Raw genomic sequence first — 55,934 nt, forward strand, 5'->3', positions numbered from 1 at the left:
AAATATGTGTGTTAAGTTTTTATGGAATGGTGCTCATCTGATTAAATATGACACGATAATTGGTAAAAAACAAGATGGTGGCTTAAATATGCCTGATATTATCTTAAAGCGCCAATCATTTCGGTTGAAGTTTTTAATGAGATGGCTTGATTCGGAATGTAAGGCGATATGGAAGAGTACATGTTTGTATTTTTTCAATTCTATAGAAGGAATTAATTTGGGCTTTGGAACCATATATTGTGATTTTAGGGATAAGCAATTGAAAAGCTTACCTTGTGTATATCGAGAAATGTTGATGGCGTGGTCAGAATTTCGAAAATGCTATCATGTTAAATTTGATAATAATCGCCCATCATTTGTTTATGAGCAGCCATTGTTCTTTAATCCTAATATTACAAATGGTGAAAAAACGGTATTTTCTCATGCATTTGCTAAGGCTGGAGTAACTGAAATCAAAGATTTGACATATGAAGTCTTGCCTAATTTTCTTCCCTTCCGCGCAATTGTAGATATTATTCATGAAATTGATCCTGACATATCAACCCGTGTAATCTTATCAAATTATAATCTCGTTATGAAAGCTATTTCGCGAGAGTATAAAGTTATATCTAATGTTTATACACCTGCTAGGGCGCAAAGTGCTATCGGAGGCTTTGTTGAAATACCAAGTAAAACTGGTGGTAGACGTAAAATTGTTCCTGTAAATACTCGAGACTTTTATAACCTTTTTATTAAATCGAAATTTAAGTGTCCAACATCAACAGAATTTTGGTCAGAATTTTGCCCCAATGTGGCGTTAAAAGACGTTTTTTCAATTATGTATGTGCCATGCTTCCCACCAGATTGTATAGAACTGCATTTCAAAGTTGCCCATAATTCTATTTTTTCAATGAATAAATTATTGAAAATTGGTAAAGTTACAAGTGATGTTTGTCCTGTGTGTAATGTAGATACTGAAACGCTTCAGCATTTATTTCTTAACTTTCGAGACATTGGTGAATTATTTATTTTTCTTGAAGGAGTTCTTGTTAAATTATTATCTTGTGCTGATCCGTCAGATACCAGAGATATATCAGTTAACACAGTTTTATTGTTAGGATTTACTAGAAAAAATAAAAAATGTAATTGTTATTTCATTAATTTCTTTTTCGGCATTGTTCGGTTTTGCATATTTAAAAAGGCGGAATTTATACAATAATGATCTGCGCAATGTTGATATTTTAAAGTTTGTAAAATATACTATTACAAGATATTTTGAGTATGCAAAATTTTACTATCAGCGTAAAGATCGTAGAAAGCTATTTATGAAATATTTCCTTTCGGATAATCCCTTAATCAAAGGTGATCAAAGCTTTATTTACATTGTATCAGATTAATCACGTTTTTTACTCCGTATTTAGTATAATGTGTCATTGGTGAATGTTATGCAATATGTGGTTTGTGTATGTTTTACTGTAATGTAAATGTTTAGCGTGTGTATGTAATTAGTGAAGTTGATTTTAATAAAAGATAAAAAAAAAAAAAAGCACTCAGGACTCTAAATCCTGCGATCCGAGTTCAAGTCTCGGTAGAACCTGAAGGCATATACTCATTTTTACGGTCTTTCGAAGTTCAACGTTCATTTATCCGTTAAACTGAATCCGTCATCTTTTATGAATACAGCAAAATGTGAATTATAAACATCATTCTATTTTTAAAAATATACTATAACAAATTCATCTAATCATTAAATCGCCATCGAAAATTGTCATATCCATGCTATGTTATACTTTTCAAAAATGTTAACGCCCATGTAGGGACTCGAACCCTAGACCCTCAGATTAAAAGTCTGATGCTCTACCGACTGAGCTACACGGGCTTCTTGCACGGCGAAATACCCGATAATCGATTTGAAAATCTTACTCGCAATCAACACAAAAGAAATAGCGTATTTCAACCAATTGCATCATTCATAACATTCGTACCGCTCATAGCATATCTTTTATAAAAAAATTAGCAGCGGAAATATGGATTCACAACTTTGCTCTTGTAATATATCAAAGAGCTTTTAAAAAAGACGCATTAGCAAATAGCATCTTTATTACAAACTGAGAATTGTATACTACGACATAACAAAATGTTGAAGAAAACTACATCTCAGAGATGTTTCCTCCATCTTTCATTTATCGGTTATAAAAGGTGACTAAGGAAAAATGAACATGGAAAAAAAGAGATAAGACTTATTTGGTGGATGCCCTTTAAACACATACAATGTAATTTGATCAATATCATAATTTTAGTGTAGTAGTTGAGAGATTCTTGATGTGGTCCTGTGTGATTTGACCTCTATTCAGGCTTTCATTCAAATTTAGCAAAGAACTCTTCACTAAAATTGGTAAACTCATGTTAATATGGGATTTGTGGCGCTTCATATTTTCCCTTTTCTAAAGTTTGGAAATTAAGTTAGAGTTTACTGTTTAGACGGATCTCCTTTTGGAAAGCTCGTTATCACAGCAATTGGAAAAGTTCTTGCTATCAACACATGTTGATGTTGCACAGCTACTTCTCCGGTGTGAAATTTCCTGAAACGTCCGTACTTGTTTTGCTGTGACATTGTCGTCAAATTTCATAAAGGTGTTTAGAAATATATTCCAAGGTCAAAAGTGTAGTAGTTTGGTTAAAGTGTACCCTGAGAGTAATTTTATATTTAGATATGATGTTAAGAATGCCGTAAAAGTAATAATAATCAAAATCCGTCGCCCCAGTGTCGAGTTATTATAGCTCAAAGTTGTCGATTTTCACCTGTCCTCCCAGACCTAATCAGCCGAATCGTCATTTCCGCGGAATCGAGGCTCTTCTACTCGTGACGTCATAAGTTCAACAGAAATGGCAGTCAACATGACTGACAGTGACAACGACACCGCAACTGAGAGCGATTTGAGCATGATTTTTGAGGAGTCTGATTATGGTGTGAATGATATGTCTGAAGACGGAATCCAGCCCTACCGATTTGAACTGGAATTACAAGACGATGTATCCAGTGAGGAGGAAAATGATCCTTCGAAAAGTGACGATCGCTTGGGCAACATAGATTGGCACGTACTTCACTGGGTCTCACCAGTAGTCGTGAAAGTAGTCGAACAGTGAATCGTCGTTTCAAAGAAACAAAATAAAATTGGGTGTGGTTTTGGACTAATTTTACTATCTTCAAGTCTCGATCAACAATTTCTGACGTCGGGAAATCGCGTTTGTGCAAGACTATGCATGCATTCACGAGGTGTCGGGAATTTTCTTACCGAAGAAGTTTCGTCCGAGGGGAATTTTTCTTTCCAGGGAATTTTCGTAGCACTATGGATATATATAGATAGGGTGTCAACAACCAATTATAACACCCTCCGCTGTGTTAATAATAAAAATTTGATGTTTTAGAAGTTTAAACAATTATTTGACCGGTTTTTACCCTAGCACTGGTAGGGGTCTGTTGTTAGCCGACAGGCGTGTCGCCTCACAGGTGTCACAATTGTTTTTTCCAGCCACAGAGGTGCTAATTACCTAACCTGGCACAGGTGTGATTATGAGTTTAGATGACATCTCTACACTGTGAACTGTGTTTTCAAATCAAGATCGGTGATCTTATTGTTATTTTTACGATCGCAAAATTAATAACTAAACAACATCGTCTGCTGGAAGATCTAAAAACCAAATACACCTTATACAAACAACATACACACATAACCTATTCTATAAATTCTAATAATTCTATTCTATACTATATAATAGTAGTATGAAAATTCTCGGTGTGAAAATTCCCGTGACCCATTCACGACCAGGCCTTCTCTGAGTATTAGGCGTTCACCATTACGAAGGAATAATATTCCTATAACCGCCCAAGTCATAGGCTAGCCTATCAATTTAAAGTGTTTAGTTGTAGAATTAATAACAAAATACCAACCTAACAAATATACTTTTATTTAATCAACAATTAGTTTTATTTATCGACGTCATGCATCGACACCCCATCCGTGTTAGTGTTATGACAACCATACACACCGCTTCCCTCCTCGATAGGAAGCCATTTTAGCGGATTTAAGCGCTAATTCACCGACCCCTCGTTCACTACCTTAGATATTGCGAAGATGTGAAGTACTTTCACGTAAATAAACAAAGAAATTACCACGGAAAATCCCAAAATAGATCACAATCACATGTAGCACAGTAAAGACAATATGGCTGCATCAACAAAAGCGTTGAACTTATGACGTCACAGGTTTGGGTGCCCGAAAACGAGGTCAACGCCTCTCAGCCAAAGGTGTGTTTTTCAGAAAACTCGCAATTTCTCAGTAACGGAACATTCCACGGCATTCGCGTTTTCGGCATAGTGTATTTTATGTGCAGAACTATTTTTCAAGGTCAACATAGCTGACCTCTCAGGGTACACTTTAAAGATAGCGAAAGCACGCTATGGGCTTGTGCATGATATTCAGAGGGATAGTGAAAAACTACTAAAATGGGACCTTTTCTCGAAAATCCAGCTAATAACATCAGAAAATAAGAAATACGTTAAGACTCGATTAATAAAACTCGTATGAAAGAAAGAAACAGGAATCGATTAATAAAACTCGTATTGAAGATAAAGTCAGTTCAGACTTCGCTCGCATATACTTAAATATCATTCTATCAAAGCGTAAGAAAAAGTGAAAAAATAAATATTGCTTATTATTATGTCACGAAACAAAGTAATAACAATTAGGAAAAGACATCATTCCTTCATCCAGTCGTTCTTTGCTAGGTATTTAATTAAGAACGCGACTTGCTTTACCAAATGGTTCTATGGTGTAATGGTTAGCACTCAGGACTTTGAATCCTGCGATCCGAGTTCAAGTCTCGGTAGAACCTGAATAGAACAAAGTGTTCCTACTGGTTTTAGCTTTTGTCACATTCATAGTAATAAGCAAATATAAAGAAAATCATCTTCAAAGAATCATACGAAAACACATTGCATGTGCATTGTGTGTTGGCTGGCTTATCACCAAAACACAAATCTACCACTTGATTGTATCAAGACGGTTCTATGGTGTAATGGTTAGCACTCAGGACTCTGAATCCTGCGATCCGAGTTCAAGTCTCGGTAGAACCTGAAGGCATATACTCATTTTTACGGTCTTTCGAAGTTCAACGTTCATTTATCCGTTAAACAGAATCCGTCATCTTTTATGAATACAGCAAAATGTGAATTATAAACATCATTCTATTTTTAAAAATGTACTATAACAAATTCATCTAATCATTAAATCGCCATCGTATATTGTCATATCCACCCATGAATGAGTTTAACCACATATTTCTTCATGTAAAACATCAAGAAGTAACTTTTTCTGCGTTTCGTTAGTATAGCAGAAAAATATTGTCTGTAAGTTTTTATTGCCATATATAGTATAGGCGTAGGCTGATGAATATGCATTAGGCCAAATAGGCGAGTAAGGCATTTTGCACGTGGTTTTCGTTGTACTGAGTCAGGTATACAGGTGTATTGTATAGGTGGGGTCATTCTAGCCTTGGACAGCATATCGTACAGGCTGTTTTTTATTTTCACTATGGAGCCGGCAGACGTCAGCGAAATAGTTAAACAACAAGTGGAAGAGTCTCAAAATTCATTTTTATCTCGTTTAGAGACTTTAGTGTCGAATAAATTGAACGTTTTCCAGCAACAACTACATGAAAATCAGAGAGAACTGAGCGACGCACAAGTGGCAAAGATTCAACTCATAAATAATGAAGCCCACAAGTTCAATAAGAAAGGAAATGAGGAGCAATTCAAATTAAACTCGAGGGTCTCTCAGAAACTCAGAGAAGCGGACGCTATTCTAAAAGAAGACAGTAATACTCGTGATGCTACTACAGATGCACAGGACAAGATTTCCGAAGGTTTAACTATGTTAGAATATAGACAGAAATTGATAAAGTTGGCCGATAGTTCCGAGTTCGGCTGGAAGACAGTGAAGGAATATGAAGCTAATTCCATAGCTGATAATTCCGATGACGAAAAGAAAATGGTGAAAGCAGAGAATAGAGCTCAACGGAAAATAAAAGTTCAGATGGGCACCAGGAGACGTTTTAATCGAACGCACCCCTACGCACCGGAAACTCACAGGACTCAAGAGAACACAACTTCCGGAAACACAACAACAACAAGGAGGCCTGGGTTTTGTTTTGCCTGCGGGAAGCCGGGGCATTGGAGGGCTGAGTGTAAAGAGCTGGTCAGAAGTGGCAATCAAGTTGAAAAGATGAGTATAACTAATGTATGTTTAGATGATGAAAATATGAAAAATGGTTCTATAAAGGAAATGAATGATCCGGTAATTCAGACACCGGTGGGTAGGTTGAGAACAGCTAAGAGACCATTGGGTTGATATAGGAGCAATCGATGAAATTATAAAGGTTATCGAAAATGGTTATAAGTTACCTTTCCATACATTGCCGGAGAGCGTTGATTTCAGAAATAATAGGTCAAGTTTGGAACATGGAGATTTTGTTGAGGAAGAGATTAACAAATTATTGTTGAACTTACTGTTCAAGCATCTAATTTTATAGATATATTGCTTAATGATTATATTAATCTCATTGTCGATTTTACTATACACAAAAAAAAGCTAAACAAAATGGACTCTTTGTTGAAGTACACGATTTGTTAGAAGAACAAATTTAAAGTTTTGAACCATTTCACATTCCCAGAAGATATGATTGATAGTTTTGTTTCAGAAACAGAATTACAGAATGGACTGTCAACTATTGCTTTAAGAATAGAGTTTGTTATTACCATATAATGAAATTTGTTGAAACCACTGGAAGTTAGAATTATTTGTTATTTTAAAAGGTAATAAAGATATTAGCCCAGATATTTTCAAAATTTAATTGTTTGGCCCACTTTTTCCTTCACCAGTGGGAATTTCATTGTTTTCCACAAAACATTGATACAAATCATTAGTGCCTTTTAATTTAGAGAAGAAAGGTTCTATGCTACAAGGGATAAATGGCAAACAGAAATCAGAGTCTAAAATTCTCTGCAAGTCAATATTATTCCGAATAGAGTTCAACAGCCCTTGAAATCTAAGAAAGTTTGTTTTTAACCCATATTTCTCAATAAATTCATTAAAAGAATAAAAAGTAATTGTACTTTTATCTTTAATCATATCATTTACCACCCTTATTCCCTTAGTGAACCAATCTTTATAAAAAACAGATTTCCCACCAATAGTCAGCTGTGGATTATACCATAGAGGAGTTTTAAGAGGAGACTGCTGTCTACCTTTCTCTTTAGACTTCAATATCAATAATTGCTCCCATGCCTTAAAAACATCACACCAAAACTTATTTTTACATTTTTCTTTACAAATCTTAAAATAATCACTTCCACAATTCATAGCTATGTCATTATTTAACAGTCTAGAAAATAAAATTTTCCACTTGCTCGTAGATGGACTTAAAAATCTCCGGAGCCAACCTAATTTCAGTGCGCTAATAAAGGCTTGAATGTTAATCATCTTTAAACCACCTTCAGAAAAATTCTTGGTGATGATATTTCTTTTCACCTTATCAGTTTTCCCACCCCACAAGAAATTGAAAAGGGTTGTATTTAGTGAATTAATGAAAGTAGTATTTGGATTAGGAAGAGCAATAAATAAATGATTAAATTGAGAAATTAAAAGTAACTTTATGATTTGTATCTTTCCTATAGGTGTCAATATTCTTCTACTCCAAGCCTTGATCAAAGATTTTAGTTTAATTAGTTTTTTGTCAAAATTCATTTTAGGCATTTCGTGCAGATTTACACTAAAATCAATACCTAATAAAGTAAATTTCTCTCTCCCCCACTGTAGATTTAATTCCGGAAAAAAAATATCTGTACTAAATTTTTTATTGCCTATCCATATTACCTGTGTTTTGCTTGTATTAATTCTTAATCCAGAGACACTTGCAAATAAATTCAGCTCAACAATAGATTCACCCAAAGATTTTTCAGACCCGTCAAGTATTAGGGATGTATCATCGGCATACTGTGAGAGAAGAATGGGGAAGTTGCATACATTATACCTCTTATGTTTTTGTTATTTCTTATTCTAATAGCTAAGATTTCAGTGCATAATATAAAGATATAGGGTGCGATTGGATCGCCCTGTCGGCAACCACGCTTGATAGTGAAGAAATTTGACAAGTTCCCCCCTTGATTCACTGCTGAACTAACATTTCTATGAAAAGTTTTCACCCACTTCCTAATACCCTCCCCGAAGCCAAAAAAGTTAAGCGTTTTATCTATAAATTCCCATGCCACTGAATCAAAGGCTTTTTCAAAGTCAACTATTAGGAGCATTCCAGGTATATTATTTTCCTCAGTAAAGTTCATTATATCGTAGATAAGTCTAGTGTTTTCACCGATATAGCGCCCAGATAGAAATCCTGTTTGGTCATTTTCAATAAGTTTACCTAGAACAGATTTTATTCTATTTGCTATAACCCCCGATGCAATTTTATAAACAATATTCAAAAGTGAAATGGGGCGCCAGTTTTTTAAAAAGTGTCTCGGTTTGTCTCCCTTAGGTATACAAGTGATAATTCCTTGTCTTTGTGTGATAGAAAGTTCATTAACTGAGTATCCAAAATTTAGTGACCTAACAATAAAAGTACCTAGTTGTTTCCAGAAGCATTTAAAAAATTCTGTAGTGAAGCCATCAGAACCAGGACTCTTGTTATTCTTCATTTTACTAAGTGTTTTACCTGCTTCTTCAAGTGTAATATTACCTTCTAGTGATTCTGATTCTATATTGTCTAATTTTGGAACATTAAAATCATTCATAAAATCTTCCAGATTAACATCAGATATATTATCTGAGACACCATATAATTTCTCATAAAAATCATGAACTTCAGTTAGAATTGCACACTGATCTGTAATTAACACCTCATCTTTCTGAACTTTGGGAATTATTTTTGAAGTATAATTTCTGTTTTCTAGGCCAAAAAAATATGATGTGGATTTCTCCCCTTCCTCTACCCATTTCGCCCTTGATCTGATAATATTTCCTTGTATTTTATGTAACCTAATTATCTCTAGTTCTTTTTTCTTATTCATCAGTTCAACTATGTCCATGTTTTCACTATTTTCTAATTCCTCTATAGACTTCTTTAGACTTTCTTCTCTAATATTCTGCGTTTTTTTCAAATAACTTGAGTAAGAAATTGTTTTTCCCCTAATTTCCATCAATAAGACTTCTAAAAACAACTGATCATCAATACTAAAGTGTAAATCTGAATCTGACATTGTTAAGATAGAATCTAAATTATAAACAGGTAAACAGTATCTGACTTTCATATCTTCAATACAGGTCTTAACCAGTTTCAGGTATTCCAAATCATTTAAGAGTGAGTTATTGAATTTCCATAACCCCTTTCCTTTTTTGAATTTATTAAACTTTAAGCTGATTTTAGGAATTGAATGATCTGATTTATATCCTGGCTCTATAGAAGAATTTACGCAACTGGATAACAAACACTCAGACACAAGAAAAAAATCAAGTCTAGCCTGTTTAACCGGATTAGTCCTTCTCCATGTGTATCTTCTAGAAAATTCATGATGTTCTCTAAAAATGTCTACTAAACCATAGTTTTCCATGAGTTCACCTACCTTTTCTCTTGCCTTAGGGTTATTTACATTTTTGTAGGTATTATCATAATCTATTTCTGGTTTTAAAACTAAATTAAAATCACCACAAATAATAACATCAGAGTTTCCTAGTTCCTCAACAACATCAACAATATTACTATAAAAGCCTGGATTATCCTGATTTGGACCATATATAGTTATGAGAGTAATTCTTGAACCTTCAATATTCATATCTAGGGCCAGAAAATTACCAGTATCATCTTTCTTTTCCTTATTAACCTTATATTCAAAATTATTATTTATGAGTATAGCTACACCCCTAGCATTGGACTTATAGAAATTAAAATAACACTCATACCCCCATTCACTTCTATAGATGTTTTCTTTATCTTGAGTGAAATGAGTATCCTGTAGACAAAATATATTACATGATTTACTTCTCAAGTAAGAAAAAACGTCTTTTCGTTTTACCCGATCCCCAAGACCCTGACAGTTTGAACTCAAAATCGTTATGTTATCAGCAGTATGTAGTAATAGACAAAAAGTAAATATAAGGTGTAACCCCAATCATTTTCCCGAAGCGAAACTTTGCCCATTTTCGTCAGAAGAAAACAGAACAGAAAAGAGACAGAAAGAGAGGAGAAAAGAAGAATAAAAAGTATCACAAAGGTCTGAGTCAAGACAACTTTACGACTCCGCGCCCTGAAGCAAAACAGTTAAGAAAAGTTTACCAGGCAAGACTCGTGCACAGGAACGGGAACGAGGTACAAACAGGAAGTAACCATTTCTACCGGAAGTACTATAGTAAAGATGGAAAAAACTAAGGTTATAATCCGTATTCTCCTGAAACTAGTGGAGAAAAAAAAAAAAAAAAAAACGGGTTCAGATTTTGAGTAAATCAACAAAGTAACAATAGAAATAAAATAAAATAATTGAATCCACTGATACAAAAATTATGAAAATGTATAGCGGACCGATAGTTAGTGAAGAGAGAAAGGTAGAGGGAAAAAAGAGGACGTGTTAGCCTAGCTAGTAACGATTACTGTATATGGATCATCTTGTTACACTTATTGTGTAACGATAAACAGAAAAATATGACATACCTTAAATATCGAATTCCTTAATTCCAAGGTATAATTTCCAAGGGAACTAACACACATAAATTATATCACAACACACAAATATTATATCACAACACATGCACCTAGATCACGACTAATCGGTAACCGGGTAATTCCCGGAAAGGTCCATTACCGATTTAGCGCGACGCGATCAAACACATTGTCACTTACGAAAAATCGTCCCTTCTGGATCGTCTGAAATTCTCGTCCTTCATAAGGAAATCGTCAGTGAGAGGAATATCAAAAGAAAGCCTACGCTTTCTACCGTCCATTAGAATAGCATACAGCTTGCCGTCTATACTATAAGTATTTTTCACACAATTAAGTCTGTATGCCTCCTTAAGTCGATCCTGGTTATACTTAGTCAAGTCCTCGAAAACAGTCACACCGGAACCCTTTAACACTCGCCTGGCCTTCATGATCTCATGCTTTTTCGTCCTATGCGTGAACTTCACAATCACATTTCTGTTTTTTCCACGAACGAGTCTGTGGGTAATGTCAATATCTTCTTCCCTGAGTGGAACATTCAGCCTAGAGTTGACAAATCTCACAACACTTTCCTTACATTCATCGACAGTCTCTTTTTCCGACGGATCCTCTAGTCCGAAAATTCTAATTGAATTTTTTCGTCCATGTTGTTCTAAGTCATTAAACTTTTCACCCATAGTGGTCTTTGAGACTTGGAGTTCTGAACACTTAGATTCCAGGTTCTCAACATGCTCTCTAAGCATTTCATTTTCCTTCTCCAGTTCGTAAATACGTCCTTCCAATGAATCTACCAACTCACGATTCTCTTCTTTGATGTCATCCCTCAACTTTGTGAACTTTTCCTCCATCTTGTCAGTAATTCGAAGGATCTTTTTGTCCATCTCCGTTTTCGTCACAAGGTTATGAAGCATTGCAGTAATTTCTTCCAATCTTTCTTCTGTTGTCTTGGTACCTGTAGTACTCTGACTTCTTGTTGTTCCAGGTTTCCCCATGTTTCAAAAGTTCACAAACATCTACATACACATATGTAAAGCGTATAAGGCACGAACTACATGTAATCTGTATAGTGGGCGCGTCGTAAGTAGTTGTCACGCTAAGGTCTAATCCATTGTCCTTTTAGCAAAAGTCCAAAAAAACACTTTCCAGGTTAAGATTTCAAGAAATTCTTCAACCGTTCAGATTCGGAATGTATTAACAATCCATAGTCCAAAAATCACAATATTCTGAACGCCAGAAAATTACATAAATAACTCTACTCGCTCAGAGAAAATTTTTAGTGACCACCCAGGTCCGCGTGACCTTGACCTCCTTGATCAATATCATAATTTTAGTGTAGTAGTTGAGAGATTCTTGATGTGGTCCTGTGTGATTTGACCTCTATTCAGGCTTTCATTCAAATTTAGCAAAGAACTCTTCACTAAAATTGGTAAACTCATGTTAATATGGGATTTGTGGCGCTTCATATTTTCCCTTTTCTAAATTTTGGAAATTAAGTTAGAGTTTAATGTTTAGACGGATCTCCTTTTGGAAAGCTCGTTATCACAGCAATTGGAAAAGTTCTTGCTATCAACACATGTTGATGTTGCACAGCTACTTCTCCGGTGTGAAATTTCCTGAAACGTCCGTACTTGTTTTGCTGTGACATTGTCGTCAAATTTCATAAAGGTGTTTAGAAATATATTCCAAGGTCAAAAGTGTAGTAGTTTGGTTAAAGTGTACCCTGAGAGTAATTTTATATTTAGATATGATGTTAAGAATGCCGTAAAAGTAATAATAATCAAAATCCGTCGCCCCAGTGTCGAGTTATTATAGCTCAAAGTTGTCGATTTTCACCTGTCCTCCCAGACCTAATCAGCCGAATCGTCATTTCCGCGGAATCGAGGCTCTTCTACTCGTGACGTCATAAGTTCAACAGAAATGGCAGTCAACATGACTGACAGTGACAACGACACCGCAACTGAGAGCGATTTGAGCATGATTTTTGAGGAGTCTGATTATGGTGTGAATGATATGTCTGAAGACGGAATCCAGCCCTACCGATTTGAACTGGAATTACAAGACGATGTATCCAGTGAGGAGGAAAATGATCCTTCGAAAAGTGACGATCGCTTGGGCAACATAGATTGGCACGTACTTCACTGGGTCTCACCAGTAGTCGTGAAAGTAGTCGAACAGTGAATCGTCGTTTCAAAGAAACAAAATAAAATTGGGTGTGGTTTTGGACTAATTTTACTATCTTCAAGTCTCGATCAACAATTTCTGACGTCGGGAAATCGCGTTTGTGCAAGACTATGCATGCATTCACGAGGTGTCGGGAATTTTCTTACCGAAGAAGTTTCGTCCGAGGGGAATTTTTCTTTCCAGGGAATTTTCGTAGCACTATGGATATATATAGATAGGGTGTCAACAACCAATTATAACACCCTCCGCTGTGTTAATAATAAAAATTTGATGTTTTAGAAGTTTAAACAATTATTTGACCGGTTTTTACCCTAGCACTGGTAGGGGTCTGTTGTTAGCCGACAGGCGTGTCGCCTCACAGGTGTCACAATTGTTTTTTCCAGCCACAGAGGTGCTAATTACCTAACCTGGCACAGGTGTGATTATGAGTTTAGATGACATCTCTACACTGTGAACTGTGTTTTCAAATCAAGATCGGTGATCTTATTGTTATTTTTACGATCGCAAAATTAATAACTAAACAACATCGTCTGCTGGAAGATCTAAAAACCAAATACACCTTATACAAACAACATACACACATAACCTATTCTATAAATTCTAATAATTCTATTCTATACTATATAATAGTAGTATGAAAATTCTCGGTGTGAAAATTCCCGTGACCCATTCACGACCAGGCCTTCTCTGAGTATTAGGCGTTCACCATTACGAAGGAATAATATTCCTATAACCGCCCAAGTCATAGGCTAGCCTATCAATTTAAAGTGTTTAGTTGTAGAATTAATAACAAAATACCAACCTAACAAATATACTTTTATTTAATCAACAATTAGTTTTATTTATCGACGTCATGCATCGACACCCCATCCGTGTTAGTGTTATGACAACCATACACACCGCTTCCCTCCTCGATAGGAAGCCATTTTAGCGGATTTAAGCGCTAATTCACCGACCCCTCGTTCACTACCTTAGATATTGCGAAGATGTGAAGTACTTTCACGTAAATAAACAAAGAAATTACCACGGAAAATCCCAAAATAGATCACAATCACATGTAGCACAGTAAAGACAATATGGCTGCATCAACAAAAGCGTTGAACTTATGACGTCACAGGTTTGGGTGCCCGAAAACGAGGTCAACGCCTCTCAGCCAAAGGTGTGTTTTTCAGAAAACTCGCAATTTCTCAGTAACGGAACATTCCACGGCATTCGCGTTTTCGGCATAGTGTATTTTATGTGCAGAACTATTTTTCAAGGTCAACATAGCTGACCTCTCAGGGTACACTTTAAAGATAGCGAAAGCACGCTATGGGCTTGTGCATGATATTCAGAGGGATAGTGAAAAACTACTAAAATGGGACCTTTTCTCGAAAATCCAGCTAATAACATCAGAAAATAAGAAATACGTTAAGACTCGATTAATAAAACTCGTATGAAAGAAAGAAACAGGAATCGATTAATAAAACTCGTATTGAAGATAAAGTCAGTTCAGACTTCGCTCGCATATACTTAAATATCATTCTATCAAAGCGTAAGAAAAAGTGAAAAAATAAATATTGCTTATTATTATGTCACGAAACAAAGTAATAACAATTAGGAAAAGACATCATTCCTTCATCCAGTCGTTCTTTGCTAGGTATTTAATTAAGAACGCGACTTGCTTTACCAAATGGTTCTATGGTGTAATGGTTAGCACTCAGGACTTTGAATCCTGCGATCCGAGTTCAAGTCTCGGTAGAACCTGAATAGAACAAAGTGTTCCTACTGGTTTTAGCTTTTGTCACATTCATAGTAATAAGCAAATATAAAGAAAATCATCTTCAAAGAATCATACGAAAACACATTGCATGTGCATTGTGTGTTGGATGGCTTATCACCAAAACACAAATCTACCACTTGATTGTATCAAGACGGTTCTATGGTGTAATGGTTAGCACTCAGGACTCTGAATCCTGCGATCCGAGTTCAAGTCTCGGTAGAACCTGAAGGCATATACTCATTTTTACGGTCTTTCGAAGTTCAACGTTCATTTATCCGTTAAACAGAATCCGTCATCTTTTATGAATACAGCAAAATGTGAATTATAAACATCATTCTATTTTTAAAAATGTACTATAACAAATTCATCTAATCATTAAATCGCCATCGTATATTGTCATATCCACCCATGAATGAGTTTAACCACATATTTCTTCATGTAAAACATCAAGAAGGAATAGTTCAGTCCAACGAAGTTTCTGCGAGCTTTTCAGTGTTCAGGTGAAACGAGTTATCTTATACTTTTCAAAAATGTTAACGCCCATGTAGGGACTCGAACCCTAGACCCTCAGATTAAAAGTCTGATGCTCTACCGACTGAGCTACACGGGCTTCTTGCACGGCGAAATACCCGATAATCGATTTGAAAATCTTACTCGCAATCAACACAAAAGAAATAGCGTATTTCAACCAATTGCATCATTCATAACATTCGTACCGCTCATAGCATATCTTTTATAAAAAATTAGCAGCGGAAATATGGATTCACAACTTTGCTCTTGTAATATATCAAAGAGCTTTTAAAAAAGACGCATTAGCAAATAGCATCTTTATTACAAACTGAGAATTGTATACTACGACATAACAAAATGTTGAAGAAAACTACATCTCAGAGATGTTTCCTCCATCTTTCATTTATCGGTTATAAAAGGTGACTAAGGAAAAATGAACATGGAAAAAAAGAGATAAGACTTATTTGGTGGATGCCCTTTAAACACATACAATGTAATTTGATCAATATCATAATTTTAGTGTAGTAGTTGAGAGATTCTTGATGTGGTCCTGTGTGATTTGACCTCTATTCAGGCTTTCATTCAAATTTAGCAAAGAACTCTTCACTAAAATTGGTAAACTCATGTTAATATGGGATTTGTGGCGCTTCATATTTTCCCTTTTCTAAAGTTTGGAAATTAAGTTAGAGTTTACTGTTTAGACGGATCTCCTTTTGGAAAGCTCGTTATCACAGCAATTGGAAAAGTTCTTGCTATCAACACATGTTGATGTTGCACAGCTACTTCTCCGGTGTGAAATTTCCTGAAACGTCCGTACTTGTTTTGCTGTGACATTGTCGTCAAATTTCATAAAGGTGTTTAGAAATATATTCCAAGGTCAAAAGTGTAGTAGTTTGGTTAAAGTGTACCCTGAGAGTAATTTTATATTTAGATATGATGTTAAGAATGCCGTAAAAGTAATAATAATCAAAATCCGTCGCCCCAGTGTCGAGTTATTATAGCTCAAAGTTGTCGATTTTCACCTGTCCTCCCAGACCTAATCAGCCGAATCGTCATTTCCGCGGAATCGAGGCTCTTCTACTCGTGACGTCATAAGTTCAACAGAAATGGCAGTCAACATGACTGACAGTGACAACGACACCGCAACTGAGAGCGATTTGAGCATGATTTTTGAGGAGTCTGATTATGGTGTGAATGATATGTCTGAAGACGGAATCCAGCCCTACCGATTTGAACTGGAATTACAAGACGATGTATCCAGTGAGGAGGAAAATGATCCTTCGAAAAGTGACGATCGCTTGGGCAACATAGATTGGCACGTACTTCACTGGGTCTCACCAGTAGTCGTGAAAGTAGTCGAACAGTGAATCGTCGTTTCAAAGAAACAAAATAAAATTGGGTGTGGTTTTGGACTAATTTTACTATCTTCAAGTCTCGATCAACAATTTCTGACGTCGGGAAATCGCGTTTGTGCAAGACTATGCATGCATTCACGAGGTGTCGGGAATTTTCTTACCGAAGAAGTTTCGTCCGAGGGGAATTTTTCTTTCCAGGGAATTTTCGTAGCACTATGGATATATATAGATAGGGTGTCAACAACCAATTATAACACCCTCCGCTGTGTTAATAATAAAAATTTGATGTTTTAGAAGTTTAAACAATTATTTGACCGGTTTTTACCCTAGCACTGGTAGGGGTCTGTTGTTAGCCGACAGGCGTGTCGCCTCACAGGTGTCACAATTGTTTTTTCCAGCCACAGAGGTGCTAATTACCTAACCTGGCACAGGTGTGATTATGAGTTTAGATGACATCTCTACACTGTGAACTGTGTTTTCAAATCAAGATCGGTGATCTTATTGTTATTTTTACGATCGCAAAATTAATAACTAAACAACATCGTCTGCTGGAAGATCTAAAAACCAAATACACCTTATACAAACAACATACACACATAACCTATTCTATAAATTCTAATAATTCTATTCTATACTATATAATAGTAGTATGAAAATTCTCGGTGTGAAAATTCCCGTGACCCATTCACGACCAGGCCTTCTCTGAGTATTAGGCGTTCACCATTACGAAGGAATAATATTCCTATAACCGCCCAAGTCATAGGCTAGCCTATCAATTTAAAGTGTTTAGTTGTAGAATTAATAACAAAATACCAACCTAACAAATATACTTTTATTTAATCAACAATTAGTTTTATTTATCGACGTCATGCATCGACACCCCATCCGTGTTAGTGTTATGACAACCATACACACCGCTTCCCTCCTCGATAGGAAGCCATTTTAGCGGATTTAAGCGCTAATTCACCGACCCCTCGTTCACTACCTTAGATATTGCGAAGATGTGAAGTACTTTCACGTAAATAAACAAAGAAATTACCACGGAAAATCCCAAAATAGATCACAATCACATGTAGCACAGTAAAGACAATATGGCTGCATCAACAAAAGCGTTGAACTTATGACGTCACAGGTTTGGGTGCCCGAAAACGAGGTCAACGCCTCTCAGCCAAAGGTGTGTTTTTCAGAAAACTCGCAATTTCTCAGTAACGGAACATTCCACGGCATTCGCGTTTTCGGCATAGTGTATTTTATGTGCAGAACTATTTTTCAAGGTCAACATAGCTGACCTCTCAGGGTACACTTTAAAGATAGCGAAAGCACGCTATGGGCTTGTGCATGATATTCAGAGGGATAGTGAAAAACTACTAAAATGGGACCTTTTCTCGAAAATCCAGCTAATAACATCAGAAAATAAGAAATACGTTAAGACTCGATTAAAAAATCTCGTATGAAAGAAAGAAACAGGAATCGATTAATAAAACTCGTATTGAAGATAAAGTCAGTTCAGACTTCGCTCGCATATACTTAAATATCATTCTATCAAAGCGTAAGAAAAAGTGAAAAAATAAATATTGCTTATTATTATGTCACGAAACAAAGTAATAACAATTAGGAAAAGACATCATTCCTTCATCCAGTCGTTCTTTGCTAGGTATTTAATTAAGAACGCGACTTGCTTTACCAAATGGTTCTATGTAGTAATGGTTAGCACTCAGGACTTTGGATTCGACTGCAGATCGAGTGGTAACGCATTCGCCTTTGAATGGTAGACACGTATTCCGGGTAGTCAGGTAAATCGTGATTCATCCGTTGATTATCGGGGCCTTATAATCTGAATTTGTTGTTTTTGACTTTATTATGAACTAATATCCTATATGTAATAGTCATTTTATAAACATTTTGCACCTCTAAGGTGTTTTGGTATCGCCGAGATGGCACCCTCGGACGGTACGGCGGTCGGTAAAAATGGTAATGGCGGTCGTGCAAAATTTGAAGAGAAAAGGTCGTTTCTGAAGGATAACACTGTTATCGTTGACGTGAAAGATAATTCTCTTGTGAAGGCTAGTAGCCTTATTAAAGAAATTGGTGAACTGTGTGGCGAGGAAACTATTTTGGCATGTGTTCCTAAATCAGAAAATCTGTATGAGGTGACACTGGACGGACGTGCCCCTATTAACATTCTGGTTGGAGGGGTGTCAGTCGAAGGGAATATGTTTGAATGTTGGGAAGCTGAACAAAAATTTGTGCTTGTCAGCTTTTTACATTTGGCTGCGTACATTTCAGATGATGAAATTATATCGAAACTGGGAAATTTGCAGGTTGAGCTTGTTTCTCCAATTAAAAGGAGATATTACCCCGGTACCAAAATAGCAGATGGAACTCGCTATGTAAAGGTAAAACTTCCGCCGAAAATAACATCGTTGCCATACAGCATGAAATTTGGAACTGGCTACTATCGAGTTATACATGATAACCAATCCAAAGTTTGTTCATTGTGTTATTCGGAGGAACATGTGTTTAAAGAATGTCCTTTGTTCGTTTGTTATAAATGTGGTGGCCAGGGGCATTATGCACGCGCGTGCCGTACACCTCAGTGTCTCAAATGTGGGTCACGAGCCGGGTGTGAATGTACCGAGGAACCTAGAGCGCGTGTTATGTCGTTGTGTGAGGAATGCGGGCAGTTTGGCTGCGCGTGCAACGATATACAGAACAGGTGTACTGACTGTGACAAGGTTGAATGTGTATGTAGTACCCCGATTGTACTGGAGCGTGAGAACGGTGACAACAACCAAGAGGCCCAAGGTAAATGTAGCTACAACGCTAGTGTTAATGTGTCGGGTGAAGGAACAACGGCCGTAACTGATGACGCTGGAGCTGTATGGGATGAAAATATGGAGGAGTATGTTGATGAGGATGGAGCTGAGGAAGAGGTGGATATTTCTGTAGACAGTGATGGTTCGGTATCGCAAGAAGGATGTTTAAAAGGAAGGTTGTGGAGTAATGGTGAAGACTTGGAGGAGGAGAAAAGTGAGGATGGCGACAAACTGGATAGAGCGTGTGACTTTTTTAAAAATAAACCTGGGTATGCTAATAAAAGGAGGGGAAAAGAAAAGAGTAGCAAGGAAATTAAAAAAATGAAAAAGGTTGTTGTTGTTTTGAATAAAACATGATTATTTTACTGCTTTTTGGCATGATCAATATTGTTTCTTTTAATGCCAATGGCTTAAAGGATGTTGATAAATTGAAGCGAGTTTTTGAGCATTTTCAAGAATGTCGGTCTGATTTAATTTTTGTACAAGAAACTTTTTGGAGTGATGAGTATGTTGGTCAAATTAACCATTTATGGAATGGGGTTATTGTTTACAATAATTCTAATGATAATAGAAAAGGGGTTGCCTTTCTTGTATCTAATCGTTTTAAAGATAAGATTATTGATTCTGACGGCTATAATGGTCGTGTTTTACGGTTGAAAATTAAGATTGAGGATGAAGTATGGAACTTTGTCAATGTGTATACGCCTAATATAATAAATGAAAGGAAATTGTTCTTTGATAATCTAAAAGGATGGTTAACTAATTATTCTGAAAATTTAGTTGTTGGTGGTGATTTCAACACTACTTTCTCTGATCTTGATCGTACTGGTGCAACTAGACATCAGGTAAATTCAAGTTTAGCTTCCTTAAAGTCATTAATGTTTCATCTTAATTTATATGATGTATGGAGAAGTAGGAACAAAGAAGCTGCTGTTTTTTCTCGCAAACAAGTCCGGGATGGGTCGCTGTCCCAAAGTAGAATTGATTATTTTTTGGTGTGTAAAGATGTAAGTAACTATATTCAAAACATATACTACAATGATACACATTTTAGTGATCATGGTTTTGTAAAAATGAAAATTGATAGTGTAAATATTGAGAAGGGACCTGGTATTTGGATTTTGAATAACTGTTTTTTAATGGAGGAAGATTACAACAATAGAATAAGGTCTATTATAACGGAGGCCAAAGAGTGCCCTTTGTATGAAAGTGAACCAAGTGTTTGGTGGGATAATTTGAAATACGCTATCAAAAAGTTTTCAATGGTTTATGGCAAAGATCGTTATAAAAAACGTATGTCTGAATTCTATAAAATACAGAACAAGCTGCGGATATTTTCTGCTAAAATTTCGGCTGGACAGCCATTCAATAGTAACGTGTATGAGGAATTGAAACAAGAGCTCGAGAAATATGAAAAGGTGAAATGTAATGGTGCTGTATTGAGGGCTAAGGCCAAATGGGCTGTAGAAAGTGACAAGAATTCAAGCTACTTTTTACGCCTTGAAAAGTTCAGGCAAGACAGTAATTCCATTAAAGTATTAAATGATAGTCAAGGTAATGAATTGAAAAGCTGTGATGAAATTTCAAAGGAAATATTCGATTTCTATAATTCGCTGTATAATTGTGCTGATGTAGAAAATGCAGATATTGATCGATTACTAAGTTATGTTCATGCTAAGGTAGGAAAAGAAGATAAGATTATATGTGATGCTCCTATTAGTATGGAAGAGGTTAAATGTGCACTTTTTGGTATGGCAAAGAATAAAAGTCCGGGACTTGACGGATTAACAGTCGAATTTTATTGCCATTTCTTTGATATTCTTCATAATATATTTTGTCGAGTCATTGAGAGTGTGAGGAAAGAAAAAGAATTGTCTAGGACGATGCGTCAAGGAGTTATTAATTTAGTTTATAAAAAGAAGGGAGATAAAATGTTTTTAAAAAACTGGAGACCGATAAGTCTCCTCAATGTTGATTATAAAATTATTGCGCGTATTATGTCAAATCGTCTAAAAAATGTTTTGCCTTCTATAATTTCGCCTGCTCAAACTTGTTGTGTTATAGGTAGAGATATATCTGACACAATTTACAGTGTCCGTGATATTGTTGATTTGGTTGATAAAGAACAGATTGAGGGTTATGTTTTAAAAATTGACCAACAAAAAGCTTTCGATCGGGTAAATCATGCATATCTTTTTAAAACACTTGAGAAATTTGGTTTTGGTGAGGAATTTATTAATTGGATTAAAGTTTTTTATACGAATATATCTAGCTCTGTAAAATTTAATGGAAACCTTACTAAGTTTTTCAAGATTACGAATTCTATAAGGCAAGGGTGTCCGATAAGCGCTATGTTGTATGTTATTGCAGCTGAGCCTTTGGGTCAAATGATACTTCAGTGTAATGATATTTCTGGTATTAAAATTCCGCTTACTTCTGAGGAAATCAAGCTATTTCAACACGCGGATGATACGACTCTTACACTCTCCAATAAATATTCAGTCCGTAAAGTTTTTGATCTGTTGGAAGTATATAGTAATGGATCTGGGGCAAAAATTAATAAGGAAAAATCAGAATTGTTATATTGTGGAACTGGTTCCTTTTCTGAAAACGAAATGAATGAGTTAGGGGTAAAATTGTGCAAAGAAGTTATATGTGTTCTTGGTGTGTATATAGGTGAAAACGACAAACTATGTAATGAATTAAATTGGAATGTAAAGGTAAAGTCAATGAAGTCTATATTGAATATGTGGTTACAAAGAAAGTTAACCATGCAAGGCAGAGCAACTGTTGTTGAAAGTTTGTTACTGTCAAGGTGTTGGTATACATTGATGTCCCAGACTATGCCTGATGATATTATTAATGAAGTTAAAAATATGTGTGTTAAGTTTTTATGGAATGGTGCTCATCTGATTAAATATGACACGGTAATTGGTAAAAAACAAGATGGTGGCTTAAATATGCCTGATATTATCTTAAAGCGCCAATCATTTCGATTGAAGTTTTTAATGAGATGGCTTGATTCGGAATGTAAGGCGATATGGAAGAGTACATGTTTGTATTTTTTCAATTCTATAGAAGGAATGAATTTGGGCTTTGGAACCATATATTGTGATTTTAGGGATAAGCAATTGAAAAGCTTACCTTGTGTATATCGAGAAATGTTGATGGCGTGGTCAGAATTTCGAAAATGCTATCATGTTAAATTTGATAATAATCGCCCATCATTTGTTTATGAGCAGCCATTGTTCTTTAATCCTAATATTACAAATGGTGAAAAAACGGTATTTTCTCCTGCATTTGCTAAGGCTGGAATAACTAAAATCAAAGATTTGACATATGAAGTCTTGCCTAATTTTCTTCCCTTCCGCGCAATTGTAGATATTATTCATGAAATTGATCCTGACATATCAACCCGTGTAATCTTATCAAATTATAATCTCGTTATGAAAGCTATTTCGCGAGAGTATAAAGTTATTGTTTTATCTAATGTTTATACACCTGCTAGGGCGCAAAGTGCTATCGGAGCCTTTGTTGAAATACCAACTAAAACTGGTGGTAGACGTAAAATTGTTCCTGTAAATACTCGAGACTTTTATAACCTTTTTATTAAATCGAAATTTAAGTGTCCAACATCAACAGAATTTTGGTCAGAATCTTGCCCCAATGTGGCGTTAAAAGACGTTTTTTCAATTATGTATGTGCCATGCTTCCCACCAGATTGTATAGAACTGCATTTCAAAGTTGCCCATAATTCTATTTTTTCAATGGATAAATTATTGAAAATTGGTAAAGTTACAAGTGATGTTTGTCCTGTGTGTAATGTAGATACTGAAACGCTTCAGCATTTATTTCTTAACTGTCGAGACCTTGGTGAATTATTTATTTTTCTTGAAGGAGTTCTTGTTAAATTATTATCTTGTGCTGATCCGTCAGATACCAGAGATATATCAGTTAACACAGTTTTATTGTTAGGATTTACTAGAAAAATTAAAAAATGTAATTGTTATTTCATTAATTTCTTTTTCGGCATTGTTCGGTTTTGCATATTTAAAAGGCGGAATTTATACAATAATGATCTGCGCAATGTTGATATTTTAAAGTTTGTAAAATATACTATTACAAGATATTTTGAGTATGCAAAATTTTACTATCAGCGTAAAGATCGTAGAAAGCTATTTATGAAATATTTCCTTTCGGATAATCCCTTAATCAAAGGTGATCAAAGCTTTATTTACATTGTATCAGATTTATCACGTTTTTTACTCCGTATTTAGTATAATGTGTCATTGTTGAATGTTATGCAATATGTGGTATGTGTATGTTTTACTGTAATGTAAATGTTTAGCGTGTGTATGTAATTAGTGAAGTTGATTTTAATAAAAGATAAAAAAAAAAAAAAAAAGAGCATCAGACTTTTAATCTGAGGGTCTAGGGTTCGAGTCCCTACATGGGCGTTAACATTTTTGAAAAGTATAAGATAACTCGTTTCACCTGAACACTGAAAAGCTCGCAGAAACTTCGTTGGACTGAACTATTCCTTCTTGATGTTTTACATGAAGAAATATGTGGTTAAACTCATTCATGGGTGGATATGACAATATACGATGGCGATTTAATGATTAGATGAATTTGTTATAGTACATTTTTAAAAATAGAATGATGTTTATAATTCACATTTTGCTGTATTCATAAAAGATGACGGATTCTGTTTAACGGATAAATGAACGTTGAACTTCGAAAGACCGTAAAAATGAGTATATGCCTTCAGGTTCTACCGAGACTTGAACTCGGATCGCAGGATTCAGAGTCCTGAGTGCTAACCATTACACCATAGAACCGTCTTGATACAATCAAGTGGTAGATTTGTGTTTTGGTGATATGCCATCCAACACACAATGCACATGCAATGTGTTTTCGTATGATTCTTTGAAGATGATTTTCTTTATATTTGCTTATTACTATGAATGTGACAAAAGCTAAAACCAGTAGGAACACTTTGTTCTATTCAGGTTCTACCGAGACTTGAACTCGGATAGCAGGATTCAAAGTCCTGAGTGCTAACCATTACACCATAGAACCATTTGGTAAAGCAAGTCGCGTTCTTAATTAAATACCTAGCAAAGAACGACTGGATGAAGGAATGATGTCTTTTCCTAATTGTTATTACTTTGTTTCGTGACATAATAATAAGCAATATTTATTTTTTCACTTTTTCTTACGCTTTGATAGAATGATATTTAAGTATATGCGAGCGAAGTCTGAACTGACTTTATCTTCAATACGAGTTTTATTAATCGATTCCTGTTTCTTTCTTTCATACGAATTTTATTAATCGAGTCTTAACGTATTTCTTATTTTCTGATGTTATTAGCTGGATTTTCGAGAAAAGGTCCCATTTTAGTAGTTTTTCACTATCCCTCTGAATATCATGCACAATCCCATAGCGTGCTTTCGCTATCTTTAAAGTGTACCCTGAGAGGTCAGCTATGTTGACCTTGAAAAATAGTTCTGCACATAAAATACACTATGCCGAAAACGCGAATGCCGTGGAATGTTCCGTTACTGAGAAATTGCGACTTTTCTGGAAAAACACACCTTTGGCTGAGAGGCGTTGACCTCGTTTTCGGGCACCCAAACCTGTGACGTCATAAGTTCAACGCTTTTGTTGATGCAGCCATATTGTCTTTACTGTGCTACATGTGATTGTGATCTATTTTGGGATTTTCCGTGGTAATTTCTTTGTTTATTTACGTGAAAGTACTTCACATCTTCGCAATATCTAAGGTAGTGAACGAGGGGTCGGTGAATTAGCGCTTAAATCCGCTAAAATGGCTTCCTATCGAGGAGGGAAGCGGTGTGTATGGTTGTCATAACACTAACACGGATGGGGTGTCGATGCATGACGTCGATAAATAAAACTAATTGTTGATTAAATAAAAGTATATTTGTTAGGTTGGTATTTTGTTATTAATTCTACAACTAAACACTTTAAATTGATAGGCTAGCCTATGACTTGGGCGGTTATAGGAATATTATTCCTTCGTAATGGTGAACGCCTAATACTCAGAGAAGGCCTGGTCGTGAATGGGTCACGGGAATTTTCACACCGAGAATTTTCATACTACTATTATATAGTATAGAATAGAATTATTAGAATTTATAGAATAGGTTATGTGTGTATGTTGTTTGTATAAGGTGTATTTGGTTTTTAGATCTTCCAGCAGACGATGTTGTTTAGTTATTAATTTTGCGATCGTAAAAATAACAATAAGATCACCGATCTTGATTTGAAAACACAGTTCACAGTGTAGAGATGTCATCTAAACTCATAATCACACCTGTGCCAGGTTAGGTAATTAGCACCTCTGTGGCTGGAAAAAACAATTGTGACACCTGTGAGGCGACACGCCTGTCGGCTAACAACAGACCCCTACCAGTGCTAGGGTAAAAACCGGTCAAATAATTGTTTAAACTTCTAAAACATCAAATTTTTATTATTAACACAGCGGAGGGTGTTATAATTGGTTGTTGACACCCTATCTATATATATCCATAGTGCTACGAAAATTCCCTGGAAAGAAAAATTCCCCTCGGACGAAACTTCTTCGGTAAGAAAATTCCCGACACCTCGTGAATGCATGCATAGTCTTGCACAAACGCGATTTCCCGACGTCAGAAATTGTTGATCGAGACTTGAAGATAGTAAAATTAGTCCAAAACCACACCCAATTTTATTTTGTTTCTTTGAAACGACGATTCACTGTTCGACTACTTTCACGACTACTGGTGAGACCCAGTGAAGTACGTGCCAATCTATGTTGCCCAAGCGATCGTCACTTTTCGAAGGATCATTTTCCTCCTCACTGGATACATCGTCTTGTAATTCCAGTTCAAATCGGTAGGGCTGGATTCCGTCTTCAGACATATCATTCACACCATAATCAGACTCCTCAAAAATCATGCTCAAATCGCTCTCAGTTGCGGTGTCGTTGTCACTGTCAGTCATGTTGACTGCCATTTCTGTTGAACTTATGACGTCACGAGTAGAAGAGCCTCGATTCCGCGGAAATGACGATTCGGCTGATTAGGTCTGGGAGGACAGGTGAAAATCGACAACTTTGAGCTATAATAACTCGACACTGGGGCGACGGATTTTGATTATTATTACTTTTACGGCATTCTTAACATCATATCTAAATATAAAATTACTCTCAGGGTACACTTTAACCAAACTACTACACTTTTGACCTTGGAATATATTTCTAAACACCTTTATGAAATTTGACGACAATGTCACAGCAAAACAAGTACGGACGTTTCAGGAAATTTCACACCGGAGAAGTAGCTGTGCAACATCAACATGTGTTGATAGCAAGAACTTTTCCAATTGCTGTGATAACGAGCTTTCCAAAAGGAGATCCGTCTAAACAGTAAACTCTAACTTAATTTCCAAACTTTAGAAAAGGGAAAATATGAAGCGCCACAAATCCCATATTAACATGAGTTTACCAATTTTAGTGAAGAGTTCTTTGCTAAATTTGAATGAAAGCCTGAATAGAGGTCAAATCACACAGGACCACATCAAGAATCTCTCAACTACTACACTAAAATTATGATATTGATCAAATTACATTGTATGTGTTTAAAGGGCATCCACCAAATAAGTCTTATCTCTTTTTTTCCATGTTCATTTTTCCTTAGTCACCTTTTATAACCGATAAATGAAAGATGGAGGAAACATCTCTGAGATGTAGTTTTCTTCAACATTTTGTTATGTCGTAGTATACAATTCTCAGTTTGTAATAAAGATGCTATTTGCTAATGCGTCTTTTTTAAAAGCTCTTTGATATATTACAAGAGCAAAGTTGTGAATCCATATTTCCGCTGCTAATTTTTTATAAAAGATATGCTATGAGCGGTACGAATGTTATGAATGATGCAATTGGTTGAAATACGCTATTTCTTTTGTGTTGATTGCGAGTAAGATTTTCAAATCGATTATCGGGTATTTCGCCGTGCAAGAAGCCCGTGTAGCTCAGTCGGTAGAGCATCAGACTTTTAATCTGAGGGTCTAGGGTTCGAGTCCCTACATGGGCGTTAACATTTTTGAAAAGTATAAGATAACTCGTTTCACCTGAACACTGAAAAGCTCGCAGAAACTTCGTTGGACTGAACTATTCCTTCTTGATGTTTTACATCAAAGAAGAAATATGTGGTTAATTCATTCATGGGTGGATATGACAATATACGATGGCGATTTAATGATTAGATGAATTTGTTATAGTACATTTTTAAAAATAGAATGATGTTTATAATTCACATTTTGCTGTATTCATAAAAGATGACGGATTCAGTTTAACGGATAAATGAACGTTGAACTTCGAAAGACCGTAAAAATGAGTATATGCCTTCAGGTTCAACGAGACTTGAAAAAATTCAATTAGAATTTTGAGTGCTAACCATTACGGAAAAAGAGAACTGTCTTGAATACAAGGAAAGTGTTGTGAGATTTGTGTCTTGGCTGAATGTTCCACTCCAACACACAATGCACATTGCACAGTGTTCGTAAAAACAGAAATGTGATATGTGAATTCACGCATAGGACAAAAGCATGACCAGTATGAAGGCACTTTGTTAAAGGGTTCCGGTGTGACTGTTTTCGAGGACTTGACTAAGTATAACCAGGATCGACTTAAGGAGGCATACAGACTTAATTGTGTGAAAAATACTTATAGTATAGACGGCAAGCTGTATGCTATTCTAATGGACGGTAGAAAGCGTAGGCTTTCTTTTGATATTCCTCTCACTGACGATTTCCTTATGAAGGACGAGAATTTCAGACGATCCAGAAGGGACGATTTTTCGTAAGTGACAATGTGTTTGATCGCGTCGCGCTAAATCGGTAATGGACCTTTCCGGGAATTACCCGGTTACCGATTAGTCGTGATCTAGGTGCATGTGTTGTGATATAATATTTGTGTGTTGTGATATAATTTATGTGTGTTAGTTCCCTTGGAAATTATAAGTTGGAATTAAGGAATTCGATATTTAAGGTATGTCATATTTTTCTGTTTATCGTTACACAATAAGTGTAACAAGATGATCCATATACAGTAATCGTTACTAGCTAGGCTAACACGTCCTCTTTTTTCCTACCTTTCTCTCTTCACTAACTATCGGTCCGCTATACATTTTCATAATTTTTGTATCAGTGGATTCAATTATTTTATTTTATTTCTATTGTTACTTTGTTGATTTACTCAAAATCTGAACCCGTTTTTTTTTTTTTTTCTCCACTAGTTTCAGGAGAATACGGATTATAACCTTAGTTTTTTCCATCTTTACTATAGTACTTACGGTAGAAATGGTTACTTCCTGTTTGTACCTCGTTCCCGTTCCTGTGCACGAGTCTTGCCTGGTAAACTTTTCTTAACTGTTTTGCTTCAGGGCGCGGAGTCGTAAAGTTGTCTTGACTCAGACCTTTGTGATACTTTTTATTCTTCTTTTCTCCTCTCTTTCTGTCTCTTTTCTGTTCTGTTTTCTTCTGACGAAAATGGGCAAAGTTTCGCTTCGGGAAAATGATTGGGGTTACACCTTATATTTACTTTTTGTCTATTACTACATACTGCTGATAACATAACGATTTTGAGTTCAAACTGTCAGGGTCTTGGGGATCGGGTAAAAAAAAGACGTTTTTTCTTACTTGAGAAGTAAATCATGTAATATATTTTGTCTACAGGATACTCATTTCACTCAAGATAAAGAAAACATCTATAGAAGTGAATGGGGGTATGAGTGTTATTTTAATTTCTATAAGTCCAATGCTAGGGGTGTAGCTATACTCATAAATAATAATTTTGAATATAAGGTTAATAAGGAAAAGAAAGATGATACTGGTAATTTTCTGGCCCTAGATATGAATATTGAAGGTTCAAGAATTACTCTCATAACTATATATGGTCCAAATCAGGATAATCCAGGCTTTTATAGTAATATTGTTGATGTTGTTGAGGAACTAGGAAACTCTGATGTTATTATTTGTGGTGATTTTAATTTAGTTTTAAAACCAGAAATAGATTATGATAATACCTACAAAAATGTAAATAACCCTAAGGCAAGAGAAAAGGTAGGTGAACTCATGGAAAACTATGGTTTAGTAGACATTTTTAGAGAACATCATGAATTTTCTAGAAGATACACATGGAGAAGGACTAATCCGGATAAACAGGCTAGACTTGATTTTTTTCTTGTGTCTGAGTGTTTGTTATCCAGTTGCGTAAATTCTTCTATAGAGCCAGGATATAAATCAGATCATTCAATTCCTAAAATCAGCTTAAAGTTTAATAAATTCAAAAAAGGAAAGGGGTTATGGAAATTCAATAACTCACTCTTAAATGATTTGGAATACCTGAAACTGGTTAAGACCTGTATTGAAGATATGAAAGTCAGATACTGTTTACCTGTTTATAATTTAGATTCTATCTTAACAATGTCAGATTCAGATTTACACTTTAGTATTGATGATCAGTTGTTTTTAGAAGTCTTATTGATGGAAATTAGGGGAAAAACAATTTCTTACTCAAGTTATTTGAAAAAAACGCAGAATATTAGAGAAGAAAGTCTAAAGAAGTCTATAGAGGAATTAGAAAATAGTGAAAACATGGACATAGTTGAACTGATGAATAAGAAAAAAGAACTAGAGATAATTAGGTTACATAAAATACAAGGAAATATTATCAGATCAAGGGCGAAATGGGTAGAGGAAGGGGAGAAATCCACATCATATTTTTTTGGCCTAGAAAACAGAAATTATACTTCAAAAATAATTCCCAAAGTTCAGAAAGATGAGGTGTTAATTACAGATCAGTGTGCAATTCTAACTGAAGTTCATGATTTTTATGAGAAATTATATGGTGTCTCAGATAATATATCTGATGTTAATCTGGATGATTTTATGAATGATTTTAATGTTCCAAAATTAGACAATATAGAATCAGAATCGCTAGAAGGTAATATTACACTTGAAGAAGCAGGTAAAACACTTAGTAAAATGAAGAATAACAAGAGTCCTGGTTCTGATGGCTTCACTACAGAATTTTTTAAATGCTTCTGGAAACAACTAGGTACTTTTATTGTTAGGTCACTAAATTTTGGATACTCAGTTAATGAACTTTCTATCACACAAAGACAAGGAATTATCACTTGTATACCTAAGGGAGACAAACCGAGACACTTTTTAAAAAACTGGCGCCCCATTTCACTTTTGAATATTGTTTATAAAATTGCATCGGGGGTTATAGCAAATAGAATAAAATCTGTTCTAGGTAAACTTATTGAAAATGACCAAACAGGATTTCTATCTGGGCGCTATATCGGTGAAAACACTAGACTTATCTACGATATAATGAACTTTACTGAGGAAAATAATATACCTGGAATGCTCCTAATAGTTGACTTTGAAAAAGCCTTTGATTCAGTGGCATGGGAATTTATAGATAAAACGCTTAACTTTTTTGGCTTCGGGGAGGGTATTAGGAAGTGGGTGAAAACTTTTCATAGAAATGTTAGTTCAGCAGTGAATCAAGGGGGGAACTTGTCAAATTTCTTCACTATCAAGCGTGGTTGCCGACAGGGCGATCCAATCGCACCCTATATCTTTATATTATGCACTGAAATCTTAGCTATTAGAATAAGAAATAACAAAAACATAAGAGGTATAAATGTATGCAACTTCCCCATTCTTCTCTCACAGTATGCCGATGATACATCCCTAATACTTGACGGGTCTGAAAAATCTTTGGGTGAATCTATTGTTGAGCTGAATTTATTTGCAAGTGTCTCTGGATTAAGAATTAATACAAGCAAAACACAGGTAATATGGATAGGCAATAAAAAATTTAGTACAGATATTTTTTTTCCGGAATTAAATCTACAGTGGGGGAGAGAGATATTTACTTTATTAGGTATTGATTTTAGTGTAAATCTGCACGAAATGCCTAAAATGAATTTTGACAAAAAACTAATTAAACTAAAATCTTTGATCAAGGCTTGGAGTAGAAGAATATTGACACCTATAGGAAAGATACAAATCATAAAGTTACTTTTAATTTCTCAATTTAATCATTTATTTATTGCTCTTCCTAATCCAAATACTACTTTCATTAATTCACTAAATACAACCCTTTTCAATTTCTTGTGGGGTGGGAAAACTGAGAAGGTGAAAAGAAATATCATCACCAAGAATTTTTCTGAAGGTGGTTTAAAGATGATTAACATTCAAGCCTTTATTAGCGCACTGAAATTAGGTTGGCTCCGGAGATTTTTAAGTCCATCTACGAGCAAGTGGAAAATTTTATTTTCTAGACTGTTAAATAATGACATAGCTATGAATTGTGGAAGTGATTACTTTAAGATTTGTAAAGAAAAATGTAAAAATAAGTTTTGGTGTGATGTTTTTTAAGGCATGGGAGCAATTATTGATATTGAAGTCTAAAGAGAAAGGTAGACAGCAGTCTCCTCTTAAAACTCCTCTATGGTATAATCCACAGCTGACTATTGGTGGGAAATCTGTTTTTTATAAAGATTGGTTCACTAAGGGAATAAGGGTGGTAAATGATATGATTAAAGATAAAAGTACAATTACTTTTTATTCTTTTAATGAATTTATTGAGAAATATGGGTTAAAAACAAACTTTCTTAGATTTCAAGGGCTGTTGAACTCTATTCGGAATAATATTGACTTGCAGAGAATTTTAGACTCTGATTTCTGTTTGCCATTTATCCCTTGCAGCATAGAACCTTTCTTCTCTAAATTAAAAGGCACTAAAGATTTGTATCAATGTTTTGTGGAAAACAATGAAATTCCCACTGGAAGGAAAAAGTGGGCCAAACAGTTCGATTTTGAAAATCATATCTGGGCTAATATCTTTACCTTACCTTTTAAAATAACAAATAATTCTAACTTCCAGTGGTTTCAGTACAGAATTTTGCATTATATTTTAACAACAAACTCTATTCTCTATAAAGCAGGCATAGTTGACAGTCCATTCTGTACCTTCTGTAAATCTGAAACAGAAACTATCAATCATATCTTCTGGGAATGTGAAATGGTTCAAAACTTTCTGCAAAGCTTTGAAATTCTTCTAGAGGCACTACTTATCCCCTTTACTCTCAACAAAGAGTCCATTTTGTTTGGCTTCTTTTCTGCGAGAAATGTGTATAGTAAAATCGACAATGAGATTAATATAATCATTAAGCAATATATCTATAAAATTAGATGCTTGAACAGTAAGTTGAACATAAATGCCCTTGTAAATCTAATAAAGGATCATCATAATATTAAAAAGTATATTGCTACTGGTAAGGGAGACCACTCTCTTGAACTTTTTTAAGAATGAATGGAAGAAATGGGAAAAAATTCTTACTCTATAAATAATTCTTCTGTTTTTGATGATAGTTTTTTATTTTTCTAAAACCTTTCCCCAATACCCTTGACAGTTTCATTATGAACGTTTCTTTAAGAAATATAGAATCTGCATCTTTCCTTGAGATTTTAAAAATTTTAAAAACTACCCCAAGATAAATCTTGTTCCCCGTTTTTTACTCGTCAGTTTCTACTTTTTATTTCGCTTTCTATATCTTTATCTTTGTCTTTCCTTTTATTGACTTTTATCCTGTCTGTCTCTCTCTTTCCCTCTCTCTTTATTTATTTATTTATTTATTTGTTTACCCTCTCTTTTTCTTTTCAAAAAAAAAAAAAAAAAAAAAAAATAGGACACACACAATGAAAATGAAGAATATGCTGATGGTGTAAGGCTTGGATGAATGACAATATTAGGTGTGTATGATGATAATGGATTATGAATGATGATAGTGATGAGGTGTAAAGTATGTATGTATGATGATGGTGGTGTTAAGTGGAGATGATGATGATGATGATGATGATGATGATGATGATGATGATGGATGATCACACGATGATCGTAATGATGATGATGATGATGATGATGATGGATGATAAGGAATGATCACATGTTGATGATGATGATGATGATGATGATGATGATGTTTGATCACATGATGATGATGATGATGATGATGATGATGATGATGATGATGATGATGATGATCACATGATGATGATGATGATGATCACATGATGATGATGATGATGATGATGATGATGATGGATGATCACATGATGATGATGGACGATCACATGATGATGATGATGATGATGATGATGATGATGATGATGATGATGGATGATCACATGATGATGATGATGATGATGATGATGATGATGATGATGATGATGATGATTATATGAGCTTAAGTGTGATCGAGAGTGATGAGAATGCTGATGATGACGTGTGTTTTTCTCAAATAGGTGATGATGAGTGATAATCAAATCCATCTGATATATTGTTATGTTTGTTCTTTGATTGTGTTGTGCTCTTGAAAAATAAAACAATTACAAAAAAAATGATATTGATCAAATTACATTGTATGTGTTTAAAGGGCATCCACCAAATAAGTCTTATCTCTTTTTTTCCATGTTCATTTTTCCTTAGTCACCTTTTATAACCGATAAATGAAAGATGGAGGAAACATCTCTGAGATGTAGTTTTCTTCAACATTTTGTTATGTCGTAGTATACAATTCTCAGTTTGTAATAAAGATGCTATTTGCTAATGCGTCTTTTTTCAAAGCTCTTTGATATATTACAAGAGCAAAGTTGTGAATCCATATTTCCGCTGCTAAATTTTTATAAAAGATATGCTATGAGCGGTACGAATGTTATAAATGATGCAATTGGTTGAAATACGCTATTTCTTTTGTGTTGATTGCGAGTAAGATTTTCAAATCGATTATCGGGTATTTCGCCGTGCAAGAAGCCCGTGTAGCTCAGTCGGTAGAGCATCAGACTTTTAATCTGAGGGTCTAGGGTTCGAGTCCCTACATGGGCGTTAACATTTTTGAAAAGTATAAGATAACTCGTTTCACCTGAACACTGAAAAGCTCGCAGAAACTTCGTTGGACTGAACTATTCCTTCTTGATGTTTTACATGAAGAAATATGTGGTTAAACTCATTCATGGGTGGATATGACAATATACGATGGCGATTTAATGATTAGATGAATTTGTTATAGTACATTTTTAAAAATAGAATGATGTTTATAATTCACATTTTGCTGTATTCATAAAAGATGACGGATTCTGTTTAACGGATAAATGAACGTTGAACTTCGAAAGACCGTAAAAATGAGTATATGCCTTCAGGTTCTACCGAGACTTGAACTCGGATCGCAGGATTCAGAGTCCTGAGTGCTAACCATTACACCATAGAACCGTCTTGATACAATCAAGTGGTAGATTTGTGTTTTGGTGATAAGCCATCCAACACACAATGCACATGCAATGTGTTTTCGTATGATTCTTTGAAGATGATTTTCTTTATATTTGCTTATTACTATGAATGTGACAAAAGCTAAAACCAGTAGGAACACTTTGTTCTATTCAGGTTCTACCGAGACTTGAACTCGGATCGCAGGATTCAAAGTCCTGAGTGCTAACCATTACACCATAGAACCATTTGGTAAAGCAAGTCGCGTTCTTAATTAAATACCTAGCAAAGAACGACTGGATGAAGGAATGATGTCTTTTCCTAATTGTTATTACTTTGTTTCGTGACATAATAATAAGCAATATTTATTTTTTCACTTTTTCTTACGCTTTGATAGAATGATATTTAAGTATATGCGAGCGAAGTCTGAACTGACTTTATCTTCAATACGAGTTTTATTAATCGATTCCTGTTTCTTTCTTTCATACGAGTTTTATTAATCGAGTCTTAACGTATTTCTTATTTTCTGATGTTATTAGCTGGATTTTCGAGAAAAGGTCCCATTTTAGTAGTTTTTCACTATCCCTCTGAATATCATGCACAAGCCCATAGCGTGCTTTCGCTATCTTTAAAGTGTACCCTGAGAGGTCAGCTATGTTGACCTTGAAAAATAGTTCTGCACATAAAATACACTATGCCGAAAACGCGAATGCCGTGGAATGTTCCGTTACTGAGAAATTGCGAGTTTTCTGAAAAACACACCTTTGGCTGAGAGGCGTTGACCTCGTTTTCGGGCACCCAAACCTGTGACGTCATAAGTTCAACGCTTTTGTTGATGCAGCCATATTGTCTTTACTGTGCTACATGTGATTGTGATCTATTTTGGGATTTTCCGTGGTAATTTCTTTGTTTATTTACGTGAAAGTACTTCACATCTTCGCAATATCTAAGGTAGTGAACGAGGGGTCGGTGAATTAGCGCTTAAATCCGCTAAAATGGCTTCCTATCGAGGAGGGAAGCGGTGTGTATGGTTGTCATAACACTAACACGGATGGGGTGTCGATGCATGACGTCGATAAATAAAACTAATTGTTGATTAAATAAAAGTATATTTGTTAGGTTGGTATTTTGTTATTAATTCTACAACTAAACACTTTAAATTGATAGGCTAGCCTATGACTTGGGCGGTTATAGGAATATTATTCCTTCGTAATGGTGAACGCCTAATACTCAGAGAAGGCCTGGTCGTGAATGGGTCACGGGAATTTTCACACCGAGAATTTTCATACTACTATTATATAGTATAGAATAGAATTATTAGAATTTATAGAATAGGTTATGTGTGTATGTTGTTTGTATAAGGTGTATTTGGTTTTTAGATCTTCCAGCAGACGATGTTGTTTAGTTATTAATTTTGCGATCGTAAAAATAACAATAAGATCACCGATCTTGATTTGAAAACACAGTTCACAGTGTAGAGATGTCATCTAAACTCATAATCACACCTGTGCCAGGTTAGGTAATTAGCACCTCTGTGGCTGGAAAAAACAATTGTGACACCTGTGAGGCGACACGCCTGTCGGCTAACAACAGACCCCTACCAGTGCTAGGGTAAAAACCGGTCAAATAATTGTTTAAACTTCTAAAACATCAAATTTTTATTATTAACACAGCGGAGGGTGTTATAATTGGTTGTTGACACCCTATCTATATATATCCATAGTGCTACGAAAATTCCCTGGAAAGAAAAATTCCCCTCGGACGAAACTTCTTCGGTAAGAAAATTCCCGACACCTCGTGAATGCATGCATAGTCTTGCACAAACGCGATTTCCCGACGTCAGAAATTGTTGATCGAGACTTGAAGATAGTAAAATTAGTCCAAAACCACACCCAATTTTATTTTGTTTCTTTGAAACGACGATTCACTGTTCGACTACTTTCACGACTACTGGTGAGACCCAGTGAAGTACGTGCCAATCTATGTTGCCCAAGCGATCGTCACTTTTCGAAGGATCATTTTCCTCCTCACTGGATACATCGTCTTGTAATTCCAGTTCAAATCGGTAGGGCTGGATTCCGTCTTCAGACATATCATTCACACCATAATCAGACTCCTCAAAAATCATGCTCAAATCGCTCTCAGTTGCGGTGTCGTTGTCACTGTCAGTCATGTTGACTGCCATTTCTGTTGAACTTATGACGTCACGAGTAGAAGAGCCTCGATTCCGCGGAAATGACGATTCGGCTGATTAGGTCTGGGAGGACAGGTGAAAATCGACAACTTTGAGCTATAATAACTCGACACTGGGGCGACGGATTTTGATTATTATTACTTTTACGGCATTCTTAACATCATATCTAAATATAAAATTACTCTCAGGGTACACTTTAACCAAACTACTACACTTTTGACCTTGGAATATATTTCTAAACACCTATATGAAATTTGACGACAATGTCACAGCAAAACAAGTACGGACGTTTCAGGAAATTTCACACCGGAGAAGTAGCTGTGCAACATCAACATGTGTTGATAGCAAGAACTTTTCCAATTGCTGTGATAACGAGCTTTCCAAAAGGAGATCCGTCTAAACAGTAAACTCTAACTTAATTTCCAAAATTTAAAAAAGGGAAAATATGAAGCGCCACAAATCCCATATTAACATGAGTTTACCAATTTTAGTGAAGAGTTATTTGCTAAATTTGGATGAAAGCCTGAATAGAGGTCAAATCACACAGGACCACATCAAGAATCTCTCAACTACTACACTAAAATTATGATATTGATTAAATTACATTGTATGTGTTTAAAGGGCATCCACCAAATAAGTCTTATCTCTTTTTTTCCATGTTCATTTTTCCTTAGTCACCTTTTATAACCGATAAATGAAAGATGGAGGAAACATCTCTGAGATGTAGTTTTCTTCAACATTTTGTTATGTCGTAGTATACAATTCTCAGTTTGTAATAAAGATGCTATTTGCTAATGCGTCTTTTTCAAAGCTCTTTGATATATTACAAGAGCAAAGTTGTGAATCCATATTTCCGCTGCTAATTTTTTTTATAAAAGATATGCTATGAGCGGTACGAATGTTATGAATGATGCAATTGGTTGAAATACGCTATTTCTTTTGTGTTGATTGCGAGTAAGATTTTCAAATCGATTATCGGGTATTTCGCCGTGCAAGAAGCCCGTGTAGCTCAGTCGGTAGAGCATCAGACTTTTAATCTGAGGGTCGAGTCCCTACATGGGCGTTAACATTTTTGAAAAGTATAAGATAAGTTTCACCTGAACATGGGCGTTAACATTTTTGAAAAGTATAACATAGCATGGATATGACAATTTTCGATGGCGATTTAATGATTAGATGAATTTGTTATAGTATATTTTTAAAAATAGAATGATGTTTATAATTCACATTTTGCTGTATTCATAAAAGATGACGGATTCAGTTTAACGGATAAATGAACGTTGAACTTCGAAAGACCGTAAAAATGAGTATATGCCTTCAGGTTCTACCGAGACTTGAACTCGGATCGCAGGATTCAGAGTCCTGAGTGCTTTTTTTTTTATCTTTTATTAAAATCAACTTCACTAATTACATACACACGCTAAACATTTACATTACAGTAAAACATACACAAACCACATATTGCATAACATTCACCAATGACACATTATACTAAATACGGAGTAAAAAACGTGATAAATCTGATACAATGTAAATAAAGCTTTGATCACCTTTGATTAAGGGATTATCCGAAAGGAAATATTTCATAAATAGCTTTCTACGATCTTTACGCTGATAGTAAAATTTTGCATACTCAAAATATCTTGTAATAGTATATTTTACAAACTTTAAAATATCAACATTGCGCAGATCATTATTGTATAAATTCCGCCTTTTTAAATATGCAAAACCGAACAATGCCGAAAAAGAAATTAATGAAATAACAATTACATTTTTTATTTTTTCTAGTAAATCCTAACAATAAAACTGTGTTAACTGATATATCTCTGGTATCTGACGGATCAGCACAAGATAATAATTTAACAAGAACTCCTTCAAGAAAAATAAATAATTCACCGAGGTCTCGACAGTTAAGAAATAAATGCTGAAGCGTTTCAGTATCTACATTACACACAGGACAAACATCACTTGTAACTTTACCAATTTTCAATAATTTATTCATTGAAAAAATAGAATTATGGGCAACTTTGAAATGCAGTTCTATACAATCTGGTGGGAAGCATGGCACATACATAATTGAAAAAAACGTCTTTTAACGCCACATTGGGCCAAAATTCTGACCAAAATTCTGTTGATGTTGGACACTTAAATTTCGATTTAATAAAAAGGTTATAAAAGTCTCGAGTATTTACAGGAACAATTTTACGTCTACCACCAGTTTTACTTGGTATTTCAACAAAGCTCCGATAGCACTTTGCGCCCTAGCAGGTGTATAAACATTAGATATAACTTTATACTCTCGCGAAATAGCTTTCATAACGAGATTATAATTTGATAAGATTACACGGGTTGATATGTCAGGATCAATTTCATGAATAATATCTACAATTGCGCGGAAGGGAAGAAAATTAGGCAAGACTTCATATGTCAAATCTTTGATTTCAGTTATTCCAGCCTTAGCAAATGCAGGAGAAAATACCGTTTTTTCACCATTTGTAATATTAGGATTAAAGAACAATGGCTGCTCATAAACAAATGATGGGCGATTATTATCAAATTTAACATGATAGCATTTTCGAAATTCTGACCACGCCATCAACATTTCTCGATATACACAAGGTAAGCTTTTCAATTGCTTATCCCTAAAATCACAATATATGGTTCCAAAGCCCAAATTAATTCCTTCTATAGAATTGAAAAAATACAAACATGTACTCTTCCATATCGCCTTACATTCCGAATCAAGCCATCTCATTAAAAACTTCAACCGAAATGATTGGCGCTTTAAGATAATATCAGGCATATTTAAGCCACCATCTTGTTTTTTACCAATTACCGTGTCATATTTAATCAGATGAGCACCATTCCATAAAAACTTAACACACATATTTTTAACTTCATTAATAATATCATCAGGTATAGTCTGGGACATCAATGTATACCAACACCTTGACAGTAACAAACTTTCAACAACAGTTGCTCTGCCTTGCATGGTTAACTTTCTTTGTAACCACATATTCAATATAGACTTCATTGACTTTACCTTTACATTCAAATTTCATTCATTACATAGTTTGACGTTTTCACCTATATACACACCAAGAACACATATAACTTCTTTGCACAATTTGACCCCTAACTCATTCATTTCGTTTTCAGAAAAGGAACCAGTTCCACAATATAACAATTCTGATTTTTCCTTATTAATTTTTGCCCCAGATCCATTACTATATACTTCCAACAGATCAAAAACTTTACGGACTGAATATTTATTGGAGAGTGTAAGAGTCGTATCATCCGCGTGTTGAAATAGCTTGATTTCCTCAGAAGTAAGCGGAATTTTAATACCAGAAATATCATTACACTGAAGTATCATTTGACCCAAAGGCTCAGCTGCAATAACATACAACATAGCGCTTATCGGACACCCTTGCCTTATAGAATTCGTAATCTTGAAAAACTTAGTAAGGTTTCCATTAAATTTTACAGAGCTAGATATATTCGTATAAAAAACTTTAATCCAATTAATAAATTCCTCACCAAAACCAAATTTCTCAAGTGTTTTAAAAAGATATGCATGATTTACCCGATCGAAAGCTTTTTGTTGGTCAATTTTTAAAACATAACCCTCAATCTGTTCTTTATCAACCAAATCAACAATATCACGGACACTGTAAATTGTGTCAGATATATCTCTACCTATAACACAACAAGTTTGAGCAGGCGAAATTATAGAAGGCAAAACAAGTTTTAGACGATTTGACATAATACGCGCAATAATTTTATAATCAACATTGAGGAGACTTATAGGTCTCCAGTTTTTTAAAAACATTTTATCTCCCTTCTTTTTATAAACTAAATTAATAACTCCTTGACGCATCGTCCTAGACAATTCTTTTTCTTTCCTCACACTCTCAATGACTCGACAAAATATATTATGAAGAATATCAAAGAAATGGCAATAAAATTCGACTGTTAATCCGTCAAGTCCCGGACTTTTATTCTTTGCCATACCAAAAAGTGCACATTTAACCTCTTCCATACTAATAGGAGCATCACATATAATCTTATCTTCTTTTCCTACCTTAGCATGAACATAACTTAGTAATCGATCAATATCTGCATTTTCTACATCAGCACAATTATACAGCGAATTATAGAAATCGAATATTTTCTTTGAAATTTCATCACAGCTTTTCAATTCATTACCTTGACTGTCATTTAATACTTTAATGGAATTACTGTCTTGCCTGAATTTTTCAAGGCGTAAAAAGTAGCTTGAATTCTTGTCACTTTCTACAGCCCATTTGGCCTTAGCCCTCAATACAGCACCATTACATTTCACCTTTTCATATTTCTCGAGCTCTTGTTTCAATTCCTTATACACGTTACTATTGAATGGCTGTCCAGCCGAAATTTTAGCAGAAAATATCCGCAGCTTGTTCTGTATTTTATAGAATTCAGACATACGTTTTTTATAACGATCTTTGCCATAAACCATTGAAAACTTTTTGATAGCGTATTTCAAATTATCCCACCAAACACTTGGTTCACTTTCATACAAAGGGCACTCTTTGGCCTCCGTTATAATAGACCTTATTCTATTGTTGTAATCTTCCTCCATTAAAAAACAGTTATTCAAAATCCAAATACCAGGTCCCTTCTCAATATTTACACTATCAATTTTCATTTTTACAAAACCATGATCACTAAAATGTGTATCATTGTAGTATATGTTTTGAATATAGTTACTTACATCTTTACACACCAAAAAATAATCAATTCTACTTTGGGACAGCGACCCATCCCGGACTTGTTTGCGAGAAAAAACAGCAGCTTCTTTGTTCCTACTTCTCCATACATCATATAAATTAAGATGAAACATTAATGACTTTAAGGAAGCTAAACTTGAATTTACCTGATGTCTAGTTGCACCAGTACGATCAAGATCAGAGAAAGTAGTGTTGAAATCACCACCAACAACTAAATTTTCAGAATAATTAGTTAACCATCCTTTTAGATTATCAAAGAACAATTTCCTTTCATTTATTATATTAGGCGTATACACATTGACAAAGTTCCATACTTCATCCTCAATCTTAATTTTCAACCGTAAAACACGACCATTATAGCCGTCAGAATCAATAATCTTATCTTTAAAACGATTAGATACAAGAAAGGCAACCCCTTTTCTATTATCATTAGAATTATTGTTAACAATAACCCCATTCCATAAATGGTTAATTTGACCAACATACTCATCACTCCAAAAAGTTTCTTGTACAAAAATTAAATCAGACCGACATTCTTGAAAATGCTCAAAAACTCGCTTCAATTTATCAACATCCTTTAAGCCATTGGCATTAAAAGAAACAATATTGATCATGCCAAAAAGCAGTAAAATAATCATGTTTTATTCAAAACAACAACAACCTTTTTCATTTTTTTAATTTCCTTGCTACTCTTTTCTTTTCCCCTCCTTTTATTAGCATACCCAGGTTTATTTTTAAAAAAGTCACACGCTCTATCCAGTTTGTCGCCATCCTCACTTTTCTCCTCCTCCAAGTCTTCACCATTACTCCACAACCTTCCTTTTAAACATCCTTCTTGCGATACCGAACCATCACTGTCTACAGAAATATCCACCTCTTCCTCAGCTCCATCCTCATCAACATACTCCTCCATATTTTCATCCCATACAGCTCCAGCGTCATCAGTTACGGCCGTTGTTCCTTCACCCGACACATTAACACTAGCGTTGTAGCTACATTTACCTTGGGCCTCTTGGTTGTTGTCACCGTTCTCACGCTCCAGTACAATCGGGGTACTACATACACATTCAACCTTGTCACAGTCAGTACACCTGTTCTGTATATCGTTGCACGCGCAGCCAAACTGCCCGCATTCCTCACACAGCGACATATCACGCGCTCTAGGTTCCTCGGTACATTCACACCCGGCTCGTGACCACATTTGAGACACTGAGGTGTACGGCACGCGCGTGCATAATGCCCCTGGCCACCATATTTATAACAAACGAACAAAGGACATTCTTTAAACACATATTCCTCCGAATAACACAATGAACAAACTTTGGATTGGTTATCATGTATAACTCGATAGTAGCCAGTTCCAAATTTCATGCTGTATGGCAACGATGTTATTTTCGGCGGAAGTTTTACCTTTACATAGCGAGTTCCATCTGCTATTTTGGTACCGGGGTAATATCTCCTTTTAATTGGAGAAACAAGCTCAACCTGCAAATTTCCCAGTTTCGATATAATTTCATCATCTGAAATGTACGCAGCCAAATGTAAAAAGCTGACAAGCACAAATTTTTGTTCAGCTTCCCAACATTCAAACATATTCCCTTCGACTGACACCCCTCCAACCAGAATGTTAATAGGGGCACGTCCGTCCAGTGTCACCTCATACAGATTTCCTGATTTAGGAACACATGCCAAAATAGTTTCCTCGCCACACAGTTCACTAATTTCTTTAATAAGGCTACTAGCCTTCACAAGAGAATTATCTTTCACGTCAACGATAACAGTGTTATCCTTCAGAAACGACCTTTTCTCTTCAAATTTTGCACGACCGCCATTACCATTTTTACCGACCGCCGTACCGTCCGAGGGTGCCATCTCGGCGATACCAAAACACCTTAGAGGTGCAAAATGTTTATAAAATGACAATTACATATAGGACATTAGTTCATAATAAAGTCAAAAACAACAAATTCAGATTATAAGGCCCCGATAATCAACGGATGAATCACGATTTACCTGACTACACATAGACACTGATAAATAAGTACACAAAAGTACATGTTTAATCCTTAAAAGTTGATAATTCTTCGTTGCAAATATTTTACATTATTGAACACTTGCAGACAGAGATGGCGGGGAAAATTGAAGGACGTCTCTAAATATAGGTTTACTAGCATCCCTATTAACAAAAGTACAGAAAGGGGAAAACGCCATCGTATACGTCATGCAGTAAAAATGTTTGTATATACAAATTTATTAATCACACGAAGACTTTTTCTTTTTGAAAGTATACGATACCTACATATTTACACAGTGTACTGTGTGTTATAATCGCTATATCATCCCCGCTGATTATTTATATAGTATCTTTCATTTTTTATGCTGCTTTGTATCCTCATTGTAAATACTCTAAATTACTTATATGTAAACAGTTTGTATTAATACAAATAACACTGATTTGTACATGTTCAGTTATCTCCCCTTTAGTGATTATTTCCTTTATAAAGACGACAGATTAATTAATATGTAGTGTTTTCTACTTTGATATCTCTGTATATTGTTTTATGTTACTGGAAGATTAACACGATTGCTAACTTTAAATGCTGAATGTTGATATAATTGTTCAGTCTATTTACTCATAATATAGTCAAAAGCGAGACAAAATTATAATATAATTCATTTCATGTCTTTTTATTAGTGGGTACCTATATGATAACAAAAAAACTTTTTTTAGGCTTTCTAAGTACATTTTTATAAAATAATATATTTAACAATGTTTTTAATGTAAAATATATTTCATATATAACCATGGATATTTAACGGTATAGACAAATTAAAATATTACACAAATTAGAAAGATACTCATCTGTCAGTAAAGTTTTTAATATTTTTCCATTTAACGATAATAGTTTTTGTTATCTGTTTTAATGTAGAAATTGTTTTTAATTAATCCGTCTGTTTAACTTCTAAAAATATTTTTTTTTATATTTGCCCAATGTACATTCCAATCAAAGAGAATTTCAAGCACCATATTGGCTCATTGTGCTGATTTCGAGCTATTTTTTGTCTTTGTCTTTCTCATCGTTAAAATGATGCTTACATCATTCTAAACATGACATTGCTGTTTCATAAAATACTTTTGAATATTAGTCATTTTTAAATAAAGCTGTATTTAAGAACAGGATCAGTCCATGTTCGCCAACATCTTACTTTTGTAAACATTTGGTAGTTAATTACAGTGATTTTTTTTATATAATACAAAGTCAGTAAAAATGTTTTATCATCAAATAAATTTATCGTAAGCAAATAGTGTGTTTATATTGATATTTAAAGTCGCTACTGTTATATTAAATCTTTCTAATAAAACCTTGTATTTGTTCAGTATTCTATAACAATGCTGATGTCCATAAGAATGTTTCCGCCTACTGTTGTTTGTTAATTTCACTGTTAAAATCGAATGTGATTGCTTCGAGCAGACGCACGACGTATCCGTTAAACTTGGGTCAGATAGCTGAAACGGTTTTTCAAACAAGTTAGTACCTGTTGAATGTTTTGAATAAGCCGTTTTCATCTCAAACTCGTCGTCATTGTAAACAAGAAGAAATCGTGACCCTGGCCTCTTTTACTTTCAACGAGCGCGGTCTAGTGGAGAAAAAAGTTATAACTAAGGTAGGTAATCGAGTCTTTTGTCTTTTTCGACTAAGAAATCATTTTTTTCTTCGAGTCGTTGGCAACAAGTGTTTGTAGAATTTATTTTAATTATTGCAGACTTTCTGTATGACTTTTTTTCACAAGAAAGGTTGGAAAGTCAAGATATATTTTATCTAATCAATAGGTGTCAGTTCTGATTGTGCTTTAATGTGTTCAGCGACACTTCCATTCAAGGTGGAACAGGTCTTTTTCAACTTAAAATTTCTAGATAGTATGCAATAGAGCGTTTACTATGTTTAAAAATTTGTTGTATGACTGTTTCTTAAGTAAATGACAACCCATTCACAACTTGCATTCTTTTCTTAATTTGGTCAAAACCGTATAAGTTTTGATCTGGTGGTAAGAATGAATAATTTTGACTTTTCATCGGACAGTGTCTACAACGCTCAGTTTTATCAAAGTGATGTTATCATCATTGCAGCTCAATTTCTGTGATGATAATGTCAAACATATCAGAGTTATTTCCCTTAGTGAAAGCATATCCACTAATTATAGATATCAACCCGTCGGTTTCTCATATTTCTCAAGTTTGGCTTACTGATATTTGACAACACAAGACATATTGCTGATTATCGCCATGTCGTTAAGTAATATGGAAAATATTTTACACTCATAACGGTTACATCGAACAGGAACTGGTTGTGATTTATTTGAATTTGGCGGATTGTTTGTAGGACGTTTTTCCCATTATTTGTACCTAATGTGTTTAGATAGTGGAACTGCGTCACTCGTGGCTAGTTAGTCATCCCTGGCTAGTTGGTCACCTGACTAGTTAGTCTCCTTTTTTTTCACCTGGCTAGTTAGTCATCCCTGGCTAGTTAGTCACCTGACTAGTTCGTAATATGGCTAGTTAGTCACCTGGCTAGTTAGTTACCTAGTTAGTCACCTGGCTAGTTAATTACCTAGTTAGTCACCTGGCTAGTTAGTCACCTGGCTAGTTAGTCATCCCTGGCTAGTTAGTCACCTGACTAGTTAATCACCTGGCTAGTTAGTCACATGGCTAGTTAATCACCTGGCTAGTTAGTCACCTAGTTAGTCACCTGGCTAGATAGTCACCTTTCTAGTAAGTCACCTGGCTAGTTAATCACCTGGCTAGTTAATAATCTGGCTAGTTAGTCACCTGGCTAGTTAATCATCTGGCTAGTTAGTCACCTGGCTAGTTAGTCACATGGCTAGTTAGTCTCCTGGTTAGTCACCTGGCTAGTTATAGTTTGGTATAGTTTTAAAGCGAGTGTATATCTTTGTTGACTCCATCCATGGTTGATAGTCCTCTTTTTTAATATTGGTGAAGAAATGGATATCTTATTGTTTAGTGATTGACTTCTCGCACTATCAGTTATAATCGTATATAATAGCCAAATTGTTCCTAGGCTTGGTATATACACATATCCGGATATCTCTTTTTCTCTCTTCCTTTCTTTCTGTCTTCCTTTCTTTCTTCCTTTCAGATAATCACGCATTTCCTCAGAATCATGGTTAACCTATACTTCAACAAGTTTTCTAAATATTACCATGTTCCATTTATCAATATATTGTATTTCTCAAATTTCAATTTTCTCCCAATTAATGTTAATATTTTCGTTTAAATGTTGAGACAATCTTTAGAAAACAAATTTTGTAGGTTTTGCATATTGAATTCATTGAAAAACTTCAGGTTTCCTTTACAAATGTTCACAGATAAATTTGAAGACAATCGAGGACATTTAACCGCGTAGATACTAGCAGAAAAGTGACAGGGTTTATATGTTGAAGTGATGACAATTACCTGTTCAGAATTAACTTAAGAAAGAAATTTGAATCTGTATGTAGCAATTTTGCTTCTGTGTATGTTTGTTTTTTCTTTTCTTTTTTGCTTTGATTTTTTTTTCTTTCCTTTGTCTTTTGCATTGCTATATCTGTACATGGACCCACTGTACACTTTTGAGCTTAAATGAAAAAGACATGTGATTGGTTTGGAACATAAATCTGTTACTTAAGAAAGTCTTCCCGATAATGTTGTAAAATAATGGTGTTATTTGACGCCAAAGGCGTTATGTCTTAAAACAGTGCACAGAGGTTTATTTTGAAAACAAGCTAAGCATTTTCAAGTTTCAAACTATCTAAAAGCGTGTTCCTAGAAAGAGATTAGCATTAAGTTTCGAACAAAAACCAATGTATTGTTTCAATGTCAATGTTTTGTTATTGTTGGTGTCAATAAGCGCGGCTGTTCCATGTGCGCATGCGTAGTAAGTATTTTGATGAGTTCCATGTTATCAAAAATGTCATCAAACCGGCGGGACAATGATCAGTAGATCAGCAAATGCATTGTTTGCATACGAAATCAAGATCTGTTGGTTGGTTGAATATTTCTTAGAATTGAACGTATAAATTATAATTTAAACAGTGAGCTTGGAATCTGGTGTGATTCATCGTTTGTAAATGACGGCTGAGGTTAGAGATAAAGAAATAAAAAATATGTATATAATAAACATTTCTGAGAAAATGGTATACATCATTTTTGTGGGGTTAATAATTGCCATCAGGAGTTCCTAAACACGAAGTGCTTATTTGTAATCATTCGTAATCAGACCAAATTGTTGAATGGTAAACAAAAGCAAATCTGTGGAAAGAAAATACCTCTAAGGAAGAAGAGAAGAAGATCTTTCATTTTTTTGTTTTACATAGCGGGAAATACTTGTCCTTTGAGATATATACAGAGTTACTGTTCTTGACGAGTGAACAGTTTCTTGTGAATGAAAGCCCGAGTTTGTTGAGTTTTCCGTCCGTTGTTCGCTATCGATGAAAAATTAACTCTATTACTTTCGGCGAATTATAGTTGAAGTATTCATGAAAATGTACAATTAATTTCTAATTTAAAAGCAAACGGAATTTCATCGTCAAAAAAGGTTATCGTGAAGTCAGGAGATAGTCCGTGACTGTATACCGAGAGTACGCCTTGCAGGAGTTCCCCTGGTTCCGCGTTTATAACTTTTCTTTTTCTCAGCCAATCGCATATTACTTTTAAAATGACGTAGGACGATTATCCATCATCTTATTATACCAACCAATGAAATCGCTTGAATAAAGCAAATGTCGTCATTTTGATCTAATTTACAGTCGGGAAATTCCAACAAAGGGAATTTCTTACCCCGGTATTTGTTACGACAAATCCAGAGCTTCGCATGCTAAAATATGAGCGCATATGAGTTTTGAATAATTTCTTGATATAAAAACAGTACACTTACTTCACAATAAACGAGACAGAGCTTACGAATAACATGAAACTGTTTCTCCGTCCGGGCGACGAATTCGGCTTGAGCGGGCTCCTATCATGCTTAGCGTTGTAGTCAAGAACGACAACTCAATACCGCTTCAAGTTCGCGGGAGTGTTAATATTTCACGATATGTGGCGAGTTTTTTTCTTGGTCACTAAGGACAGAAAACGCCGAAGGACAGGAAACATTTACCATCATTGGCAATCATTACAAAGAACAAACACACTGGTACAATGATAACAAACGACTAATACAGGTAATACAGGTTGATCATCAAGACAACTTCGTGTAATCATAGAAACTGTTTAGACTCAACATAATGCTTAAATTTACAAATCAGATGCTCTGTATTTCGAAGGCCGCACATTTTTTTCAACTTGAAGATGGAGTAGGAAGTTTCAAAAATGACAATTTTTTGTGTATGAGTTACCGATTTGTAGACACAGCTTTACCTAGTTATCCAGTACCATTTATCCTGTCTGTTTGTTTCCTGCTTGGAAGTCCGGTCGATTTGGGACAAAAACGTCCAACATGACAAACGAGGCAAAATAGCACCAAAATAAAGATTTACACGGAGACTCATGAAAAAGTACAATAAAGGTAATACCAGGTGTTCCGGAAGAGTATTAGGACACCCGCCTTGTAAGGTTCGGTCGACGTAAGTAAAAAGTGTCATATCCCTAAATGAGAACAAACTAAACATTAATGGAACCAAGAAGTATAGTAATGAGCGTTAAACACTCCCAAACTTCCTGTCAAGAAAGGAAATAAGAGAAACACTACAAAATCACATGAAATTGCTTTGTTTGGCTGCTGGTCATAAGAAACATGTGTCATTTATGAAACTATTGAAAGGTTTTTTTCGCAGTCTAATAGTTCTCTGATTTATAATTGTGGTATATGTACAATCTGTGTGGTGATAGGTGAGAAGGTGTTTTACATGATAACGGTTGTCAGTATATACATAACAAAAACAAAGAAGTATTAATCAAAACTGGTAAATCTACGCCGAAAGCAATGAAATAACCCCAATGTATAAACAGGATACAGTAAAGAAATATTTACACAGAACCCCTTGTACAATTTACAGGCAAGTAAAACTTGCTGTTTTGGAAGGTTAAGCAGTTTCTGTCACATCAACAATACATGCCATGTTAACAGAGATACCAGCCGAAAAAGTAACGTTCTTCAAATGAGAAGTGTGGCAGTAACAACACTACCACGATGTATACTAACAAACAAATGGGTATCGGGTACATCAAACTTCATATCTCACCAGGAAATAGAGTATATCAATGATCAATGATTATACATAAAAACCAGGAAGACTGAGATATTGCACTTTCAGGAAAGGGAGATAATCAAATGTGAAATTGAAATAATATCGGCAATGATTTAACTAAGTATCAAGATGGCTCTGTTGGATACATGTTAGTGAAGATCAGAGCAGGTAACTGGCAGATCTAGAAATATAGAATCGTAAACGAGATTCATATGAGATATTATAAAACGTGCCATGGAAATTTGCATTTTTGCGAGCCTTGACGAACTTATAACTGAACTTTGAGATGAAATTCAATAGATGTCATATAAAATGAAAACAGTTTTCCGGATATCAAGGACATGACTCATGAGAGATATCGAGGCAGTCATTTCGTTTTTTGTCTTTTTTGAGTCATGACGTCACACGTCTTCCGATGATTCGGTTTACGGGTAAAAGAAATCGAGCACATTACAACGTTGGACATCCTTTTTCTTCACATTTCAGTTTCAACCCTAGTCATTATGGTAACACATTAGTGTATTGCAATAGTTTTCCATCAAAACTCTTAAATGTAAACATGTCAAACAAATGTGAATGACTCGCGCAGTCAGTTATAAACAGCCATTTAGAGTTTAGATTTATTATAATTAACGTTGAATTACAAAAATGTATTTAGAAAGAAAATGAAAAAAAATGGAGTTGGTTTTGGTAAGATAGATACATTTCATTCCTCCAGCAAATGTATAGTACTATCAGTATATACATATAAACATTTGTTGATCGATGAGGAACAACAGCATGTTCTTTATTAAGTATAATAATTATGAAGCTTACCCAGGTTCAATACCAAAGATGGTGCTTATCCGCAAATTCTGTTACATATAACCCTTATGTCATATTGAGACATCCCAAGGCTTCATTCAACAACGTAATACCTATAACAGTAGGGCGTGGGGCCAAGTTTGTGTCGTGAAATTCATATGCCCTTTGAGCCCTCCTAGGTCCTACACCAGGATGAAGTAATTGACAAAATCAATCATGCGTGAACCACTTTATTATCTTTATATTGTCCTTGATGTGTTAAGAATACGTCATTTTGATGGACTTGTGTGATGATGGGATATTTCCAATTCTATTTTTATCAAAGAAACTGATATACCCAGTAAAATGTTTAACATAAGTGACGAAAATATTTAATGTTAAGAAGACATCTGCTTTAAACAGGTATCGAACTGAATGTAAAGCAAGGTATCTGAAAGTTTTATAAAATATATCAGTTATCATAATCTGTACCGGAACAAGATGATCAATATACTGGTGTACCGGTGTATATCATATATGAATCCCCAATATAAAAGTATCCAGGTACTTTTATCATGGGGGATACAAATGTGGTGTGACACCGGTATCGTTATTTATGCTTGATCAAGTAACAATAAGTACTGCTTTACAGAATCCCTTGAGTAAAAAAAAAAAAAAAACTCAACGATAACAATAAACCACGGGGAGTGATACACAACACGGCAGACCATCCGGTCATAGAAAAAGAACAGACATGCAGACATTTTGGATATTCTTTGTGATCAATTTCATCTTCACCGGTAAGTTTTTTTTAATCTGTACAAAAAGACACGTAAGTGAAAAGTGAAGCTTAGAACTAGATAAAGTGAAGCCAAACAATTGATTAAACTGCATCAGACAGCTGTTTCGTCCTCCAAGGACCAATCAGACTTGATGAGGTACTACATTTTTGGAGACTAAGAGGCGAAGGAAACAAATCGAAATCGGTCGAAGAAAATGCCAAAAAATAATGTCATGAAATTTGTAATACGTTTAATTAGAAACATTATAACATTTAAACGAATAACTTATGAGATATATCTTTATTCAAGTTCTATTTCATGTTTATTTTATATCATTTTGAATTTTATAAGAAATTAAAAAATACAAATTTGCGTATATTTCGAGTTAACCTGACATTTGTATGTTCATGGTTTTTTTTTCGAAATATTTCTCCCGTACAAGTTAACAAAATAAGTATCAAAGAGTTTTTTGTTTGTTTGTTTTTCGGTGTGAGATTTTTTGGCCTGAATTTGGTAGGAAGCATTATATCCATGTGCAATATTCATTGAAGATATATTTGTTGAATCAACATGACAAAATTTCTGTAAAAATGACTTGTGACGATAAAAAGCACCGTCATAACGTGAACCTATCTTAGCGTGAAATTTCCTGACTGCATGACTTCTTATATCAATAGTTAATATTTATGTCTGAAATTTAAACACACGCAAGAAAGAAACAGTTAATGCGTCAATGTTTAAATACTGATATACGGTTCACTGATTCTAAGTAGTTAAGTTAAGAAGTCATATTCCCAATTCTGTTTTTTAATGTGATTGACGGTGACGAACATAAGATGATTAATCTTGTCAATTAAATCTTAAGACGAATCGTCTAGTTAAGAACTAAGATGGTATTTCCTCTTCAGTGTCAGTACTCTTTATCGAATATTGCAAAGCACGTGATTTTGCATACGTCTATTAATAAAAATTATGTATAAAAAATCTACACTAAAACAACAATATGAAAATAAGCATATTTTGTAAATCGAAGACCTTATAGATTGGTGTAATAATAAAAAATAAACATGAGTAAATAGGAATATTCTGTAAATATTCAACCTTAGAGATTTGTGGACTATTTCTTGACTTAGAAATGATACTTTTAGATGTGATGTTGTACAGCATGTGTAGGCCCTTTGACATTCTATTTACCCCATGTTGACGAAACAGCTGTATGATACAAGTTAATCCAGTGCATGGTCATGTGATGTACGTAATTCTTATTGAAAGGTGTTATATACTTGTATACTCCTGTACAACCCTTACAAACTTTTATATAATAAAATTCTACATATATCATACATTGAAATCCTAAGAGAGTTTGAGCAGTACATGTTTTTACAGTCGTATACACCAACTTCTTGTGTCCCAAATAATTTCTGATTTCAGCTCCCCCCATTCCGAGTGCTGTGACCCAGTGTGATCACGAACCGAAAGTAAGGACGCTCTGCATAGGAAAGTGACTTTCACACACTGTGAGTAGGGAATGGCATGTGAGCGGTCTATCTACTATTGTGTAGTTTGTATATTGAATTTTTTAGTTTATTATATAAACTGTTAATTGTTTATTGGCGTCTGTGTCGTATTTGACGTTTCAATGAAATACTATCAAGTATACCTAAATGAAAGATCCCAAAATTTATTGTCGTCTCTGACATTCTGATCTCCCCTATTATCCCCTTTACAGTAATAAGTTTTGTATATAGTATTATATGTGTTTTCTTCGTCTGTTATTGTTATCGTTTCTGTTAAATTGAATATTTGAGCGAGACTAACACGTTAATCACATCACATTACATATACATATTTAAATGGGACGTTTTAATAACTTTTGAGAGTAGATGCCATCAAATTTTTTTATGTTATAATTTCCAATCCGATAATTGAGTCACAACATGAGCAATGTTTTTTTATATGAAAATAACAAGAAAGAAAGACAAATATCTAGTAAGTACAATGCGTAATGTCATTTTATTAAAGGACAGGTAACAACAATGTCAACCATGTTGTACAAACACATATTAACCTTATGAACAACATCATAAGTTTTATATTGCCAAAATGATGGCGCATAAAATACGTCACAAGCATAGAAGTCCAGCGTCATCTCCTTTTTACTTGTGTTCAATTGGACAGTGGCCAGACATGTGTTTCAATACACGTCCTAATTATTCATATTTCTTATGATCTCGAGAACGGGATAACTACATTAAAGTGTCGAATGTAAGCTTAGAACTGAAAAGGGATATTAAATACGAATTCCCGAAATGATAGCTCACTTTAAATGACCTATGATGTATTAACTAAGACAAATCTTTCCTGTTGTATCATAGAAATATGCTTACAAAGCAATATCCATATCGGACTTTAGCTAACTATATGTAGCAGAGTAAAATTATCTAATTCATTTTATCTAAATGTAATATTTTGCTCGTATAAAAAATGCGCCCGTGTATTACGTTCCATGTTGTGATGTCACGTTTACAGGTTTGTGTTTGTGCTCGTAACGTATATGTTGTAACGTTGATGTCCTAAGATGTGGTTGTTATTTTGTCATATGTGTAAGATTGTTTATGTTTTTATTGGTTTTAATGTCTACTTGATTTAATTGGTTGATTCTATTGGCCAGTTTCGCACGAGGTTCTTTGTGTCTCGGTCGGTTGTTACCAGTACCCGGTTGCGGACTCAAAGGTGACAGATGTACTGTGTGAAGGTAAGTGTTTTCCCAAATCTGGTATTACTTCTTATAACATTGAACATCTATATTAATTTGAATAGTTTGAACTGTATATATACTGTGGAAAATGTGGAAAACATCAAAAATGTATAACGGCTGTGTGCCAAACACAGGGTCTTCCCTTGTGATACTAAGATGACTTGATAAAGACAAGGAAATAAATAATGACCTCTGTTACATATATATCGCCAACCTAAACAGCTGTATTGCTGCATTCTAACACAAAGGGAAAAAACAGTAAGTTTTATTTTTATGGAAGGAGCGGAGCCGTTCAATCCGAAGGCAACAAAACAAAAAGACGATAACCCGCCAAAACGAAATTATGAAAGACGCCAAAACCAGGGTAAAAAAAGACGCCATGTTTACTAAATGCTCTGGCGCCTTTTTTGACCTCGGTTTGGTATCTCGATAACTTTATATATATATATATTGTCTGGCGTCTTTTTGCGTACAACTTAGCGAAAAGACGAAATGTCATATGTAAGCCACCATAGATATTATTCAGCATGTCTTATCTTGATTAGTAGAAGGGCACGTGAAAATCGTGCATTATATACGTCAATCTCTCGGTATAGGGCCTGTCAAATTTGATGTGTTTTCAACATTTTTTTAGGATGTATAATAATGCTAAAGACATTTCTATTTTTTCATTCAGCGTACATTTTCAACTAAGATATTTATACATCAAATTTGTATTAACATTGGGCGAGAAATGTAAAATAAACAATGCTATTCACCGGTAAGTAACAAGCAATACTGGTATTAACTATGCATTCTTGAACTACGCTATCAAAAGAAGTTTAAATATCTTATATGAAATTTTGTTAAAAACACTGTTAATCAAAAGTTTATATCTTGAACACAACCTACGCTAAAAAACGACAGGAAAATACTAGCTAGATACCCCACAAAGAAATAAGACATTTTTCAATTATATCACTATGACTACCGTAAAACTGACTTATACTTTTACTATCCAGAAATGGAATATTCACCATTTATCATACAGCCTGGTGGAAAGCTGTCAATGTTCGGTTTCCTAGTGGGAAAAGATCGAAATACGTAGCTGATGTTGAAAGGTCTGCCGCGTCCTTGTATTCCAATTCTGATAAGTATATACGATGGACGTTGTAAAGAAATTCCCTGTTACTTAAAGGGTTTTGGTAAACTCAACGATAAATTCAGCCTCATTTGAAAAACAAAACAAAACAAAACCAAAAAAAAAACATGTCAGCCAACAGAGGGGCAGAGCTAGTTCCAACATGTGTGCCAATAATTTGTTGAAAGATCCTACCACCGAAGCTGACGAAGACATTGTCAACCAGAAACTTGATCATTTTTTATGATTTCGTCCTCCGTATATTACCTCTTTGATTTTGACGTAATTTGTCCCGAACTATACTTCAGAATCGGCAACAACCATATATATATATCTTATAGTTGTGTATTGATTTTACTTTAATAATGTTAACTATAATAACGTATTAAAACAACAATATTTATTTTTTACCTGATTTTTTATTGGACTGCATTGACCTTCTGTCCACTCGAGAATTTTTTATCGTAACGTAAGTCTAAAGCCCATTTTTGAAACTGTTGAGGTTTATAAAATTCTACGTTGTCTTTAAGATGTTGGTTGATATTATAGAACATGACTCAC

General features: G+C 34.8%; 1 protein-coding gene and 12 non-coding genes across 13 annotated transcripts; 7 read left to right on the forward strand and 6 right to left on the reverse strand.

Annotated features, from left to right (window-relative positions):
- Nucleotides 1-1,785: 1,785 nt before the first annotated feature.
- Trnak-uuu (transfer RNA lysine (anticodon UUU)) lies at nt 1,786-1,858 on the reverse strand. Its single transcript has one exon. It is a non-coding gene; the product is annotated as a tRNA-Lys (tRNA).
- A 2,945-nt stretch (nt 1,859-4,803) lies between these two features.
- Trnaq-uug (transfer RNA glutamine (anticodon UUG)) lies at nt 4,804-4,875 on the forward strand. Its single transcript has one exon. It is a non-coding gene; the product is annotated as a tRNA-Gln (tRNA).
- Nucleotides 4,876-5,044: 169 nt separating this feature from the next.
- On the forward strand, nt 5,045-5,116 carry Trnaq-cug (transfer RNA glutamine (anticodon CUG)). Its single transcript has one exon. It is a non-coding gene; the product is annotated as a tRNA-Gln (tRNA).
- Nucleotides 5,117-5,560: 444 nt separating this feature from the next.
- Nucleotides 5,561-6,389, forward strand: LOC132564325 (uncharacterized). The gene has a single exon (XM_060228991.1). The coding sequence runs from the start codon at nt 5,574-5,576 to the stop codon at nt 6,387-6,389; it is 816 nt and encodes a 271-aa protein (XP_060084974.1). The 5' UTR covers nt 5,561-5,573.
- Nucleotides 6,390-14,601: 8,212 nt separating this feature from the next.
- Trnaq-uug (transfer RNA glutamine (anticodon UUG)) lies at nt 14,602-14,673 on the forward strand. Its single transcript has one exon. It is a non-coding gene; the product is annotated as a tRNA-Gln (tRNA).
- A 169-nt stretch (nt 14,674-14,842) lies between these two features.
- Nucleotides 14,843-14,914, forward strand: Trnaq-cug (transfer RNA glutamine (anticodon CUG)). Its single transcript has one exon. It is a non-coding gene; the product is annotated as a tRNA-Gln (tRNA).
- A 312-nt stretch (nt 14,915-15,226) lies between these two features.
- On the reverse strand, nt 15,227-15,299 carry Trnak-uuu (transfer RNA lysine (anticodon UUU)). Its single transcript has one exon. It is a non-coding gene; the product is annotated as a tRNA-Lys (tRNA).
- An 8,840-nt stretch (nt 15,300-24,139) lies between these two features.
- Nucleotides 24,140-24,211, reverse strand: Trnaq-cug (transfer RNA glutamine (anticodon CUG)). Its single transcript has one exon. It is a non-coding gene; the product is annotated as a tRNA-Gln (tRNA).
- Nucleotides 24,212-24,380: 169 nt separating this feature from the next.
- On the reverse strand, nt 24,381-24,452 carry Trnaq-uug (transfer RNA glutamine (anticodon UUG)). The gene has a single exon. It is a non-coding gene; the product is annotated as a tRNA-Gln (tRNA).
- Nucleotides 24,453-27,397: 2,945 nt separating this feature from the next.
- On the forward strand, nt 27,398-27,470 carry Trnak-uuu (transfer RNA lysine (anticodon UUU)). Its single transcript has one exon. It is a non-coding gene; the product is annotated as a tRNA-Lys (tRNA).
- A 6,799-nt stretch (nt 27,471-34,269) lies between these two features.
- Nucleotides 34,270-34,342, forward strand: Trnak-uuu (transfer RNA lysine (anticodon UUU)). Its single transcript has one exon. It is a non-coding gene; the product is annotated as a tRNA-Lys (tRNA).
- Nucleotides 34,343-34,654: 312 nt separating this feature from the next.
- Nucleotides 34,655-34,726, reverse strand: Trnaq-cug (transfer RNA glutamine (anticodon CUG)). Its single transcript has one exon. It is a non-coding gene; the product is annotated as a tRNA-Gln (tRNA).
- A 169-nt stretch (nt 34,727-34,895) lies between these two features.
- On the reverse strand, nt 34,896-34,967 carry Trnaq-uug (transfer RNA glutamine (anticodon UUG)). Its single transcript has one exon. It is a non-coding gene; the product is annotated as a tRNA-Gln (tRNA).
- Between the last annotated feature and the right edge of the window lie 20,967 nt (nt 34,968-55,934).

The sequence above is a fragment of the Ylistrum balloti genome, unplaced genomic scaffold (assembly GCF_031769215.1).
Source record: "Ylistrum balloti isolate Yb309-2 unplaced genomic scaffold, AGI_CSIRO_Ybal_v1 Utg372180, whole genome shotgun sequence".
Classification (NCBI taxonomy): domain Eukaryota; kingdom Metazoa; phylum Mollusca; class Bivalvia; order Pectinida; family Pectinidae; genus Ylistrum; species Ylistrum balloti.

Excerpts from the sequence above, each read along its gene's own strand:
- LOC132564325 (XM_060228991.1), top strand. The coding sequence starts at position 5,574 with ATGGAGCCGGCAGACGTCAGCGAAATAGTTAAACAACAAGTGGAAGAG.